The following is a 72,089-nucleotide window of genomic DNA, read 5'->3' as shown; positions in this document are numbered from 1 at the left end:
TTAACCAATGCTGCTCACGAGAACCCAGTACTTTGGACTAATCTGAAATAAGTGAGATTCTGGACTCACATTAAATATTGAGAACAAAATTGCACCCTGAGTTGTATTTTGTGAAAGGAAGTAGTTGCCAAATGAGTCTATTGCAGATTATATTCTTGAATGAAAGAAATAATTACATCACTGTGGTTATGGTGCCAACTTAGAAGTCAACCTTAGAGACACGTTCATTGGAGGTCTAAAGAAAAACAAAATCCACTCTAAAGTTTTGAGTAAAGGCAATAAGCTGACAGGGAAGGAGGCCTGCAATGAGGCCACAGCCATGGAAATGGCAGGAGGAGATAGTTGCAGATTGCAAGGAAGTTCTTTTCTTGAGCTGGCAGAGGAAGTCCACCAGATTTCAGTCGGAACCAGGCAGCCATGTTCGCAGACTCAGAGACAGAAATTTAGATGCTATCATTGCCACCAACCATCCAAATGTTCCTATTTCCACTCAAAATGCTATGCCTGTGGAAAAGTCAGTCATATCCAGACTACAAGCATGAGTAGAGGAAACAGTAATGCTCCAGGTCACAGCAATGCATCAGCTCGAGGTCATGGCAGACTTAAAGCTAGTCCAGGAGCCTGGACGTTTTCGAATGTGCATATGATAGATATGGAAACATAGTTTCATGTTATTGAACAGGAAGATCAAGAGTTGTACTCAGTGAGAGAGCAAGATAAACAACATATGGACGTTGAGAGAAAAAGTGCTGCAGATATAATTCCAGCACCCACAGTAAAAATGAAATTTGGAGTGTTGCAACTTACTTTCGTCATTGATATTGCCACAGCAGTATCTGTTATCTCGGAAGGAGAGTACAAGAGGTCCCTGAGTTATATTCCCTTCTGAAAAACTGGTGTGAAACTGACTAGTGGTTCCAACAACAGTATTCCAATATTAGGTGAAGTGAATGTTAAGGTGGAATACTGTGATGCAAGCTATTATCTGCCATTGGTAATGGTAGGAATGAACAAAGTCCCCGTGATAGGAAGGAATTGGCTTAAAAACATACATTTAAATCTAGCTGAGTTATTTACAGTGGGGATCAGTAAGAGTACGTCTGACATTGAGGAAGTGCTAAGAGAGCACAAAGTGGTCTTTGTGCAAGGAGGACCAAATGGTAAAATTAGGCATCACAAGGCTGAAGTCAAGAAAAAGAACAATGTACAGCCGGCATTTGGCAAAGCTAAGCTCGTGCCTTATGCACCGTTAGAAGTAATAAGTAAAGAGCTGGAGAGATTACAAAGAACAGGGGCAATTAAAACGGTGAAGAGAAGTGAATAGGCTGCACCCATTATGATAGTTCACAAAGTAGATGGGTCTGTTTGAATTTGAGGATTTATAAACAAATGGTAAATAATGTGATTGAAAATGATACTTACCCACTTCCCACTAGTGATGATTTGTTTGTTATTTTAGTGAATGGAAAGATCTTCTGTATAATAAAAGTGTCAAATACATATTTGCAATTAGAATAAACTGACAAGAGCAAGGAATTGCTGACCATTCATACACACAAAGGGTTGTACCAGTATGAAAGGTTACCATTTGGCATGTCCACTGCTCCTTCAGTCTTCCAGAGCGTCATGGATCAGGTACTAAGTGGGATGAATGGAGTGTGCTGCTTCTTGGATGACATTTTAATGAGCACTAAGGCAGAGAAAGAGCACATTGTAAGATTGAATAAAGCCCGAAATCAACTTCAACAGAATGGCATCAAAGCTAAAAAGCACAGGTGTTGCTTCATGGTCTCGAGTGTAAGATTACAGGGTGACCAGATCGATGGTGAAGGTATCCACCCAAGGCAGGAAAATGTCGAGGGGATTTTAAAAGCAAAAAGACCAGAGAACAAAGAGGAACTTAGAACATTCATAGGAATTATTGTATATTATTCCAAGTTCGTCCTGACTTAGCTAATACATTCGTTCTTTGGAATCGACTGCTCAAAGATGGAATAGACTGGGAGTGGTCTGTGGAGTGTCAGAAAGCATTTGAAGAAGTGAAGAAAGTACTGACTAGTGATGCTGTCTTGACCGACTGTGATCCCAAGAAGCCATTGGTTTTAACGTGTGATGCCTCAGCACAGGGGTTAGATGTGGTTTTACCTCACATAAAAGAAGATGATGTGGAGAAGTCTGTAGCATATGCTTCACATCCTTGAACAAAGTCAGAGCAAAATTACTCAGGAGGCATTCGCGATCAGAAATGGTGTTACAAAGTTCCATAAATACTGTTATGGCAGGAAGTTCACTTTCTCAACTGACCACCAAGTCCTTATGATCATATTTGGTTCAAAGAAGGGAGCACCATCTCTAGCGGTAGCACAGCTTCAGAGATGGGCATTGATTTTGATGGCCCATCAGTACGATGTTAAATATCGTAAGTCAGCAGATCATGCAAATATGGGCGTCTTTCGAGATTTCCCATGAAGACTGATTCATTTTTAGCAGTTACCTATAAATTACTTTACAGAGACAAATGACATGGCAGTGTCTGCCAGAGAAATTTCTGAAGAAACTCACAAGGATGTGGTGCTCAGTAAAGTATTCAATTATGTTATGAATGGTTGGTGTAAAGAGTGTGATGATGGGAAATTGCAGGATTATTTCACACACAGATATGAACTAAGTGTATTTTTTTTTAAGAGATACAGCACTGAAACAAGCCCTTCGGCCCACCGAATCTGTCCTGACCATCAACCACCCACTTATACTAATCCTATGCTCATCCCATATTCCTATCACATCCCCACCTGTCCCTATATTTCCCCACCACCTACCTACACTAGGGGCAATTTATAATGGCCAATTAACCTATCAACCTGCAAGTCTTTGGCATGAGGGAGGAAACCGGAGCACCCGGAGAAAACCCACGCAGACACAGGGAGAACTTGTAAACTCCACACAGGCAATACCCGGAATTGAACCCGGGTCCCTGGAGCTATGAGGCTGCGGTGCTAACCACTGCGCCACTGTGCCACCCTGATAAAGGTTGTCTCCTATGGAGTTTAAGAGTCATTATTCTGCCAAGGTTTAGAGAGAGATTGTTCGAGGAACTTCATCATGAGCACACAGGGATAGTCCTTATGAAAGCAGTAACAAGAAGCTATTTTTGGAATCCAAAAGTAGATAGAGATATTGAAGAGTTAGTGAAAAGTTGTGAAATGTGTCTCAGAATGAGAAATGATCCAATCAAAGTTCCTTTTATTCCATGGTCAAAGACAAGAAAAATGTGAGAACGAGTACATGTTGATTTATTTGAAGTGGAAGGTAAAGAGTATTTTGTTTCTGTCGCTAACTGTAGCAAGGCGACAAATGTTGAGTTTATGCCCAATACCACAAGTGCCAAAACTATTGAGGTTTTGAGAAGTTGTTTTGCAATTTATGGATTGGCAGAGATGCTGTTATTAGATAATGGTCCACAGTTTATGTCAGAACAGTTTGAAATATTTCTGAGTAATAATGGAGTCAAACACACTCTAATACCACCATATCACCCAGCATTGAATGGTGCTGCAGAAAGAAGTGTACAAATGGTGAAGAGTTCTTTGCAGAAGTATTTGCCAGGTGACAAGCGAGGCTGTAATTTCCATGTTAGTCTTCGACACAGGCTAGGCAATTTTCTGTTCTCTTACAGAATGACCCTACAGTCTACAACAGGTGCTCACCTTTCAAGTTTGAGGTTAAAATGCTCTCAAGACATGATTTAGTTTGCTTAAGCCAGATGTCAATAGCAATGTAAGAGAAAAGCAAGACAGAGGTGATAAGGAGAAGTATGTATTTGAATTTGCTGTAAAAACACTAGGAGCATTCAAGTATCTCGTGGAGATCGGAGAGAGACTGTGTCAGTGTCATGTCGATCATTTGCTTGAAAGAGGAATGTGACAAAGGGGGAGCATGAGAATCCTCCTAAAGTCCAAATTCCTCCAGTCCCAAGTGAAAATCAGGAGGAAAGTGAATGTCACACCAAAACTGAAAGCTTGCCGGTATCACAGAGCCCACCACTAGAACAAAGTGAGTCAAGGTCTTTGATTAAGACTAATAATCAATTTCACAGTTCAAACCATTAAGTGGAGTTGGTTGTCAAAGTCAAGGTTCAGAGTCGACACAGTCTGAGATGTTGGCAAATGAGGATATTTGTGTTAAAGACATACTGGTGTTAATTTAAAACAAATGATTACGTGGGGAGACAGTGTAAACGGAATTAAACTGGCTGATTGTATGTAATAGTAGAACATTTGTATACTGCCTCTCTGCTGCCCCCTCTGTTGAAAGGTGTCAATAAAGTGTGTTCAACATGGCTGCTCCCAGTGAAGACCTCATGCTTGTTTTACTCTCTAAAACAGATACATTTAGAATAAAATTAAACTAATATGGAACATCTCCTGTGACCACTTCCCCTGTCTCTGTTTTATTGGATAAGTCTACAGCTTCCCACTTTATCTCTCCCAGCATCCTCCACAGTGGTCATCGAGGCACTCGTTACTCACTCATTACGAGCATCAATCCCATTTGCCCCATCCTACTCTTTCCCTGAATCTTCCACCCAGTGCACCCGCTGAGGGCTAAACTGCCAACATCTTTCTCATCAATCTCACCCCTCCCACTGCTGACCCTATGGACTCAGCCATTGGATTAGCTCTCACCACCCCTCTACACATCTCCCACCAGAATGTCCGAACAATGCCCGTTCCATCCATGAAGTTATTGTGGATGATTGCAGTGACATCATGGCCTCAATGGAAACCTGACTGAGGGCTGATTATACTTTCCCCTAAATGAAGCCTCCCCACCTGGCTATACCTTCCACCACAATCAGTATGAAGATTGACGCAGTGGCAATGTGGCACTTATCACCAGATCACACCTTGGCCTGACCCCCTACTCCCCTGGCACTTTCTTCCCTTTTCAGCAGCTCCCGTTGCTCCACCTCTCTCACCTCTCAATCAAAATCCTTGTTCATTACCATTCTCCCAAGTACAATTAAAGTATTCATACTGACATATCTTCATTGCTTTGCTCCCTCAGCCTCTGCACTGAATGGCAGCTCATCCTCGGTGATTTCAATCTCCATCTCAAATCATCATTCACTCTCTCCTCTGAGTTCATTACCCTCCAATCTTCCCTAAATCTCTCCCTCCCTGTAAACTTCCCAACTCATCTTCACGTTTACAACCTTGACCATGCCATCTCACATAGTCGCGCTTCAATCACAGAGAAGGCAATCTCTGATCACTTCCTTGTCTCACTCTTGTGAGAATAAGAAATACTGAAATGTTGTTTCTGCAGCTTATGGAAAGTTACCAAGAAGTCATTTGTGCACAACATAATGAAATCACTGAAAAAGAGAACTGATAAGGATATGTCAGTGAAGACCTTAAGACAGTACATCACTGACAAAGAGAATTGATAAGGGTATGTAAGTACAGACCTTGGGACAGTACATCACTTAAAAATTGTGCTTAGGCAGATAACAGAGAAACAGCAAGAGTTAGAACAAAGGATGTAGTGAATAAGAAACTGCCCCACTAAGATAAAGGCTGACAGCTGCAAGTTAAAACACACAATGGAGAGCCAAATAAGGTAAAACAAAAACAAGAGTTAGGGGCTAGAAAGTTAGAGTAGGGGGAGAAGTAAACAGAGGAGGAGACTGTAGCAACCATAGGATAGGTTAGTGTCATAATATGTTATAACCAATAATGTAAAATAAAGGCGTGGACAAATGGATTTGTATTGTATAAACATGAACTGAATATGTTGATCGGTGTGCCTGCTTGTAGGACACCCGATCTTGCAAGAACGTTAAATAAACTTACTTCTTCAGAGTTTGACTTGGTGTAAATTATTATCAAGTGGGCTACGTTTCTCACAATTGGGGGCTCGTCCGGGATCTCTTCATCATTGCCGGGACCGTGGCCGACGACAGACGAGAAGACGCGTCCCGTTAATTTAAAAACGGTCTCGTTTCTCTCGTTGGTAGCGGACCCGAGTAATTGACTGAAAACGATCCTAGGGAAGTCACTCTGAACGAGTATTTAGTGCGGCAGGTACACATGTGAAGTCAGGCAACTCCGTGCACGGACCAAGGTAAGAAAAACGACTTTTAAGTATTATCTTGGTGACTTATGGTTAACTGTAGGATAAGACATTCTAAGTACTGCAGTATAAGACCCTTCAGCTAGGAGGTGAATACTGTGGGGCAGTATAAGACCCCTCAGCTAGGAGGTGAGTACTGTATGGTATAAGACCCTTCAGCTAGGAGGTGAATACCGTAGGGTACAAGACCCTTCAGTTAGGAGGTGAATACTGCCGGGTATAAGACCCTTCAGCTAGGAGGTGAATACCGTAGGGTACAAGACCCTTCAGTTAGGAGGTGAATACTGCTGGGTATAAGACCCTTCAGCTAGGAGGTGAATACCGTAGGGTACAAGACCCTTCAGTTAACCATGGGAAATAAATCGTCTACAAAGGAAGACGATGGGAGACAAGGAAAGTCTGCCGGCAACATCCCTCCAGAAAGTCCATTGGGACGGATGTTGGAGTATTGGGATTTAGAGTCAAAAACCAAGGAGAAAAAGACCCAAATATGATCTAAGGACAGCAAGAAGGACCACCCCTAAACCCGACGATAACGACGACGATAGAGACAGAGAGCCTCCTAAGACAATGATGCCCTTGAGAGAGGTATCAATAGGAAATAATGAAATTGGATTTGTTAGTGCACCATTAACGTCAGGAGAGGCAAGAGTGTTTAAAAAGGAAATGAAAGTCCTCGTAGAAGACCCCTGAAAATTTGGGAAAGAGAAAACCCTCCCGGGGTAGGGGGAAACGAACCAGCTGAACAAAAATACCCTAATCAAGACCCGCAGCGGCAGAACAATAATATCGGCCACAGGGGCCAGATGAAAGACCTTAGAAATCTGATAGTAAAAGGCATTGTTGTAAACAAGTAGTTGAAGCCCCTGCAAAACTTATGCCTTTACAGAGTTACCGCAGGCCCCTCTTATGGCACAAGCAGGCGACGTATTGAGTGCGACCCCTCTGGGTGTTGAAGGCTGTTTCTAGACAAATAGAGACCATTAAAGGCACCTAGGTGGGATCAAAGGATTGATTTTTTAAAATGTTTTGAAGAATCAAAGGGGGGGACTGTGAGAACAGAATTTAGATTTTAGAATTTTTAAGAACAGAATTACATGGGAACATTTAAGATGAAACAATTAATCAGTCATGTATTGCTAACAAGCTAGCTTCAGTGCTGTAGGGAGGGACAGCTTATCAGAAATGACTTCATAACTTTAGGGCTGCAGAGGCAACTTGGCCTTGCAGCTGGTACAGAGAGAGAGAGAGAGAGAGAGAGAGACATTGTACTTCAACAGCACTCTTCTTATCACCCAGACATGACAATCCTAGGGAAAAGTTAGAATGAAAAACATACCGACCAGGCTAATACACGCCCCCTTGTTAGAGGGTGGCTCAGCCTACCCTTCTGATTCAGCAGTTGCTGAGTTTTTTTATATTTGCTTTTAGGCATGGCACAATGCTTAATGGGAAATATAGCCAAGTTAGGAATAGTAGCTTTGCTGAGCTTTGATGTTAAGTGGCAGAAACCACAATGAAATAGCTAAAAGGGATGGCCAGAGTGTGTGCAAGCTGTGGCAGCCACAGCACTTCAGACCAAGGAAGTCATTTTACCTCGAAGCTATTACAAGAAATAGTTAGGGGATTGGGAATCCAATGGGACTTCCATACCCCTTGGCACCCTCCCTCTTCAGGGCGGGTGGAAAGAATGAATCAGACCTTAAAGAAACACCTGTCCAAACTGATACTTGAAACAAGGTTACCCTGGACAAAATGTTTACCTATAGCGATACTCAGAATTCGGACAGCCCCTAGAAAAGATGTGGGACTGTCCCCCTATGAAATGCTATTCGGATTACCTGATATGGGAACGAGGGGCAAGTTGCCAATCTTAGAAACTAAAGATTCGTTTCTAAAGAACTATATACTGGCGTTGTCTTCCTCATTGTCATTCCTCAGGAAGCAAGGCTTGTTAGCACAGACACCACCTCTCGAATTTGCAGTACACAAGATCCAACCAGGAGATTGGGTTCTGGTGAAATCGTGGAAAGAGACTAAACAACAACTGAACTGGGAAAGACCATACCAGACTCTCCTAACTACTGAAACAGCCATAAGAACGGCAGAAAGAGGTTGGACCCACTACACAAGAATCAAGGGGCCGGTAAAACCCCCGGCCGAGGAAGGAACTTGGACAACCGAATTAACAGAAGAACCATTGAAAATAAAGCTAAAAAGACTTTGAGTAGCGAACTTTTTTTAATATAACGGCGCGAGCGCGGAAATACTGTCTGTAATATTGTGTGCCTTCTCTCCTTCTCTCTTTCTTTTCAAAAGTAGCCAGGAAATAAAATGGGTTGGATGTTTTTGTATTACCCACTTCCAATTAGACAACAAGGTGTTTGGAGTAACAGTTAGAGAAGGGAAAAAGAAAGGTGAATTAAAATGTTGTTTTCAGGTAACAATAGATAAGATTGGTAAACCATCTAACAAACTAAAAGGGACCTCTCATAACGATCCTAACATAGTAAAAATAATAGAGGTAAAAGACTTGAGAAAGACAATTGAGATAGAAACCGGTTACGGGGACACAAATGCCTGGGTACATAGAACATAGAACATAGAACATACAGCACAGAACAGGCCCTTCGGCCCACAATGTTGTGCCGATCCTTTGTCCTCTGTCAAGGACAATTTAATCTATACCCCATCATTCTCCTTTATCCATATACCTATCCAAAAGCCTTTTGAAAGTCCCTAAAGTTTCTGACTCAACAACTTCCCCGGGCAAGGCATTCCATGCCTCGACCACTCTCTGGGTAAAGAACCTTCCCCTGACATCCCCCTTATATCTCCCACCCTTCACCTTAAATTTATGACCCCTTGTAACGCTTTGCTCCACCCGGGGAAAAAGTTTCTGACTGTCTACCCTATCTATTCCCCTGATCATCTTATAAACCTCTATCATGTCACCCCTCATCCTTCTCCTTTCTAATGAGAAGAGGCCTAGAATGTTCAGCCTTTCCTCGTAAGACTTATTCTCCATTCCAGGCAACATCCTGGTAAATCTCCTCTGCACCCTCTCCAAGGCTTCCACATCCTTCCTAAAATGAGGCGACCAGAACTGCACACAGTACTCCAAATGAGGCCTTACCAAGGTCCTGTACAGCTGCATCATCACCTCACGGCTCTTAAATTCAATCCCTCTGCTAATGAACGCTAACACCCCATATGCCTTCTTCACAGCCCTATCCACTTGAGTTGCAACTTTCAATGATCTATGCACATAGACCCCAAGGTCTCTCTGCTCCTCCACATGCCCAAGAACCCTACCGTTAACCCAGTATTTTGCATTCATGTTTGTCCTTCCAAAATGGACGACCTCACACTTTTCAGGGTTAAACTCCATCTGCCACTTTTCAGCCCAACACTGCAACCTATCCAAGTCCCTTTGCAGACGACAATAGCCCTCCTCGGTATCCACAACTCCACCAACCTTTGTATCATCTGCAAATTTACTGACCCACCCTTCGACTTCCTCATCCAAGTCGTTAATAAAAATCACAAACAGGAGAGGACCCAGAACTGATCCCTGCGGCACGCCACTGGTAACTGGGTAGAATGGATAAAATATACTGTAAAAAGTTTGAACAAAAACAATTGCTATGCTTGTGCATCTGGTAGACCGATAGCTCAAGTAGTACCTTTCCCTCTGGGGTGGGAGCGTGACCGAAAGGGCATGGAATGCATGTTAGCCCTATATCAGGATAAGACGGCTTGGGGTATTCAAACTTGCATATCCTTGTCAATAATGTTCCCTCCCCTAGAGAAAGAAGATTCAAGGACTCCCCCTTCATTTTTAGCCGCCAGTGTGAATCACACATCATGCGTACATCGACACGGTGCGGAGCTAACCAGAAATATGGGAGAGTTGAAGTCATGCATAGAGACTGAGGATGTAACTGGAAGAGTCAGGGGAGGGAACTAATCATCATTGAATGTCCCCAGAGCGGATTTATGGTGGTATTGCGGAGGAAAAATCCTGAGACAGACCCTACCCTCCCAGTGGAAGGGGACGTGCGCAATTGTTCAATTGGCAATACCATTCACCTTGGCATTTGAGAAACAAAAGATAATAACGAGGGAAAGGGGTAAAAGGGAAGCGATAGCGAACTCTTTTGACGACCAGGTGTACTTGAATTCCATAGGGGTCCCAAGAGGGGTACCTGATGAATTCAAGGCCCGAAACCAAATAACCGCCGGTTTCGAGTCTTTGTTTTGGTGGGTCACTATTAACAAAAATGTAGATTGGATAAATTATATTTATTACAACCAACAAAGATTTATAAATTATACTAGAGATGCGGTAAAAGGTATAGCTGAACAATTAGATGCCACTAGTAGAAGGGCTTGGGAAAATCGACTGGCTCTAGATATGATCTTAGCAGAAAAAGGAGGTGTGTGTATAATGTTAGGAGGGAAATGTTGCACATTTATCCCAAATAACACAGCACCCGATGGTTCAATCACCCGAGCACTGCAAGGGTTAACAACTTTAGCAGAGGAGATGGTCGAAAATTCAGGAGCAGACACTTCCCTGACGGGGTGGCTTGAATCCTGGTTTGGAAAATGGAAAGGCATGATAATCTCGGTTTTTACCTCCCTGATCATGGTTGTCGGAATACTAATAGCCATCGGGTGTTGTATTATTCCTTGTGTAAGAGGGCTGACACAGCGATTGATTGAGACAGCTTTGACGAAGCAGATGTCAATACAAAGAGGCCAGGAAGAAAGTATGTACCTGTTAGGTAATGACAAAGTGGATAGTATCAACGGAAATACAGACATTGAAAAGGCGGCTGAAATAATGCTCAGAGGATTTGAGAGGACATATGAGAACCCTCCGCAGTATGTAGAAAACAACAAGGATTAAGTAAAAGAAAAGGGGGAATTGTGAGAATAAGAAATACTGAAATGTTGTTTCTGCAGCTTGTGGAAAGTTACCAAGAAGTCATTTGTGCACAACATAATGAAATCACTGAAAAAGAGAACTGATAAGGGTCTGTAAGTGGAGACCTTAAGACAGTACATCACTGACAAAGAGAATTGATAAGGGTATGTAAGTACAGACCTTGGGACAGTACATCACTTAAAAATTGTGCTTAAGCAGATAACAGAGAAACAGCAAGAGTTAGAACAAAGGATGTAGTGAATAAGAAACTGCCCCACTAAGATAAAGGCTGACAGCTGCAAGTTAAAACACATAATGGAGAGCCAAATAAGGTAAAACAAAAACAAGAGTTAGGGGCTAGAAAGTTAGAGTAGGGGGAGAAGTAAACAGAGGAGGAGACTGTAGCAACCATAGGATAGGTTAGTGTCATAATATGTTATAACCAATAATGTAAAATAAAGGCGTGGACAAATGGATTTGTATTGTATAAACATGAACTGAATATGTTGATCGGTGTGCCTGCTTGTAGGACACCCGATCTTGCAAGAACGTTAAATAAACTTACTTCATCAGAGTTTGACTTGGTGTAAATTATTATCAAGTGGGCTACGTTTCTCACACTCTCCACCCACATCCCCCTTCCACGCCCCAACCCTACCTCCTTCTGTATCCACCCCTGGAAAAAAGACCATCCCCGAATTCACTTACAACTGTACTTTCAAAATCCCAACTGTCCAGCCTTTGACCCTCCATTTTCCACAACATTTCCGCAGTTACCGATTTGCACCACTGCACCCTCACATCAATCTTTGAAGCCCTCGCTCCAAATAAATCCATTTCTCTCTCTCACTCTGATCATTTCCCCTGGTACGACCCTCATCTCAGCTCCCATAATTCCAAGGAATGCCGACTTGAAAGGATATGACAGACAACTTGTTTAGCAACACCACCAGGTCACATAAAGCTCTATTGGGTCCTGTTCTCATCTGCTGAAACTGCTCACTTTTCCGGGATCATCCTGCAACGAGAAGATAACCCCCGTCTTCTTTTCTTTACTTCATTTAAACTTCACTCCCCTGTCTCCTCCATCCTCACCTCGAACAATAAGGGCTAAATTTTACCTGCTCTCCGCCATTCTCGGCAGCGACGTTGAACAAAGGTGCACATCACGTGTGACCTCTCTGCTGCTCAGCCCCCACAATATAACGCCAAGGGGCTCATTTAAATGGAGGAGGTGGAACGGCCGTCCCCAATGACGTACTGGGGGCGACCACTCTGTCCCCAGTGACGGCGTCCGGCTGCACCGCACAAGTGCTGGTGCCATTTTTAAAGGGCTTCGAGCCCTTCACTAACATTTGCATTTTTAAAAGGAACAAAAGTTCAAAATTAAACTTACACATTTAATCACATTTTCACTCCCCTCACCTGCATCCCCATGGAAGAATCAATTTATTAAATGTCCATTGTCTCCGAAAAAAAGCTTTGATGCAGACTCTGACCTTTCCCCCCGACCTTTATTAATTTTAAACCTTAATCCCTTCTCACCATCACCCGACCAATCAAAAGACTGTTCCCACAGCTTCTCCCCCTCCCGCCCTGAGAATTACACTCCTCCCCCCTCCCCACCAGTGTCTCGCCTCGGTTCTCCAAATGGGGATCCGAAGGCACAGGATATCCGGCCACTGGCGGGAATATTGGCATGGGAGAGCCACCTGGTCTAGGTAGGTTTATTTACATTTATTTGAATACATTTTGCAACGCGGCGGGGGGAGGGGTGGGTGCACGGAGACCTCTCTGCCACCGGTAAAATACAACAGGGCCTTCTCACCATCACGGGTCATGGCAGGCCTCTCCCACAAGTATTTTATGGGCCCACCTCCACCCACGAACCACGATGTCAAGGGGCTGGTAAAATTGAGCCGTAAGTGTGAGGAGTTGAGAGAATTCTTTGTCACTAAGATGAAACCATCTGATCTGCTGCCTCTCCACTGTTGTCCAGCTGGTTGGGACTGCACTCGCCTGGTTCCATTCTTATCTATCTCATCGTTGCCAGAGAATCACTTGCAATGGTTTCTTTTCCCACGCCCACATCGTTACCTATTGTATCCTCCGAGGATCTATCCTTGTCCCCTATTATTTCTCAACTGCATGCTGCCCCTTAGTGGCATCATCTGAAAGCACATCATTAATTTTCACATGTACACTGACGATACCCAGCTCTACCTGACCACCACCTCTCGCAACTCCTCCACTGTCTCTATATTGTCAGACTGCTTGACCGACATCCAGTGTTGGATGAGCAGACATTTCCTCCAATTAAATACTGGGAAGATTGTCCTCAGTTCACTGGTACAGAATCCATTCCCTAGTTACTCTCCCTGTATCCTTCTGAGACTGATCCAGACTGTTCACAACCTCGGTGCCATATTTGACCCCAAAGTAAGTTTCTGACCTCATATCTTCAACATCACTAACACCGCCTATTTCCACCTCCATCACATCACCTGACTTTGCCACTGACTCAGCTCATCTACTGCTGAAATCCTCATTCATGTCTTTAGTAACTCGAGGCTTGACTATTCCAATGCACTCGCATTGGTCTCCCACATTCTAGCTCCATAAAATTTAGCTCATCCAAAACGATGCTGCCTATTTCATTACTCACATAACAATAGCATAAAGTTACATTACTGGTGACACTGGCTCTGGACAAGTTTATGGACATTTTTGAGCCAGAGACAGACTGTCAGCTATTTTTCACCAGTAGGTAACAGGTGGAGTTAATAGTTACAGTAACCAAGGTATGAATTCCATCCTCCAGTCTGGAAAGGGCAAAGTTCCAGTCCCTGGCATCAGGGACCAAATCAAACTTAATGATTGTCTTCAATATGGCAGTTATGTAACACAACAACATAGTCACACAGTAACTAGTTATGGAAGGAGACAACCTTCAATATATCTAGTCCACACATCCACAGAATTCTGTTGCTACATTTCCAATCGCCTCAAATCCCATTTGCTCACAAGCAATTGTTTAGTTCCTTATTGAAACATATTGATTTTTCTTGTTATACCAGTCATGTCTGCAATCAGTTTCACATACTTAATAAACTTTTGTTGCAACAAATCCTCCTGCATTTCCTATTTTATTTGTAAGAATGGTCCCTTATGCTTAAATTCTGGACATGACAGTAAAAGCTGAAGATTCTGATAGGCTGCTGCTCACAAAACTATTTATTGCTGATTCATTATGGCATGACAAATCTTATTGTGAAAAAGACACCCAGAAATGAGGTATTTCCTACTAAACAACAGATGGAAACTTGTTTCTCATCCTCTCCTGTTGTTTCACATCTTGTCTCAAGACTGCCCTGGTCATCTCGTTCCACAATGTGGCTACATAAAGAAGTAAAGAAACACGAAACACACATTTTACAGTTTTGTCAAAAATATCCAACAGCATCAGCTAAATTGTGCCCTCACACATTAAACTGTAAAGCATCCTGACAATGAACAACATTAACCTTTTCATTATTTCTAGTTGCAGTACAAATCTACAAGCTGTCTATAAGTGAAAAGAAACCAACACGTTTAATCATATCAGATTAAAACAAATCCAAATCCCATGTATGTATTTATATAAAACTAGGTGATCTTACAGTCCCACCCTGAGGATGAAGAAATCACTGAGTGATTTCTTATTTATGATTCAACAACCCAAACGTTTAACTATTCAGCTGAGACTTTTAAACTTCTCACTAACACTTTAAAATAATCCTTTAATTTGCCTTGATCATAATATTGATTTTCTATATCTAATATGTTTCACGTAGCCCCATCATCAGCTCCTCCTGCCTCCAATCCATAATGGGCCCTTTCTGGCAAAAGTGTGAGAGAATATTATACTCTCTCTCTCTGCCTCCCAATACATCCCAGCGGTATATTTATAGAAACAATCCTGTCCTTATTCAAGCACTACTTAAACCCAGTCAACTTAATCATTATCACATCGCCCCTGAGGAAATGCCATACTTGTGAAATCAGTGGAACCGGTACAGTTTCATAACGTATATTCGTGTGCACCACTTGATGTCCTGGGTTTGAGTGTCTTGTGTTTGACAACCTTGTTATTGACACACGGGCCCATCCTGGGTGAAAAAGCATCCTGAGTTTACGGAGCCTGATTGCAGACGTTTTGTTGCCGCACACTCAAGCTTCCCATCATGTTGTTTGAGAACATAAGGAAATGGTTTTGGATAACGTTTAGTACAGTAACATATGTACTGTAACTGATTTGTTCATCTTTCTTAACCCCCATACCACTGGTATTTATTGAAACGTCTAATGTAAAGTAGCTATCATCTTTAGCCATAGAGTCATAGAGTTATACAGCACAGTAACAGGCCCTTCGGCTCATTGTGTCTGTGCTAGCCATCAAGCACCTATCTATTCGAATCCCATTTTCCAGCACTTGGCCCTTAGCCTTGTACACTATGGCATTTCAAGTGCTCATCTACATACTTCTTAAATGTTGTGAGGGTTCCTGCCTTGGTCACACTTCAGGCAGTGTGTTCAAGATTCCAACCACCATCTGGATGAAAACATTTTTTGTCAAATCCCCTCTGAACCACCTGCCCCTTACCTTAAATCTATGCCCCTTGGTTATTGACCCCTCCGCTAAGGGAAAGGTTTCTTCTTATCTATCCTATCAATGCCCCTCATAATGTTGTATACTTCAATCAGGTTCCCCCCTCAGCCTTCTCTGCTCTAAGGGCAGATAGGCCCTGGCCTACCCAGTCTCTCTTCATAGCTGAAATGCTCCAGCCCAGGCAGCATCCTGGTGAATCTCCACTGCACCCTCTCCAGTGCAATCATATCCTTCCTATAGTGTGGAGCCCAGAACTGTACACAGTACTCCAGCTGTGGCCTAACTAGTGTTTTATACGGCTCCATCATAACTTCCTTTCTCTTATATTCTATGCTTCAGCTAATAAAGGCAAGTACCCCGTATGCCTTCCTAACCACCTTATCTATCTTTGCTGCTGCCTTCAGTGATCTATGGACAAGTACACCAAGGTCTCTCTGACCCTTTGTACTTCCTAGGGTCCTACCATCCATTGTATATTCCCTTGCCTTGTTAGTACTCCCATATTCCACTAAAGAGCTCAGGCCAAACCAGGACTTGGCATATTATTTGTCAACCATGTATAACTGACTGGCAATTGTATTCTGCATTCTTGGACCAATGGTGAAGTATTTTATACAATCACAAATTGATTTATGACTCCATAAGCAGAGATGTGATACCTTGCCTGAACTCATATTAGTCCAAATATTACACACAGAATCAATAACTGTAGTGTCATCATTGTGAAGTATTTGGGCTGGAATCTATGAACCCACTGACGAAATGTGGAAAATCGTGAGGTTGTCCACTTTGGCAGGAAGAATAGAAAAGCAGAATATTATTGAACGGAAGAGAGACTGCAGAATGCTGCAGTGCAGAGGGAAATGGGGTTCCTTGTACATGAATCACAAGAACGTAACAAGCAGGTACAGCAAGTAATGAGGAAGGCAAATGGTATGTTGGATTTTTTGCAAGGGGGGCTGAGTATAAAAGTATGAAACTCTTACTACAACTGTACAGGGCATTGATGAGACAGCAGGTAGAGTACTGCATACAATATTGGTCTCCCGAGATAAGGAGGGATATACTTGCACTGGAGGCAGTTCAGAGAAGGTTCACCTCACTGATTTCTGGGATGAAGGACTTGTCTTATGAGGAAAGGTTGAGCAGGTTGGGCAAATACTCATTGGAGTTTAGACAACTGACAGTTGACCTTATTAAAACATACAAGATTCAGAGGAGGCTTGTCAGGTCAGATGCTGAAAGGAAATTTCCCCTTGTGGGAAAATCTAGAACTAGGAGGCACAGTTTAAAAATAAGGGGTTTCTCTCATAAGACAGAGATGTGAAGGAATTTCATTTGTCAGAGGGTCACTAATCTTTTGGAATTCTCTTCCCAAGAGAGCAGTGGATGCTGGGTCATTGAATATATTCACGGCTGCGTTAGACAGATCTTTGATCTCCAAGGGAGTCAGGAGTTATGGGGGGGCAGCAGGAAAGTGGAGTGAATGTGACCATCAGATCTTGTTAAATGTCGGAGCAGGTTTTAGGGGACGAATGGCCTCCTCCTGCTCCCATCTCTTATGTTCTTATAAAGTGGGACATAGGGAGGGAGGCACCACAGAAGCGCTGGCAAGTGGGGTTAAGCATCACCTCATCCTGACAGATGCATGGCTGAATGTCGGCCACAGACCACCCTCTTTCACAGCTCACCCCCATTAACTCCCCCGAGAGCTGATGGGAGGGTGAGCTATACAGGATACTCCAGGAGGGGGCGAGGTGATGCCATGAGCAGAACTGTCATGTCGATCTCTCTGTGAAGTATGACTACCTCCCTCTTTCCACTTACAGGACAAGAGGGCCCATAATAGGAGGGAGACATCACTGACTGGCGGAGGCATCCCAGACATTAGACCTCTCTCCAAGGCTGAGGAGGAGGCACTTGAACTAATGGGTCCCAGGGCGGCCGTTCAATAACGGATGGTTAGATTGGAGTCTCCTCACTAAAGAGTGAGGATTGTCTTCCATCAACATACAGATCACTTCTAGAGACCCCATCACACATGGTTGCTATGACACGATCTGCTCATGCTGAACCGCACATGTTTTGCAGGTCGGTGTTCACAGGAGATTCTACTAGGAGGAGGACATCATTCCACTTCAGAGGAGGATCCACAGTCACAGGATGCACTGTCCGATGAATCTCCGGCACCTTCCACCAGTGCAGATAATTTCACCTCATTGGGTTTCTGCTCGATTTTAGAATCAGGGTCACAATCTGGTGCCTGAGCAGCTGGCTGAGGCTGGGACAGTCGTGATCTCTGACAGTCGGAGTATTGTGGGTTAGAGGCCTGCGACCCGACCAGAACCTGACGGGACCCGACAACATGTGTCGGGTTCTGGTCGGGTAGGGCTCATCTTCAGGCTCTGGCTTTTGGGTTCGGGTCGGGTCGGGTTGGGCCGAGACCAAGGCGAGTCAGGTCGGGCCAGACACGGAGGGTCAGTGCTGTGCCGGTAAGTATTAAAAATAAAAAACTTACCTGAGCTGGAAATCTGGGACGAACCTGAGTCTGCGCAGTGAGTGAGTGACGTCACCAAGACATCATCACGCATGCGCGGCAGCTTCGTGGTGGTTCCATGTTGGGAGGTAAGTAAACAGAAGTTGGGTCAGGCTCGGGTCGGGTCGAGTCGGGGTGGGCTCAGGTCAGCTCGGGATTGGAGCAGCCGGGACCTTCCAGGCCTCAGGTAACCAGAGGACGGCTACTAAAGTCATCACAGGCCAAGGGGCAGCCTGATCAGCAGCCTGTCTCCAGCCCAGCTGCTGGCGATGGTTCCCGCCTCGTCGAAGCACTCGCAATCGTAACAAGCAAAGCACCTCGACTCACATGGGAGTTCACGGGTGTTTGATATCTGACATGTGATGCTTCAGATAAAGTTCTTTTGTTCAAGTCATGAACATTCATTGTGTAAAAGTGATTATTCTATCATTCCCTAATTGTGAGCTGCTGACTTCCCCCTTCCCCCTCAGTGAAATGCCAATGTAAGCACAGCCTCATTTAAATATGATCTCCCATGGGCTCTAGTGTGTGTTTCAGCTGGGCACAAGGCACGGAACACCAATGGAAAGGAGGTGACAGACTACATGCATTGAGGTCAGTCTTTATTGTTTTCTCTGTGAGTGACCATCATGGTGGCTGGAACTGGGTAAGTATGAGATTGTCTCTTGCCTCCTTGATGCGTTGCTCAATGTTCCTGGCCTCCAGTGCAAGGGGTTCAACATCCAGTGCTGCCTGTCCATCACCCTCCTCTTCGTCAGTGGAGGAATTGCGTTCACGTGGCCTCGTCATGCAAGGCCTCCCTCCTCCTCACTGCTGGAATGTGCAGAGCACAGCAGACCACCACGATACACGAGACCCTCACTGGGACATACTGCAGGGCTCCACCAGATCGATCCAGGCAAAGGAATCTCATCTTCAGCAGCCCAAGGAGCTGCTCGGTGGTCACTCGGGTGGAGCGGTGGTAACTGTTGTACCTCTCCTCTGCTGCAGTGTGAGGTTTCCTCACAGGCGCTGAAAATCTATATCTTGAATGGGTCGCTCTTGTCCCCTAGAATCCATCCCTGAAGGTGAGCAAGGGCCTGAAAAGCTGTGGTACCTGTGACTGTTGAAATATGTAGGCATCGTGGGTGCTTTTCGGGAAGTGGGCACACACCTGAAAGATCTGTTTTCGGTGGTCACAGACCAGTTGAATGTTGATCAAATGGAAGCTTTTCCTGTTGAAGGAGGAGGCTGGCTGGTCAGTTGGAGCCTTAATGACCACATGTGTGCAGTCGATCACACTTTGTACCTGAGGGAATCCAGCAATGTCTTTGAATCCAATAGATCTCTCTGCCTGACTGTCAGGGTGGTTCAGTAACCCGCACAGTCACTGGCTCTCTTGAACAGGACATTGGTCCCCTCCTTGATGTAGTGGTGGGATATTGCCTGGGAGATGTCCCCAGTGGAGCCTTGGAGAATGATCCAGATGAGTAAAAGTTAAGTGTGGCGGTGATTTTCAATCCGAGATGCAAAAGCTGCCCACCAAATCCCACAGGTCGTAACTCGTCTGACAAGAGTGTGCATAAGGTGGTGCCTGCCTCCCTGGAGAGTCGTAGTCGTCACTGACAATGCCGCTTGGTCATTGGGAGGTTGCTGACTCGATTGCAGTACACTCTCTAGCGCAGGTTAGTCCTTCTTGGCATCGTCGGCTGCTCCTGCTCTCTTCGTGGAGCTTCACAGGCAGGTGAAGCTGCTTCTTGGCCCTCCTTCCATCGGAGGCACTTCATCATAACACAGGGGTCCAAAAAGACAGGGTGTATGAGACCCAGGCCAGGTGATATGTAGACCTCCAGAGTGCTGTCCTTGCAGAGACGCCGCTGCTTTGGCAGTTTTCCCTTTGCTACTTCTCCTGGCAGACTGCCTAATGGGCCTCAGTGCCCACCCTTGATGGTAGCCGACCCTCTCACCCAGTAGTTTGGGCACCCTATACTGCCACCCAAAACCAAGCCCCACTTGCAGGCCACCAACACCCACCATCCACTTGCTGAACATCCAATACCCAGCACCCTCTTGCAGATCACCTGACACCGTGCCAACCCATGCTCAACACCCGAGACTCTGCCCCACCATGCAGAGTGCACAGCACTGTAGGTTAGCAATGGGCTCCACTCCCCCTTCATCCCCTGTGCAGTGCTGATCATGGCTGCCTATCCATTGCGGCACAGAGTCCCCGTCTTGGCCTGTGTCCTGAAGGCCAGTCAGGGCCATCCATGGTCCATTTAATCCCAAGCCACACATTGAATCATAAAAATTACAGGCAAATGCATTGAAACAACATGTTGTACATTCCTGTTGCATCGGGGCGGTGATGCTGCCTTGATGCTTTCCCCACACTGACTAGATCCAGAACCAATGTCACAATGTCAGATTTCAGGGGAGACTTGTCCAATACTATTCTACCCCCCCACTCCCCCACCACCACCTCCATGCCCGCTCCAAATGGCTGCACTAAATTTTGCCCTGTATCCCAGTGTCACTGATCAGGAGCAGGAGCCAGGGTCACAATGGTCGACAAAAGAGGTCACAGACAACATAAAGCTAAAGGAAAGAACACACAAAAATTTAAAGAATAGAGTAGGTCGAGGAAACAGTCAGAAAGATGAAGAACAACAAAAACGGTAAAAAAAAAGATAAGTAAAAGCTGAAAAAAGCTGATGTGAAAGACAATGAAAGGAAGGAAATTCCAGGCTTGTTTCATAATTGCTTTGTGTCAGTCTTCACAGTAGAGCAAATGGATAAAAGAGCTCACATTCCACAATGAATCAAGGACTGGAAGTCACTAACATTAACAGAAGCAAGAGAAGTATAATAGAAAACAATAATAGTCATAGAGTCGTAAAGCATAGAAACAGGCCCTTCGGCCCACCGCGTCGATGCCGACCAGAATACCTATCTATACTAATCCCACCTGCCTGCATTAATTCCATATCCCTCTATGCCTTTCTCATTCAAGTACCTGTCCAGATGTCTCTTAAATGTCGCTATTGTTCCTGCCTTCACCACCTCCTCAGGCAGCTCATTCCAGATACCCACTATTCTTTGTGTCAAACATTTACCCCTTTGATCCCCTTTAAAGCTCCTCCCTCTCACCTAAAATCTATGCCCTCTAGTTTCAGTCACCCCTACCATGAGAAACAGACTCTGGCTATCTGCCCTATCTATGCCTCTCAGAATTTTATATACCTCCATCATGTCCCCTCTGAGCCTCCTTCACTCCTGGGAAAACAAACCCAGCCTATCCAATCTAAATTTATAACTCAAGCCCTCCAAACCAGGCAACATCCTTGTGAATCTTTTCTGCACCCTCTCTCGCTTAATCACAGCTTTCCTGTACTGTGGCGACCAGAACTGCACACAGGACTCCAAATGCAGCCGAAACAGCGTTATGTACAACTGTAACATGACATCCCAACTCTTGTACTCAGTGCCTCGGCCGATGAAGGCAAGCATGCCATATGCCTTCTTCACCACCCTGTCTCCCCTTGTTGCCACTTTCAGGGAACTATGTACTTGCACCCCAAGGTCTCTCTGCTCAAGAGCACTCCCCCGGGACCTGCCATTCACTGTATATATCCTGCCCTGGTTTAACTTCCCAAAATACATCACTTCACACTTGCCTGCATTAAATTCCATTTGCCACTCCCTTGCCCACTTTCCCAGTCGATCAATATCCTGTTGTAACCTGAGACAACCTTCTTCACTGTCTACTATGCCACCAATTTTGGTGTCATCTGCAAACTTACAAATCATGCCCCTTACATTCACATCCAAGTCATTAATATATATGACAAACAACAGAGGGCCCAGCACCGGTCCCTGCGGCACAGCACTGGTCACCCGCCTCCAATCTGAAAAACAACCCTCCACTACCACCCTCTGCCTCCTATCACCAAGCCAATTTTCTATCCAATTTGCCAGCTCACCCTGGATCCCATGTGTTCGAACCTTCTGGACCAGCCTACCATGCGGGACCTTGTCAAAGGCCTTGCTAATGTCCATGTAGACAACGTCTATCGCCCTGCCCTCATCAACCCTCTTGGTCACCTCCTCGAAAAACTCAATCAAATTCATGAGACATGATTTCCCACGCACCAAAGCCATGCTGACTATCCCTAATCAGACCATGCCTTTCCAGATGCATATAAATCCTGTCTCTCAGAATCCCTTCCAATAACTTTCTCACCATTGATATAAGGCTCACCGGCCTGCAGTTCCCTGGCTTATCCCTGCTGCCCTTATTAAATAAAGGCACAACATTAGCTATCCTCCAGTCTTCCGGTACCTCACTCGTAGCTAACGATGATACAAAAATCTCTGCCAGGACCCCAGCAATCTCCTCACTTGCTTCCCATGGCATCCTAGGATACACCTGGTCAGGCCCTGTGGATTTATCCACCTTAATGCACTTCAAAACCTCCAACACCTCCTCCTTTGTAATGTTGATATGCTCCAGGATGTTGGTGTTCCCTCCCTTGAACGCATCAGCTTCCATGACCTTCTCCACGGTAAATACGCATGAGAAATATTCATTTGAGAACTCGCCCATTTCCCGTGGCTCCACATATAAATTGCCACACTGGTCCTTCAGGGGACCTACTCTCTCCCGAGCTACCCTTTTACTCTTAATATACTTACAGAATCTTTTAGGATTCTCCTTTATCTCTGCAGCCAGGAAAACCTCATGGCCCCTTTTTGCCATCCTAATTTCCTTCTTAAGTTTAGTCCTACATCCCCGATACTCCTCGAGGGACTCGCTCGATCCCAGCTGCCTATACCTGACATATGCCTCCTTCTTTGCCCTGACCAGACCCTCAATATCTCTCGTCAAACAAGGTTCCCTAAACTTGCCAGTCTTGCCCTTCTATCTAACATGAATATGCCGGCCCTGAACTCCTCCTATCTCACGATTAAAAGCCTCCCACTTGCCAGACATCCCTTTACCTGCAAACAGCCTCTCCCATTCAACTTTTGAGAGTTCCTGTCTGATGCCATCGAAATTAGCCTTCCCCCAATTTAGGACTTCAACCTGAGGACCAGTCCTATCCTTTTCCATAACTATCTTGAAGCTAATAGAGTTATGGTCACTGGTTCAAAATGCTCCCCCACTGACACATCAACCACCTGCCCATCCTCATTTCCTGAGAGGCGGTCGAGTATAGCCCCTTCTTTAGCCGCTGCTTCAGAAAACTATCCTGGACACACTTAACAAATTCTTCCCCATCTGATCCCTTAGCACTAAGGCAGTCCCCGTCAATATTAGGGAAGTTAAAATCACCTACTATTACAACCCTATAATTCCTACACCTACCTGTGATTTCACTCCATATATGCTCCTCCACTTCCCTCTGACTATTGGGGGGCCTATAGTATAATCCCATCAAAGTGATCAACCCTTTCTTATTACTAAGTTCTACCCATATGGCCTCGCTGGACATTCCCCCCGGAATATCCTCTCTACGTACTGCCGTGATGTCCTCCCTAATCAATAGTGCAACTCCCCCTCCTCTCTTACCTCCACCTCTGTCACACCGGAAAGATCGGTTCCCCGGAACATTGAGCTGCCCATCCCTCAACCACGTTTCTGTAATAGCTATAATATCACAATCCCATGTATCAATCCATGCTCTGAGTTCATCTGCCTTACCTGGAATTCTTCTTGCATTAAAGTAAATGCTGTTCAGCCTACCAGACCTTCCACGCTCCCTGTCCTGCCTCTTCCCGGCCTGCCTACTGGACTTGCTTGCTTCAACCTCTACATTTGCCTCAACTATCTCATCTGAGAGACTACTCCTTTGGGTCCCACCCCACTGCAAGACCAGTTTAAACCCTCCCGAGTAGTGCTCGCAAACCTCCCCGCAAGGATATTGGTCCCCCTCCAGTTTAGATGCAACTCGTCCTTCTTGTACATGTCACACGGCACCAGAAGTGATCCCAATGATCCAAGTAGCTGAAGCTCTCCTGCCTACACCAGCTCTTCAGCATGCATTCATTTGCCTAATCCTCCTATTCCTACCCTCATTAGCACGTGACACAGTGAGTAATCCCGAGATTACAACCCCAGATCTCCTGCTTTTTAACCTTCTGCCTAACTCCCTATATTCACTTTGCAGGACCTCATCTCTTTTCATGCCTATGTCATTAGTACCAATCTGAACCACGACCTCTGGCTGCTCACCCTCCCCTTTCAGAATGCCCTGCAGCCGCTCTGAGACATCCTTGACCCGAGCACCAGGGAGACAACATGCCATCCTGGAGTCTCGTTTGCCACTACAGAAATGAAGGACAGAGTAACTGAGCATTAAGAGCAATTTGAGAAAATTGGGAAGAAACGGCATGGAATTTTTAACGAATAGGTAAAATCTAACAAATCTAACTGATTTTTTTGAGGAGATAATTCAAATGGTGACAACATAGAAACTACGAGCAGGAGTAGGCCATTCGGGCCCTTCGAGCCTGCAGCGCCATTCAATGCAATGATGGCTGATTGTCAAAACTCAGTACTCTGTTCCCGCTTTCTCCCCTTATCCCTTGATTCCTTTAGCCTGAAGAACTATATCGAACTCTTTCTTGAATATATTTCATGATTTGGCCTCTGCTTTCTGTGGTAGAGAATTCCACAGGTTCACCACTCTCTGGGTGAAGAAATCCCCCGTCATCCCAGTCCGAAATGGCTTATCCCTTATCCTTAGATTGTGACCCCTCATCCTGGACTCCCCCACTATCGGGAACATCCTTCCTGCATCTAGTCTGTCCAGTCCTGTTAAAATTTTGCAGGTTTCTATGAGATCCTCCCTCATTCTTCTAAACGCCAGCGGATACAAGCCTAATCAACCCAATCTCTCTTCATACGTCAATCCCAGGAATCAGTCTGGTGAACCTTCGCTGCACTCCCTCCATAGCAAGAACGTCCTTCCGCAGATAAGGAGACCAAAACTGCACACAATGCTCCAGATGTGGTGTCACCAACACCTTGTATCATTGCAGCAAGACATCCTTGCTCCTGTACTCGAATCCTTTCGCTGTGAAGGCCAACATATCATTTGCCTTCTTAACTGCCTGCTGCACCTGCATGCTTACTTTCAGCGACTGGTGCACAAGGACACCCAGGTCTCGCTGCACCTTCCGCTTTCCCAATCTATTGCCATCCAGATAATAATCTGCCTTTCTGCTTTTGCCACCAAAGTGGATAACCTCACATTTATCCACATCATACTGCATCTTCCATGTATTTGCCCATTCACTCAACCTGTCCAAATCACACTGGAGCTTCTCTGCATCCTCCTCACAGCTCACACTCCCATCCAGCTTTGTGTCATCTGCAAACTTGGATATATTACATTTAATTCCCTCATCCATTTCATTAATATATATTGTGAATAGCTGGGGGCCTAGCACCGATCCCTGCGCTACCCCACTAGTCACTGCCTCCCACTCGGAAAAAGACCCATTTATTCCTACCGTTTGTTTCCTGTCTTCCAAACAGTTCTCTCTCCATTTCAGTACCCGACCCCCAATCCCATGTGATTTAATTTTGCATGTTAATCTCCTATGTGGGACCTTATCGAAAGCCTTCTGAAAGTCCAAATACACTACATCCACTGGTTCTCCCTTATCTATTCTATTAGTTACATCCTTAAAAAATTCCAGTAGATTTGTGAAGCATGATTTCCCTTTCGTAAATCCATGTTGACTTTGTCCGATCCTTTCATTGCTTTCCAAGTGCTCTGCTATTACATCTTATATAATGGACTTTGGCATTTCCCCCACTACTGATGTCAGGCTAACTGGTCTATGATTCCCTGTTTTCTCTCTGCCTCCTTTTTTAAATAGTGAGGTTACATTAGGTACCGTCCAATCCATTGGAACTGTTTCAGAGTCTACAGAATTTTGAAAAATGACCAGCAATGCTTCTACTATTTCAAGGGTCACTTCCCTAAATACTCTGGAATGCAGATTATCAGGCCCTGGGGATTTTTCGGCCTTCAATCCCATTCATTTCCCTAACACCATTTCCCTACTAATACTGATTTCATATAGTTCCTCCTTCTCACTGGACCCTATGTTCCCCAACAATTCTGGGAAGTAATTTGTGTCCTTTTTGAAAACAGACCCAAAGAATGTATTTAATTGTTCTGCCGTTTATTTGTTGCCCGTCATAAATTCCCCCGTTTCTGACTGTCAGGGACCCACATTTGTCTTCACTATTTTTCTCTTCACATATAGAAGCTTTTACAGTCAGTTTTTATGTTCTCTGCAAGCTTATTCTCTGATGCTATTTTCCCCTTTTTAATCAATCCCTTTGTCGCCTTTGCTGAATTCGAAACTGCTCCCAATCTTCAGGTTTGCTGCTTGTTCTCGCCATTTTATATTTCTCCTCCTTGGATCTAATACTATCCCGAATTTCTTTTGTAAGCCACGGATGAGCCACCCTTCTTTTTTTTTTAGAGATACAGCACTGAAACAGGCCCTGCGGCCCACCGAGTCTATGCCGAACATCAACCACCCATTTATACTAATCCTACACTAATCCCATATTCCTACCAAACATCCCCACCTGTCCCTATATTTCCCTACCACCTACCTATATTAGTGACAATTTATAACGGCCAATTTACCTATCAACCTGCAAGTCTTTTGGCTTGTGGGAGGAAACCAGAGCACCCAGAGGAAACCCACGTAGACACAGGGAGAACTTGCAAACTCCACACAGGCAGTACCCGGAATCGAACCCGGGTCCCTGGAGCTGTGAGGCTGCGGTGCTAACCACTGCGCCACTGTGCCTTCCTGTTTTATTTTTGCGCCAAACAGGAATGAACAATTGTTGTAATTCATCCATGCGCTCTTTAAATGCTAGCCATTGCCTGTCCACTGTCAACCCTTTAAGTAGCGTTCCCCAAACTATCAGACCCAACTCGTGTCGTGTCTCATACCATCATAATTTCCTTTATTTAGATTCAGGACCTTAGTCTCAGAATCAACTCTGTCACTCTCCATCTAAATGAAGAATTCTCTCATGTTATAGTCGCTCTTCCCCCAGGGACCCCGCACAACAAGATTGTTAACTAATCCTTTCTCAATACACAATATCACTCTAGGATGGCCTGTTCTCTCGTAGGTTGCTCAACCTTTGGTCCAAGTGACCATCACGTACACACTCCAGGAATTCCTCCTCTACAGCATTATTGTTCATTTGGTTTGCCCAATCTGTCTGGAAATGAAAGTCATCCATAAATACAGTTGCACCCTTGTTGCATGCTCCTCTAATTTCCTGTTTCATGCCATCCTCTACATCACCATTGCTGTTTGGTGGTCTGAAAACAACCCCCACCAACGTTTTCTGCCCCTTGGTGTTTCTTAGCTCCACCCATCCAGATTCCACATCAGGATTCTCTGAGCTAATATCCTTCCTCACTATTGTATTGATCTTCTCTTTTACTAATTATGCTACACCACCTCCTTTCCTTTTTTGCCTGACCTTCCCAAATATTGAATATCCCTCGATGTTCAGTTCCTATCCTTGGTCACCCTGCAACCATGTCTCCGTATTCGCAACTATATTGTATCCATTTACATCTATTTGCGCACTTAATTCACCTACATTATTGCAAATACTCAGCGCATTGAGACACAATACCTTTAGGCTTGTCTTTTAACATTCTTAGTCACCTGAGCATTTTTTTGCACTGTGGCCCTATTTGTGTCTTGCCCTTGATTTCTATGTTTTCCACTTCTGCTTTTTAGTTTTCTGTCTTTCCTTTCCATCCTTGTTTCCTCCTCAGCCTCCGCACTCAGGTTTCCATCCCCCTGCCATTCTAGTTTAAATCCTCCCCAACAGCACGAGCAAACGCCACCGCGAGGACATTGGTTCTGGTCCTGCCTGGGTGTAACACATCCCACTTGTGCAAGTCCCACCTTCCCCAGAACTGGTCCCGATGTCCCAGGAATCTAAATCCCTCCCTCCTGCACCATTTCTCCAGCCATGCATTCATCTGGTCTATTCTCCTGTTCCTATACTCACCTGCATGTGGTACAGGAAGTAATTCTGAGATTACTACCTTTGAGGTCCTGCTTTTTAATTTAGCTCCTAACTCCCTAAATTCATCTTGCAAGACCTCATCCCTGTTACTACCTGTGTTGTTGATGCCAATATGTACCACCACCACTGGCTGTTCACCCTCCCCCTTCAGAATATCCTGCAGCCACTCCGAGACATCCTTGACCCTAGCACCAGGGAGGCAACATGCCATCCTGGAGTCTCATTTGCGGCCACATAAATGCCTGTCTGTTCCCCTTACGATTGAATCCCCTATCACGACAGCCCTGCCCCTCTTCTTCCACCTCGCCTGTGCAGCAGCCATCCATGGTGCCACGAGCTTGGCTGTTGCTGCCTTCCCAGGGATGCCATGCACCCACCCCCACCAGAGCAGTATCCAAAGTGATATATCTGTTTGAGAGGGGGATGGCCACAGGGGACCCCTGCACTACCTGCCTGCACCTACTACTCCATCTGGTGATCACCCATCCCTTTACTGCTTGTACGGCCATTACCTGCAGTGTGACCACCTCGTTAAACATGCAATCCACGATGCCCTCGGCATTGCGGATGCTCCACAGTGAATCCACTCGCAGCTCCAGCTCCGTAATGCATGTAGCCAGGAGCTGCAGCTGGATACACTTCCTGCACACATGGTCGTCAGGGACACTGGAATCGTCCCTGATTTCCCACATATCACCGGTGTGAGCTCTCCTGCCATGACTTACTTTAGATTAATCAGTTACTCCCTTTAAAAAATACTAATTACACTCGGGGCCTTGTTCCACTCCAAAAATGACCCACTACAATCTAAAGCCCTTAATAAATTACACTAATTTTACAAAAAGCACACTTTAGAAGTGCTAAACTTATCACTTGAGTTTTTTTTTGGAATAGCTATGAATGAAGGCAGTCGAAATGATTCCACGGCAGAGATTATCAGTTAAAAATAAAGCTCCTGGAATTGAAGGCAAATGATTGACCTGGTTAGAAGATTGGTTCTGCAGTAGAACATAGAGAGTTTGGATAATCAGAATGTACTTGTATTGGAAGGAAGTGACCAGCAATGTGCCGAGATGACCTGTTCTGAGGCCTCAACTATTCACAATATATATTAAAAACTTAAGACAATAATGAATTTGAGATCCAAATTTACCAAATCATCAAAAGGCTGAATCTTAATTCACAAAATCAGGTCGATTGGGGTTGTGCCAGAGCTTAAATGTGAAGGATCTGAAACAGGAACCCAAACTGCATCATATCCCTCGGACATGGATCAGCAGCAGATGCCGGGGGAATTAAAACCTCAGCATGTCCAAGGGTCACTGATCAGGAGAGGGACCCTGGTAATTGCCCCATCATATCCCCTGCGAACTGATTCCTATTGTGACTGATCAGGCTGAGAATTGATCTCTTTGGTTTTGCAAGGCACCAGTGTGTTTACTCTCTGCGCACCAAGGGAGACCATATTTTAACAATGCACATTTATAAATGAACATAAGCATTTTGTTTTTGTGTTTATTTATTGAACTCTTCAGATATGAACTTCTCAAATCATTACTGATAGTTGGTGCGAAGCCTTATTTTTATCATAAATTTCAAATACATGGTATTCCATCGTGTTAAATAGTGAGCTTTCAATTTATTATACCCGTGGATCCACCATATTGATATTCCTGCTCCCATCCTGATGTATAATGTTCCTGTTTTTCCTCTTCCTTACAGTTAACTTAGTGATGATTGTGAGCCTATCTCGGGGAAAGTGTGGTCTCTCCAAATGTGTCACTCGTTACTTGGTGGCCATGGCAGCGGCAGATCTACTGGTCATTATCTTCGATCTGATACTGAGGCAGATTCCCATTAGTTATCGTAGAATGTTTCGATTTCTGTTTGATATTCCATTGTGTAATATCCACGCTGTCCTACTTTATGCAGCAATGGACTGTTCTGTCTGGTTCACTGTCGCTTTCACCTTTGATCGATTTGTGGCCATTTGCTGCCAGAAACTGAAAACTAAATATTGTACCGAGAAATCGGCAGCTGTGATTATTGGAACAATGTCTGTGTTGTTCTATTTAAAGAATATTTTCTGGTACTTTATGCTTTCAAGCAGCGATACCCGTTTTCGAGCCCCCTGGTTCTGCATTCTTCCCTGGAGTGTTCTGCTTTCACCAGTATGGGCAGCAATTGAATTTCGACATTATATTTTCACCCCGTGTGTACCATTTATTCTGATTCTGATGCTCAATATTTTAACTGTCAGACACATTCTAGTGACCATCAGAATTCGCAAGAGACTTCGGGACCGGGTCAGTGAGGAGAGTCACAGTGATCCAGAAACAGTTAACAGAAGAAAATCAATCACTTCACTTTTTATGATATCGGGGAATTTTATCCTTCTATGGGTTCTGCTACTGGTGAATATGATGTCTGTTAGAATTAATCTGCTGTACCAGAATGCTTCAAAAGACATGTCACCCATTGTCAATCACCTTGCGGTTATGCTTCAGCTCCTGAGTTGCTGCACAAACACTTTTATTTACGCTGTGACCCCGAGTAAGTTTAGAGAGGAACTGAAGAATGGGGTGAAATATCCCTTCACTGTACTTTCTAAGATTTCAAATAATGAGGAAAATGGAACATTTTTGCATATAGAACACATGTGAACCCAGCCTCTCTCCACTCAGTCTCTGTAATCAAATTGTTTTAAAGACAAACTGAGATGATTTGATTGAGCTTGCATTTAATTTAAGGTACCTTTTGTAAAAGTAGAACAACTGCCAGATGCAGAAATTCCTTTACGCTAATCATACATATGGAATAAAATTAAACTAATATGCAACATGTCCCCTGATCACTCCCCATGTCTCTGTTTTATTGGATAAACCTACAGCTTCCCACTTTATCTCTCTCAGCATCCTCCACAGTGGACATCGAGGTACTCGGCGATCGCTCATTAGAATTAGAATTAGAATTAGAATTGGAACCTTACAGCGCAGTACAGGCCCTTCGGCCCTCGATGTTGCGCCGACCTGTGAAACCATCTGACCTACACTATTCCATTTTCATCCATATGTCTATCCAATGACCACTTAAATGCCCTTAAAGTTGGCGAGTCTACTACTGTTGCAGGCAGGGCGTTCCACGCCCCTACTACTCTCTGAGTAAAGAAACTGCCGCTGACATCTGTCCTATATCTATCACCCCTCAACTTAAAGCGATGTCCCCTTGTTTTTGCCATCACCATCCGAGGAAAAAGACTTTCACTATCCACCCTATCTAACCCTCTGATTATCTTATATGTCTCTATTAAGTCACCTCTCCTCCTCCTTCTCTCCAACGAAAACAACCTCAAGTCCCTCAGCCTTTCCTCGTAAGACCTTCCCTGCATACCAGGCAACATCCTAGTAAATCTCCTCTGCACCCTTTCCATAGCTTCCACATCCTTCTTATAATGCAGTGACCAGAACTGCACGCAATACTCCAGGAGCGGTCTCACCAGAGTTTTGTACAGCTGCAGCATGACCTCGTGGCTCCGAAACTCGATCCCCCTACTGATAAAAGCTAACACACCATATGCCTTCTTAACAGCCCTATTAACCTGGGTAGCAACCTTCAGGGATTTATGCACCTGGACACCAAGATCTCTCTGTTCATTTACACGACCAAGAATCTTCCCATTAGCCCAGTACTCTGCATTCCTGTTACTCCTTCCAAAGTGAATCACCTCACACTTTTCCGCATTAAATTCCATTTGCCATCTCTCAGCCCAGCTCTGCAGCCTATCTATGTCCCTCTGTACCCCTACAACATCCTTCGGCACTATCCACAACTCCACCGACCTTAGTGTCATCCGCAAATTTACTAACCCACCCTTCGACACCCTCTTCCAGGTCATTTATAAAAATGACAAACAGCAGTGGCCCCAAAACAGATCCTTGCGGTACACCACTAGTAACTAAACTCCAGGATGAACATTTGCCATCAACCACCACCCTCTGTCTTCTTTCAGCTAGCCAATTTCTGATCCAAAGCTCTAAATCACCTTCAACCCCATACTTCCGTATTTTCTGCAATTGCCTCCCATGGGGAACCTTATCAAGCGCCTTACTGAAATCCATATACACCACATCCACTGCTTTACCTTCATCCACCTGTTTGGTCACCTTCTCGAAAAACTCAATAAGGTTTGTGAGGCACGACCTACCCTTCACAAAACCGTGCTGACTATCGCTAATGAACTTATTCTTTTCAAGATGATTATAAATCCTGTCTCTTATAACCTTTTCCAACATTTTACCCACAACCGAAGTAAGGCTCACAGGTCTATAATTACCAGGGCTGTCTCTACTCCCCTTCTTGAACAAGAGGACAACATTTGCTATCCTCCAGTCTTCCGGCACTAGTCCTGTCAACAATGACAACATAAAGATCAAGGACAAAGGCTCTGCAATCTCCTCCCTAGCTTCCCAGAGAATCCTAGGATAAATCCCATCTGGCCCAGGGGACTTATCTATTTTCACACTTTCCAAAATAGATAACACCTCCGCCTTGTGAACCTCAATCCCATCTAGCCCAGTCGCCTGAATCTCAGTATTCTCCTCGACAACATTTTCTTTCACTACTGTAAATACTGATGCAAAATATTCATTTAACGCTTCCCCTACCTCCTCTGATTCCACACACAACTTCCCACTACTATCCTTGATTGGCCCTAATCTAACTCTAGTCATTCTTTTATTCCTGATATACCTATAGAAAGCCTTAGGGTTTTCCCTGATTCTATCCGCCAATGACTTCTCGTGTCCTCTCCTTGCTCGTCTTAGCTCTCCCTTTAGATCCTTCCTGGCTAGCTTGTAACTCTCAAGCGCCCTAACTGAGCCTTCACGTCTCATCCTAACATAAGCCTTCTTCTTCCTCTTGACAAGCGCTTCAACTTCTTTAGTAAACCACGGCTCCCTCGCTCGACAACTTCCTCCCTGCCTGACAGGTACATACTTATCAAGGACACGCAGTAGCTGCTCCTTGAATAAGCTCCACATTTCGATTGTTCCCATCCCCTGCAGTTTCCTTCCCCATCCTACGCATCCTAAATCTTGCCTAATCGCATCATAATTTCCTTTCCCCCATCTATAATTTTTGCCCTGCGGTATATACCTGTCCCTGCCCATCGCTAAGGTAAACCTAACCGAATTGTGATCACTATCACCAAAGTGCTCACCCACATCTAAATCTAACACCTGGCCGGGTTCATTACCTATTACCAAATCCAATGTGGCATCGCCCCTGGTTGGCCTGTCCACATACTGTGTCAGATAACCCTCCTGCACACACTGGACAAAAACTGACCCATCTAAAGGACTCGAACTATAGTATTTCCAGTCGATATTTGGAAAGTTAAATTCCCCCATAACAACTACCCTGTTACTCTCGCCCCTGTCTAGCAACAATCCCAATTGACCCATTCGAATCATTCACTGAATTTCCCACCCAGTGCACCCGCTGAGGGCTAATCATTCAATATCTTTATCATCCAACTCAACCCTCCCACTATAGACTCAGCCAGTGGATAAGCTCTCACCATCCCGCTACACATCTCCCACCAAAATATCAAGGCCCTTTCCATCCATGACGTTATTGTGGATGATTTCATTGACATCCTGGCCAAACACACCCCCTGGTGTTCACTATGGAGAAGAATGATGTAGGTGTAGAGAGCAGGGAGGGGGATTGTGATATACTTAAACAAATCAGCATTGAAAGAGAGGAAGTATGAGATGTTTTAGCAGGCTTAAAACTGGATAAATCCCCAGGCCCAGATAAGATGTATCCCAGGCTGTTATGTGAAGCTAGGGAGGAGATAGCAGGGGCTCTGACACAAATTTTCAAATCCTCTCTGGCCATAAGAGACGTACCAGAGGATTGGAGGACAGCGAATGTGGTACCATTATTCAAGGAGGGAAGCAGGGCCAAACCAGGTAATTAAAGGGCAGTGAGTCTAACATCAGTGGTAGGGAAACTATTGGAAAAATTCTGAGGGACAGGATTAATCTCCACTTGGAAAGGCACGGATTAATCAGGGCTAGTCAGCATGGCTTTGTCAGGGGAAATTGTGTCTAACAAACTTAATTGCATTTTTTGAGGATGTGACTTGATGTGTAGATGAGGGTAAGGCCGTAGTCTACATGCACTTCAGTAAGGCATTTGATAAGTTCCGCATGGGAGATTAGTTAAGAAGGTAAGAACCCATGGGATCCAGGGTAATTTGGCAAATTGGATCCAAAATTGGCTTCGTGGCAGGAGGCAGAGGGTAATGTTCCAGGATTGTTTTTGCAATGGAAGCCTGTGACCAGTGGTGTACCACAGGAATCGGTGCTGGGACCCTTGCTGTTTGCAGTGTACATTAATGATTTAGCCATGAATATAGGAAGTATGTTCAGTAAGTTTGCAGATGACACGAAAATTGGTGGTGTCGTAAATAGTAAGGAGGAAAGCCTTAGGTTACAGGACGATATAGATGGGCTGGTAAGATGGCTGGAACAGTGGCAAATGGAATTTAATCCTGAGAAGTGTGAGGTGATGCATTTTTGGGGAACTAACAAGGCAAGGGAACATACAACGGATGGTAGGACCCCAGGAAGTACAGAGGGGTCAGAGGGACCTTGGTGCACTTGTCTATAGATCACTGAAGGCAGCAGCACAGGTAGATAAGGTGGTGAGGAAGGCATATGGGATACTTCTCTTTATTAGCTGAGGCAGAGAGGTTCAGAGCAGGGAGGTTATGATGGAGCTGTATAAAGCGTTAGTTAGGCCACAGCTGCAGTACTGGGTACACTTCTGGTTGCCACACTATAGGAAGGATGTGGTTGCACTGGAGAGGTTGCAGAGGAGATTGAGCAGGATGTTGCTTGGGCTGGAGCATTTCAGCTATGAAGAGTGACTGGATAGGCTAGGGTTGTTTCCCTTAGAACAGGGAAAGCTGAGGGGCGACCTGATTGAGGTATACAAAATTATGAGGGGCATTGAAAGGATAGATGGAAAGAAACTTCTTCCCTTAGCGGAGGGATCAATAACCAAGAGGCAAAGATTTAAGTTAGGAGCAGGAGGTTTAGAGGGGAAAACTTTTCTCACCCAGAGGGTGGTTGGAATCTGGAACACACTGCCTGAAGAGGTGGTAGAGGCAGGAACCCTCACAGTGGCGCAGTGGTTAGCACCGCAGCCTCACAGCTCCAGTGACCCAGGTTCAATACTGGGTACTGCCTGTGTGGAGTTTGCAAGTTCTCCCTGCGTCTGCGTGGGTTTCCTCCGGGCCAGAAGACTTGCTGGTTGATAGGTTAATTGGCCATTATAAATTGCCCCTGGTGTAGGTAGGTGGTAGGGAAATATAGGGACAGGTGGGGATGTGGTAGGAATATGGAATTAGTGTAGGATTAGTATGAATGGGTGGTTGATGATCAGCACAGACTCGGTGGGCCAAAGGGCCTGTTTCAGTGCTGTATCCCTAAACTAAACAAAACTAAACTAAAATATTTACAAAGATCACTTGAAATGCAAAAGCATATCAGTCTATGGGCCACGTGATGGAAAATGGGATTAGAATAGATAGGTGCTTAATGGCTGGCACAGACAAAATGGGCCGATGGGCCTGTTTCTGTGCTGTATAACTCAATGACTCTAAATGAAGCCTCCCCACCTAGCTATACCTTCCACCACAATCCCCATAGAGATTGACGTGGTGGCAGTGTGGCACTTTTCACCAGATCACACCTTGGCCTGACCCCCTCCTCCTCTTGCACTTTCTTCTCCTTTCACCAACTCCCGTTGCTCCACCCCTCTCACCTCTCAATCAAAATCCTCATTCTCACTGAGATATCTTCATTGCTTTACTCCCTCAGCCTCTGCATTGAATGACATCTCATTCTCGGTGATTTCAATCTCCATCTCAACTCATCATTCTCTCCCTCCACTGAGTTCATTGCCCTCCAATCTTCCTTAAATCTCTCTCTCCAAAAACTTCCCAAATCATCTTCATGGCTGCAACCTTGACCATACCATCTTCCATGGTCTCAATTCAATCACAGATAAGGCCATCTCTGATCACCTCCTTGTATCATTCTCCACCCACATCCCCCTCCTACACCCCAACCCTACCTCCTTCTGTATCTGCCCCGGAAAAAGGACCATCCCAAATTCACTTCATTTTCCATAACATTTCCACAGCTACCGATTTGCTCAACTGCACCCTCACATCAATCTTTGAAAACCTCGCTCCAAATAAATCCATTGCTCTCTCTCACTCTGGTCATTTCCCCTGGTATAGCCCTTATCTCAGCTCCCATAATTCCGAGGGATGCAGAATTGATAGGATATGACAGACAACTTGTTTAGCAACACGGCCAGGTCACATAAAGCTCTATTGGGTACTGTTCTCATTTGCTGAAACTGCTCACTATTCCTGGATCATCCTGCAATGAGAAGATAACCTCTGTCTTCTTTTCTCTACCGCACACCGGCTTCTTAAACTTCACACCACTGTCTCTCCACCCTCATCTCCAACAGTAAGTGTGAGGAGCTAAAACAAGAAATGCTGGATTCACTCAGCAGGTCTGGCAGCATCTGTGGAAAGAGAAGCAGAGTTAACGTTTCGGGTCAGTGACTCTTCTTCGGAACTGACAAATATTAGAAAAGTCACAGATTATAAACAAGTGAGGTGGGGGTTGGGCAAGAGATAACAAAGGAGAAGGTGCAGATTGGACCAGGCCACATAGCTGACCAAAAGGTCACGGAGCAAAGGCAAACAATATGTTAATGGTGTGTTGAAAGACAAAGCATTAGTACAGATTAGGTGTGAATATACTGAATATTGAACATCAGCAAGTGCAAACCTGAAGAAAAACAACCTGAAAAAAACAGTGGGTAAGCAAACTGAACAAACTAAGATGAAATGAAATAAATGCAAAAAAAGATTGTAAAAAATGTAAAAAGGAATGCAAAAAAAAGGAAAAAAAAAATAACAAAAAATGACTAAAAATGAAAGTAAAGTGGGGGGCTGTCATGCTCTGAAATTATTGAACTCAATGTTCAGTCCGGCAGGCTGTAGTGTGCCTAATCGGTAGATGAGATGCTGTTCCTCGAGCTTGCGTTGATGTTCACTGGAACACTGCAGCAATCCCAGGACAGAGATGTGAGCATGAGAGCAGGGGGGAGTGTTGAAATGGCAAGCAACCGGAAGCTCAGGGTCCTGCTTGCGGACTGAGCGGAGATGTTCCGCAAAGCGGTCACCCAGTCTGCGCTTGGTCTCCCCAATGTAGAGGAGACCACACTGTGAGCAGCGAATACAGTATACTACATTGAAAGAAGTACAAGTAAATCGCTGCTTCACCTGAAAGGAGTGTTTGGGGCCTGGGATAGTGAGGAGAGAGGAGGTAAATGGGCAGGTATTACACCTCCTGCGATTGCAAGGGAAGGGGCCCTGGGACGGGGACGAGGTGGTGGGGGTAATGGAGGAGTGGACCAGGGTGTCGCGGAGGGAACGATCTCTTCGGAATGCTGACAGGGGAAGGGAGGGGAAGACGATGGAGGTGGCGAAAATGGCGGAGGATGATCCTTTGGATATGGAGACTGGTGGGATGAAAAGTGAGGACAAGGGGAACCCTGTCACGGTTCTGGGAGGGAGGGGAAGGGGTGAGGGTAGAGGTGCGGGGAATGGGTCGGACACGGTTGAGGGCCCTGTCAACCACAGTGGGGGGAAATCCACGGTTGAGGAAAAAGGAGGTCATATCAGAAGCACCGTCATGGAAGGTAGCATCATCAGAGCAGATGCGTCGGAGACGGAGAAACTGGGAGAATGGAATGGAGTCCTTACAGGAGGTAGGGTGTGAAGAAGTGTAGTCGAGGTAGCTGTGGGAGTCAGTGGGATTATAATGGATATTGGTAGACAACCTATCCCCAGAGATGGAGACAGAGAAGTCGAGGAAGGGAAGGGAAGTGTCAGAGATGGACCATGTAAAGGTGAGAGAAGGGTGGAAATTGGAAGCAAAGTTGATAAAGTTTTCTAGTTCGGGGCGGGAGCAGGAAACGGCACCGATACAGTCATCAATGTACCGGAAAAAGAGTTGGGGGTGGGGGCCTGAGTAGGACTGGAACAAAGTGTGAGGAGCTCATGGATTTCTTTGTCACTAAGATGAAACGATCCGATCAGATGCCTCTACCAATTCCACTGGCCCAAACTTGGTCTGCAGCTTCCCCCCTCATAACTCTGATCTCACATCTTTCTCTCATGTCTATCCTAGCTCCCGTCATGCCCTCACTGAGCTCATCTTGAAGATGGGGCCCACCTGTTTTCCTTCAAATCTATTCCCACTAAGCTGCTGATCACCCAACTTCCCCTCCTACTCCCCATGTTAGCTGACATTGTTAACAGTTCCTTCTCTTCAGGTTCTATCTCTGTCTCTCCTCTAAATCTGCCATCGTCAACCCTCTCCTCAAAAACACAAGTCTTGCCCCCTCCTTCTTTGCAAACTGCCACCCCATTTCCAAACTCCCTTTCCTCTCCAAAGTCTTTGAAAGTTTTGTCACCTCCCAAATCCGTGCCTGTCTTTCTCGGAACGCCATGTTTGAATCCAACCAATCAGGATTCCTCCTCTTGCACAGTAACAAAATGGAACTTATCAACATCACAAAAACATCCCATGTGACTGTGACAATGGTAAACTATCCCTCCTCGTCCTTCTCGATCTGCTTGCACCCTTTGACACTTTTGAACACACCGGACTCCTCCAATGTCTCTCCACTGTTGTCCAGCTGGTTGGGACTGAACTCACCTGGTTCCATTCTTATCGATCTAATCTTTTCCAGTCAATAGCATGGTATTTTCAGTCAACTAGGGATTATAAATTTTAAAGGACATTAAACGCTGTGCTAATTCTAAGGGGAAAGTTGTAATTGTGATTGGGGCCAATTGACCAGTTAATGCTTTGAAATCTCCATAACATGGAAGTGGCCTCAGTAACCTCCTCCTCAGGAGGGACGGGTGATCCTGGTTCCCCTTCTCCCCTTCTCTCGGGTCTACCCCGTCTCCTCCGTGTTGTCGTTAGCATAGCAGGACAGACAGGCAAAGGCTCTCCTTCCCCATCATCATCCTCCTCTGAGGAGTCCTGTCCTGTCTCAGTATATCCCATGTGATACTCTGCTTTCGTGACGGCTGCTACAACCGCCTGCTGCTTCCCCATCTGGTTCCGCAGTCACTGAATGGTGGACCTGCACTGTGCATTGGTCTGTCTCTCAGTGGGGTCACTCCTGTAGCTCTCTAAAGACTCCCCATGATTCCTCTAACTTCTGGGTTAACTGGGTGTTTTCCTGATGAGAGTGACAATATGCCTCTCCGCCAACCCTAACCACTGCTGAGCTGCCCCAGCCTGTACGGCATTAAGCCCCTGTTCCTCAGAGTGGCAGTAGAGGATGCCAGCTGATTTTGTAACATTTCCAGCAGTTTCTGCTGCTGCTGGATCGGTTCACTTTGAGCTACCATCTGTTTCACCTGTGACTGAACCACTTCCTCATTGCACTGCACACAGTACGAGTGTGATTAGATTTAAAACCCTGTCACTCTTCCAACATTTAGCCAAGACCTGAACCTGGATAAATGCTACTCTTTCTTTATATAGGAACGTAGGAGCAGGAGTAGTCCATTCAGCCCAATGAGCCTGCTCCGCAATTCAACATGATCAAGGCTGATCATCCACTTCAATGCCTTTTTCCCACACGATACCCATATCCCTTTATATCATTAGTATTTAGAAATCTGTCAATCTCTGCTTTAAACATACTCAATGACTGAGCTTCCACAGCCCTCTGGGGTGGAGAATTCCAAAAATTCACAACCCTCTAAGTGAAGAGATTTCTCCTCATCTCTGTCCGAAGTGGCTTCCCCCTTATTTTGAAATTTGTGTCCCCTGGTTCTAGACTCCCCAACCAGGGGAAACATCTTTGCTGTATCTACCCTGTCTATCCTTAGAAGTATTTTGAAGGTTTCAATAAGATCACCTCTCATTTTTGCAAACTCTGTAGAATACAAGCCCAGTTTCCCCAATCTCTTTTCATAGGACAGTCCCATTATCTCAGTAACAAATCTGATGAATCTTTGTTGCACTTGCTTTGTGGCAATAATATCCTTCCTGAGGTAAGGGGATCAAAAATGCACACAGGTGCGGTCTAACCAAGGTTTTATACAATTGAAGCAAGACTGCTGTGCTGTTCTTTGTTCTAACATCCCATTAGCCTTCTTCATTGCTCGCTGCACCTGCATGCTGGCTTTCGGTAACTTATTGACAAAGACACCCAAGTCACTTTGTACATCTACACTTTCTAATTTCTTCCTATTTAAGAAATACTCTGCACCTCTATTCTTCCTGCCAAAATGGATAACCTCACATTTTTCCACATTATATTCCATCTGCCACATTCTTGCCACTCACTGAGTCTGTTCAAATCCCCTTGAAGCCACTTTGCATCTTCCTCAGAACACACATTCCCATCTAGTTTTGTGTCATCTGCGAACTTAGAAATATTACATTTGGTGCCCACATCCAAATCATTGATATATATTGTGAACAGCTGGTGCCCAAGTATTGATCCTTGCAGTATCCACTAGTCACAGACTGCCAATGCGAGAATGACCCGTTTATTCCTAAACTCTGCTTTCTGCCTGTTAATCAATCCTTAATCCATGCCAGTATATTACCTCCTATCCCATGTGCTTAAATTTTACGAACCAACCTCCTGTGGGGGACTTTAACAAAAGCCTTCTGAACGGAATGCGCTCATGTTTTTGTGTGTACTCTTCTCACAGGGATTGGATACTGTCTGGATTACATTTAATGACCAACTTTTCCTCATATGTTTCCCAGAAACCCTTCTTTACACTGGCCTTTCACTACATAGCTTGTACTCACTGGGTCAGTTTAATCTACCACCCTTCCAAAGAGATTATCCCCGTAAGATTTATCACTGGCCAAACAATGTTCCTACATTTGTGAAACTTGCTTTAACTCCCTCGGTTTATGGACTCGTCAAAGTCCAGGGTTTCAGCATCACTTGTAAGATCTGGAGTTTGCTTTAATTTAATTGGAAGACTTGGTCAATTACAACTACAGTCTAAGTTGGGAGAGAAGATCTAAAAGGGACTTATCGCTCAGACTAGCTACAAAACCACACGGGTACGAGTAGTTTTTCACAAGCTTTACAGACTTTATTGCGTTTTCTACAATAAACACAAAATCATGATACTGAGCAAAGGGCAGTGGTGAGCAGTTGTGTTCACGATTGAACACCGGTCCTCAACCTCCAGTTAACTGCGATGCCTTGTCTCTTGATTGAAGTCTGTCTTCTGTCTTCGTTTGGATGATGATGCGTGCTTTTGGGGACTTCCAAGTTCTTACTTTCTACACCTTTCCCAGCTTGGTTCTGTGCCATATTAGGTAAAACCCCATTTCTGTTCATCTAATTGGTCCGTCATTAACAAACTGCCCTTCCATGATGGTACTTTGACCTTGTTCAGATCATTGTCATTTTCATTCAGGGGGCTCCAGATTCATGTTTCCTTGCTGTATATTCATCAACAATGATCACTTCATGAGATTGATCCTGAAAGGGAGTATTTTTGAGAGTCAAGGGTTGTGTTGTTATTGTATGGTGTTCCGACCTCTACCTTGTCGAGGCTCAACGCCAACTTTCAGACCCTTCTTCCCACCTCCCCCTGGACCATGACCCCAACACCAAACATCAAGCGACTGTCCACAGGACTGTCACTGACCTCATCTCTTCTGGTGATCTTCCCTCTGCAGCTTCCAACCTCATAGTCCTGCAACCCCGGTCAGACTGCTTCTACCTCCTTCCCAATAATCCACAAACAGTACTGTCCCAGCAGACCCATTGTGTCAGCCTGCTCCTGCCCCACTGGGCTTATTTTTTCCTATCTTGATTCTATCTTTTCTCCACTGGTCCAGTCTCCTCCCACCAACATCCATGACTCTTCTGACACCCTACGCCATTCTGACAATTTCCAGTTTCCTGGCTCCAACCGCCTCTACTTCACCATAGACGTCCAATCTCTCTACACCTCCATCCCCGACCAGGATGGTTTGAGGGCTCTCCAATTCTTCCCTGAACAGTGGCCCAACCAGTCCCCATCCACCACCAACCTCCTCCGCCTGGCTGAACGTTTTCTCTCATTGAACAACTTCTCCTTCAACTCCGCTCCCTTCCTTCAAGTGAAAGGTGTTGCTGTAGGTACCCACATGGGTCCTAGTTATGCCTGTCGTTTTGTGGGATATGTCGAACATTCCTGGTTCTAGTCCTGCTCAGGCCCCTCCCCCAACTCATCTTCCGGGACATTGATGACTGTATCGGTGCCGTTTCCTGCTCCCGTCTGAAACTGGAAAACTTTGCTTCTAATTTCCACCATTCTCTCACCTTTACCTGGTCCATCTCTGACACTTCCTCTCCCTTCCTCGACTTCTCTGTCTCCATCTCTGGGGACAGGCTGTCTACTAATATCCATTATAAGCCCACCGACTCCCACAGCTACCTCGACTACACTTCTTCACACCCTGCCTTCTGTAAACACTCCAATCCATTCTTCCATTTTCTCCGTCTCCGACGCATCTGCTCTGATGATGCGACCTTCCACAACAGCACTTCTGACACGTCTTTCTTTTTCCTCAACCGAGGATTCCCCCCATTGTGTATGACAGTGCCATCAACTGTGTCCAGACCATTTCCCGCACCTCTACACTCACCCCTTCCCCTCCCTCCTAGAACAGCGACAGGGTTCCCCTTGTCCTCACTTTCCACCCCATCAGCCTCCATATCCAAAGGATCATCATCCACAATTTCCACCACCTCCAGCCACCTTCCCCTGTCAGCATTCCGAAGGGATCATTCGCTCCGCGACACCCTGGTCCACTCCTCCATTACCCCTTACTGCCTTCCAGTTTTTGCTACTAAAGTGGGTAACCTCACATTTATCCACAATATACTGCATCTGCCATGCATTAGCCCACTCACTCAACTTGTCCAAATAACCCTGAAGCCTCTCTGCATCATCCTCACAACTCACCCTCCCACCCAGTTTTGTGCCATATGCAAATGTGGAGATATTACATTTAGTTCCCTCATCTAAATCATTAATGTATATTGTGAATAGCTGGGGTCCCTGCGGTACCCCACTAGTCACTGCCTGCCATTCGGAAAAAGACCCATTTATCCCTACTCTTTGTTTCCTGTCCGCCAACCAATTTTCTATCCATCACAATACATTACCCCCAATCCCAAGCGCTTTACTATTACACGCTAATCTCTTATATGGGACTTTGTCGAATGCCTTTTGAAAATCCAAATAAACCACATCCACTGGCTCCCCCTCATCAACTCTACTAGTTACATCCTCGAAGAATTCTAGTAGATTTGTCAAGCATGATTTCCCTTTCGTAAATCCATGCTGACTCTGCCCGATTCTGCCACTGTTCTCCAAGTGCTCTGCTGTAAAATCTTTGATAATGGACTCTAGAATTTTCCCACTACAGATGTCAGGTTGCCTGATCTATAAATCCGTGTTGACCCTGCTCAATCCGACCATTATCTTCCAAGTGTCCTGTTACCACATCCTTTACAATAGATTCAAGCATTTTCCCTACTACTGACGTCAGGCTCACAGGTCTGTAGTTCCTGGTTTTCTCTCTCCCTCCTTTCTTAAGTAGTGGCGTTGCATTTGCTACCTTCCAATCTGAAAGAACTGTTCCAAAATCTACAGAATTTTGGAAGATGATCACCAACACATCCACTATCTATTCAGCCACCTCTTTCAACACTCTGGGATGTCGATCATCAAGTCCAGAGGATTTACCAACTTTCGGTCCCATTAGTTTCTCCAGTACTTTTTTTTATGAATATGCTTTTTTTCAGTTCCCTGTTCTCACTCGTACCTTGGCTCTGCAGAATTTCTGGGAGGCTTTTTATATTTTCCTCCATGAAGACAGACACAAAGTATTTGTTTAGTTTCTTTGCCATTTCCTTATTGCCCATTATAAATTTCCCTGTCTCTCCCTGTAATGGGCCCCCATTTTTCTTTGTTCATCTTATCCTTTTTACATACCGATAAAAACTTTTACAGTCCATTTTTATGTTCCTCATTAGTTTACTTGCATATTCTATTTTCCCTTTCTTTATCAGTTTCTTGGTCCTCCTTTGATGAATTCTAAAATGCCTCCAATTCTCACGCTTACTACTTTTTTGGCAATGTTATAAGCCTCTTCCTTTGGCCTCATGCAATATTTAATTTACTTGTTAGCCACGGTTTGGATCATTTTTCCTGTCGGGTTTTTGTGTTCAAAGGAATGTATAGTTGTTGTAAAGCATATATTAATTATTTAAATGCTAGCCATTGCCTGTCTACCGTCAGACCTTTTAATGAAAAGGTTTGGACCAAAAGGGAAATAAAATCTACATTCACTACCCATCAGCTTGTCCATAACAGCTTTCAAGGCTTCGAGCTGATTTGTTGGTACTGTGTCTGCATCACTCACTACTCCTGAAACTCCTGAAAGGACAAAGACAGTTAAAAATCTTACAAGGAGACAGAATATGCTAACTCCAAAAGATTATACAACAGTCAGTTTATGTGAAATTAAATTTCAATTGCAACAAAAGCTTTTCATTACAGCCCCTGGAATTTTGCTGCGTAAATCATTTCTCACAGACAAGAGTCCCAATGGTGGGTCACCACAGAAAACCAGGATCTGATAGGTCAATAAATGTGTTGGAGTCGGGGAAGGATGCAGAGCAGGACAGTTGGGAATTTTAAGTGCCGATGGCAAAATTTTGAAGCCCAACAGGGGATTGAGTGTGCCATAGAGTCTTACAGCACAGAAGGAGGTCATTCTGCCCATCATGTCTGTGCTGGCTCTTTTAAAGAACTATGCAATAAGTCCCACTCCGCAGCTCCTTCCCCATCAGTCTGCACATTTCTCTTTTTCAAGCATTTATCCAATTCCCTTTTGAAACTTGTTATTTAATCTGTTTGGCACAAAGTTAAATATTAATCAACTGCAAAGGAACCTGTGTAATGGGTCAATATAATTACACTGACATAAAATTATCCTTATTTGTTTGCCCAGCATAGTCGGAGTAGACGTTGCTTCACACACTGAAGCAAGAGCTTTTTTGCTCATACCTGTCTGTCATAATTTTTTCTCAAGGAGTTGGATGATTCTCTGTAGTTTAATTTATGGGATAGCTGTCTGTTTTTCTCCACCAGAGCCTGGCATTCCTACTTTTTTTGTCTGGAACTGGGGGGAATACAGACAGGCTGCCCAACTTCCCTTGCTGAAGAAAATCAATTGAGGACAAATTACACTAGAATCAAGGCACTGAGTCTCAGTATCTTCAACTTCAACACTAAGCTGGGGGCTGGTTTACTTCCATAAAAATGTTCAAGAAACAGCATTGGATGGGTTTTCAAATTATTTTAATTTGAATTAATAGATAATTCAAACTTGCTCAACTCAGATGAAGGGTTGATTCTATTGAGAAGCTTCTATGACAACTCAGCACTGTCTGCAATTCTAAGGTTTTTGGATTTTATTTAGGGAGTTGGAAAGTAAACAGACTAAAGTTAAACACTAGACAGTGCAAAACAATATGATATCAATAGCATGGTTATCAGACTCAGCACAATAGCTTATCATTGATAAAATCAAAAAAATATAGTTTTGAACAAGATTATAGCTGAATAATTTGGAAAAGCATGAAGTGGCTATTCAGTTTGTGAAGTCTCGGCTGTCGGTACGTACTGTTAGTTTAACATTAATTTTTGTTTTAGCACAGTGCTGCTATCAGAGCCTTCAGAAAAAAGGTCACTGAAATCATTGGACAGACATTTCAAAAAAGTTAGAGAGTGTCAACCAGCTCTTCATTGAAATTCAGAATAAATGTTGTGCTTGCTGCAGCCATTTATCTGGTTGTGGTAATGTACAGTGGCATCGTCTTAATGTCACGTAGCTAGTAACCTGGTGTTCCAGGATAATATCCTGGGGAAATCGGTTCAAAACCCACTGCTGCAGCTGATTGAATTTGATTAAATTAATAAAAACAATGTAAATGCTGGTTTCAGGAATGATACCATGAAGTTATCATTGATTTTTGTAAAACCCATCTGATTCGCTAATATCCTTCAGGGAAGGAAATCTGCCATCCATACCTGGTCTGGCCGATATGTAACTCCAGACCCACAGCAATAGGGTTGATTCTTCATTGTGCTCTGAAATAGTTTAGTAAGACACTCAGTTGTCAAGGGAAATTAGAGATGAGCAACAAATTCTGAAAGAATAAAAAAAAAATCTGGACAGATCCGTGGGATGGTATTAATCAGTCACTGAATATTCACTGAGTATTCATCACCTGAACAGCTCTTGGCTTTCATTATGTTGCCTTTAAAGATGTGTGTTTCTCAGTAATGCCATTTGCGATATTGCTTTGGTTTGTGCACAACTCCCACAGCTGATGTGTAGCACCGTGATCACACAGTGGTCAGTACACTGAGTTGTGGCTGCATCAACGTCTGTTCTCTGCTGCACATGTTAACAGAACACAGTGAAAAATCAATCTATTCCAACTGGAAACAAATTGTTGTTCATGGAAAACAATTTGCTCCTTCAAATCCTCGCGCTCTCACATGTCTGTGCTTGATGCTCCATAATTCAAACTCGTCTCTTCTCCCAGCTTCTCCTCCTTTCACAGTCAATATCCCTCCTTTACTTTCCTCCTTCCATTCCATTGTCATTTTCCTGCAGCATTGCCTCATCGAACATCCATTCTCAATATTACGCCGTTAGCTTTGCTCTGCTCCCACTGCAGTTCCTGGGGACACAGATCCCATTCACACCAATGTTCATTTGTGTCTTGAATCCAGATACATTTCTATCCATGGGACCACTTGTTGAACAAGCTGTGAAAGCAGAGCCGGCCTTTAGAGGGACAGCGGCCCGGCAGCTCATGATACTTTCTTGGGGAATATTGTGATACGGGGGATACTAACTGAAAACTGGCTTCTGTTTCCCTGGTAGTTGGTGCTTTTCTCTGAACAGTTGAGGTAGATGATTGACGGGCAGTGCCACACAGCTGCCAATGAGGGCTCAAATGTGCCATTTTGTCAAGATCGGTCAGTGCAGCAAGATGCAAAACATCCTGTCTTCATCTTAATCGATCTGTTGAAAGGTGTGATTGAAAAAAATGGAGAATAAATGAACAGAATGCTAGTGACAGAAAAGGAGCAATTACAGGAGATTGGTCATGAGTCAAAGGTCTTTAAAATGTCCTTGTGCTGTGATCAGAAACAGCAGAATTTAAAACACGTGTGAAGGAAAGTAAAGAGTGATCTTGGATATGAGAAGAAAACAGGAAAGTTGTGTCTGAAGCTTTGTCCTTGAGGCAAGCTGTGTGTTGTCAGGAAACTGTTATAGTGAAAGCACAAACAACAACAACTTATATTTATATAGCACCTTTAACATAAAATATCCCAAGTAGCTTGACAGGAGGGTTAAGAAGCAAAATTTGACACTGAGCCACATAAGGAGATTTTAGGGCAGAAGACCAAAATCTTGAACAAAGAGACAGGTTTTGAGGAATGTTTAAAAGGATGAAAGTGAGGTCGAGAGGCGGAGAGGTTTAGGGAGGGAATTCCACAGCTTAGAGCCCAGGCAGTTGAAGACACGGCCACCGATGGTGGAGCGATTAAAATCGACGATGCTCAAGAGGCCAGAATTAGAGGAGTGCAGATATCTCGGAGGTTTGTGGGACTGGAGGAGATTACAGAGATAGGGAGGGTCGAGGCCATGGAGAGATCTGAAAACAAGGAGGAAAATTTTAAATCAAGACGCTGCTTGACCGAGAGCCAATGTATGTCAGCAAGACCAATTTCTGCTGATCCAGTACTGGTTGTCTGAAAAGGAGTCTGACAATTTAACAAGGGTGGAAGAGTCGAGAGAGGTGATGGTGAGGGAGAGCTGGGTGTCATTAGTGACACTGCTTTTGGATGATGGAATGGAACATGAACACCTGAGGAACAGCGGTGCTGACTGAGCAATGTTAAAGGCCTAAAAACATGAAAGTGAATGTTACAGGAGGCTTAGCTGAAGAGAAATGAAATGGAAGTTTGTCAGTATTAATGGTGGAAGGAATAAGCTGAGAGAAGGGGTGGGTTTGAATGTTGGAGCCTGAAGCACAGGCTTGTGAAAGTGCGAGGATGTAAAGGGAGTCAATAGGTTTTCTCCATCCAGAAGAAATACATCTTCACGTTTTAAAGAGTGACTATTTGTTGCGTTCAATTATGGTCGTTGGCTAGAGGAAGAGACCTCTGTTATCTCACAGGGGCCGTGGGCGGCCGGAGACTTTCCGGTCGGGCGTTGTCCTGCCCGTCCGGTACCGGCGGGTCATCCTCATCTGTCCCAGAATCCTCCTCCTCCTCTACTTCTGTAATCTTTACCTCACCAACACCCATCACTCACACAACACCCCTGTACACCTGCAACTTCTCTCTCAGTCTCTCTATCTCACTCTGACACTCAGTGTGATCTGCTTTCATGCCTTTCTCTTTATGCTGTTGGTGTATAACACGGTGCAGCCTTCATGTCCTCAGCCTCTTGTTCTGCTCTGTCTGCCCTCTGGCACTGCTCTGCTTCCCGTGCAGCCCATTCATCACACTGGTGCTGATTGTTAACACACTGGCTTTCCAAAAATTGAGTTCTGTTTAACCACTGCTCCCTTTCCAGCTCAAATTGTTCACTGTTCTTTTTCCTCATCTCTCTCTCTTCCTCTCGCTATTTCATTAACCCATGAATAACCACATCCCATTCACTGAGCTTCTTTATCTCTCTCCTCCAGCTCCTGCTTGAATTTTGTTTTCGCAGCCTCATCTTTCCTGTGCTGCCACTGATCTGCCATCAGCCAAAGTGGGCCTTCATCAAGATCCGCTTACAAGTGGACCCCTGTGTCCACTGTTCTGCCTCATCTACCGGATCATCACCCTCCAGGATAACCTGAACACACCGAGTGCTTAAGAGGTAATTTCCCTGCCAAGTACTTTGTGACAAACCCATCCATATTATTTTCTGCCATTTCTTTATCTTCAAGACTCCTGGCTGGCTCGCCACTTGTAACACCTCTGGTCTAATGGTTCTTGTCTTTACTCCTCATATCAATGTCACGCAATGACTTGGATACTGTTTCAGTAAATGTGATTCACCTTTATTAAAACTCAAAGCAATGGTACATACTCACAATGACACTGGTTGCTTCCGAGTCCCGCGAACTCGGGTCAGTCTCAGGTCAGTCCTTCAACAGATCTCCAGGCATGACTTCAGAATGGCTGACCAGGCCACTCTACCGACTGCAGTAACAGTGTCTTTGAGGGCTGTGACTTTATACAACTTCCTGACTCCAGCCCTTAGTATATCAGGTAATCCGTGAAATCGGATCATCCAGTTGGGTTAATAATCCCACCCTGGCCATCCAGGACCACCCCCACGTGGTCATATCCTGACCTCAGCAGGGGCGGGGGGAAGGGGGTGTCTCCGGTTGTATGCCAATAATGGGTGTGATTTCTGTATCCTGGGGCAGGAAGAAGGCCATTCACACATTCCCGAGTGGCCATTGTCTGTAGGCAAGGTGTCTGTGGCAATTCACCACCTCAGGGACATGTCCTGATATGCCTGTGTGTGTTTTTTTATTTGTTGCTGGGATGTAGGATTCACTGGCCAGGCCGCAATTATTGTCCATCTCTAATTGCCCTTGAGAAGGTGGTGGTGAGTTCCAGGATTTGGAGTTCCAGCGACAGTGAAGGAACAGCAATATAATTCCAAGTCAGGATGGTGTGTGGCTTGGAGGGAAACATTCAGATGGTGATGTTCCCATGTATCTGCTATTCTTGTCCTTCTAGGTGGTAGAGGTTGCAGGTTTGGAAGGTGCTGTCTGAGGATCCTTGGTGCATTGCTGCAGTGCATCTTGTAGATGGTGTACACACTGTTGCCACTGTGTGTCGGTGGTGGAGGGACTGAATGTTTGTGGATGGGGTGCCAATCAAATGGGCTGCTTTGTTCTGGATAGCGTCAAGCTTCTTGAGTATTATTGAAGCTGCACCCATCCAGGCAAGTGGAGAGTATTCCATCATATTCCTGACTTGTGCCTTGTAGATGGTGGACAGGCTTTGGGGAGTCAGGAGGTGAGTTACTCGTCACAGGATTCCTAGCTTCTGACCTGCTTTTGTAGCCATGATATTTATATTGCTACTCCATTTAAGTTTTTGGTCAATGGTAACCCCCAGGATGTTGATAGTGGGGGATTCAGTGATCATAATGCCATTGAATGACAAGGGGCACAGGTTAGATTCTATCTTTTTGGAGATGATCATTGTCTGGCACTTGTATGGCGTGAATGTTACTTGTCACTTATCAGCCCAAGCCTGGATATTGTCCAGGTCTTGTTGCATTTCTACACGGACTGCTTCAGTATCTGAGGAGTTGTGAATGGTGCTGAACGTTGTGCAAGATGTCTGTTTTAGTTAAAACTGTCCCACTAATAATGTCTTCAGTCAGAATTCTCCCTTCGAAGCTCCATCTTCCAACCACCATGAGATAAACTCTGCCCACAGGACTTCACCACAGCCAGCTTTCATTACAATGAAAGAAATAAAATCACGGTTTACATGATAAAGAGTGATTAATACAATTTAGGTAAATAATGCATTGGCTTATACATGTCACACAAATGCCAGGCAATGACCATTTCCAACAAAAGAGAATCAAACCATCTCAGCTTGAGATTTAATATCATTACCATTGCTGAATTTCCCACCATCAACATCCTGGGGGTGGGGGAGGGGAGCAGTCACCATTGATCAGAAACTTAACTGAATACTGTGGCTACAAGAGCAAGTCAGAGGCTGGAATTCTGTGGTGAGTAACTCACCTCCTTACTCCCCAAAGCCTGTCCACCATTGACAAGGCACATGTCTGGAGTGTGTTGCCTGCATGAGCACAGCTGCAACAACACTCAAGATGTTTGATACCATCCAAGACAAAACAATCAGGTTGATCAACACCCCATCCACCACATTAAACATTCATTCCCTCCACCACTATTAGACAGTAATAGTATTGTGTACCCTCTAAAAGATGCACTGCAGCAACTTGCCAAGACTCCTTTGACAGCACTTTCCAAATACACAGCCTCTACCACCTTGAAGAACAAGGGCAGCAGGCACATGGAATACCATCACCTGTAAGTTCCCCTCCAAGTCTCACACCATCCTGACTTGGAACTATATTGCAATTCATTCATTGTCACTGTTCAAAATCCTGGAACTCCCTTCCGAACAGCACTGTGGGTGCACCAACCCTCCATGGACTGCAGCGGTTCAAGAGAGCAGCTCACCACCGCCTTCCCAATGGCAATTAGAGATGGGCAATAACTGCTGGCCTTTCCATTGATGATCCCATGAACAAAAAAAAAAGTTTTCTTGGAAAGCAAAATTTATTCTGTATTTCTTATGAATGAGTGTACATTAACTGGAATTCTTAGAGTGTGATTGTCCTGACTTTTACGAGGTCTGGGGGAGTGCTTCAGTATTCAAAATAATCTTGAGAATTGACTTAATATCACAAGCTCCAATATTGATTCAATATCTCGAATGTTATTTGGAAGTCTGACCATACAGTCCATATTTAGACTGTAATCCATATATAGGCAATAATCTGACCTTCATATAACTTCCGGATTTCACTCGCTATACCTGCCTCCGAACTCGAACAACAGTTCATGATGCTCCATGCTGACTCCATCCTGTCTCCATCATCGTTATCCCACCACGGGACCTCTGTCTTTAACTCTGGACTCTTTCCTGTTATCTCCTGTTTCCCGTCTACTGTCAGATTTTATGTTCCCTATTGTTATGTAACCAGATCTATGTAACTTGAGGTTTCCCTGAGTCCATTCGTGGGTGCATTTTAGTTGCCGCTCTGGACCCGAGCCCGTCACTCCCTGCTCTTTCTTTTTAACTTCTTTTCTTTTTACTCCTCCTAGCCTCCTTTCACTTATTCCCCTCGCAGATACTCTACCCTCCCAATTTCCCACTCAAACCTTTCCGCACTCCTCAATAATCCTGCTCTCCTGTCACTGTCCCAGGCTGAGCTCCCTCTGGGATGAGTCTGCAGCATCCCTCTGTGCCTCTCTTGGCTTCCTCCGAAGACATCATCAAGACACTCAGTGCTGGCTCATTATGAGCATGAACCCCAATTACCCCATCTTATTCCTTCACCCCAATTCCCACCCAATGTGCCCGCTGGGGGCTTATCCTGACAAATCTTCTTCCTGACCATCTCACCCCTCCCACTGCTCACCCTGTGGATTCTGCCAGGGGATCAGTTCTCACAGCCCCTGTACGCATCTCCCTCCAGAACGTCCATTCAGTTGTGAACAAGACCCTTTCCATCCACAAACTTATTGTGTATGATTGCATCAACATAATGGTCTGAACAGAAACCTGGCTGAGGGGTGATGACACCTTCCCCCTAACTGAGGCTTCCCCACCTGGCTATACCTTCTACCACCTGTCCCACTGAGACTATCGTGGTGACAATGTGGCACTTATCGCCAGATCACATTATGGCCTGACCCCCTACTCCTCTGGCACTTACTCCTCCTTTGAGCATCTCTCCTTGTTCCACCCCTCTCACCTCTCATTCAAAATCCTCCTTCTCTCCCGCCCTCCCAAATATAATGAACATTTTCTCACTGAGATATCTTCATGGCTTTTCTCCCTCAGCCTCTGCACTGAACGATTTCTCATCCTCGGTCATTTCAACCTCCACCTCAACTCGTCATTCTCTCTCTCCTCTGAGTTCACTGCCTTCTTATCCTCCCTAAATCTTTCCCTCCTTGTAAATTCCGCAACCCATATTCACAGCCACCATCTTGATTTTGTCATCTTGCTAATCCCTTCCGATCAATCACAGATAAGGCCAGCTCTGATCAATTCCCTATCTCACCCTCCATCCACATCCCCCTTCCACTCCCCAACCCTACCTCCTTCTGTAACTGTCCCTGGGAAAAACTATCCTCCAGTTCACTTACAACTGCACTTTCAAAATACCAACTCTCTGCCTCTGGCCTTCCATTCGCCACAACATTTCTGCAGCTACTGATTGCTCACCCACACCCTCACCTCCACCTTTGATGCCCCAGTCCCCAATAATTACATTACTGTCTCTTACTCTGGCCATTCCCCCAGTACAATCCTCATCTCTGCTCCCTTAAGTCCAAGGGACGCAGATTTGAGAGGATATGACAGACAATTGTCACCATCAGATCTGGACCATGTAAAATACTATCGGGTCCTGCTCCCATCTGCATAAACTGCTCCTTGTTGCAGGATCAGCCTGGAATGCAAAGACAACACCGGCTTCTTTTCTCTGCCACACACTGTCCTCTTCAACCCCTCTCCACTGTAAGATTATTAGATTACTAAAAGTTTACTAACCAGAATACCAATTGTTGTCATCTTGCTATTATAAACTAACAACTGATTTATTATAAACTAACATTTTGCTTTATTAGAACCCTTCGTTTAGGATGATAAGTTAGGGATACTGAGGAAATAAGGACACATTATGGAGTAGATGTCATAGTAGTGGGATTCTGGGAGATTATGTCATGTTTTAAAATGCTGACTTGCAGTAAAATGATGAGGCTCAGAGAGCAGACAGTGAAACAGCTCCTCTGAGAACAAATGTGGATCTGGCTCGGAATGAGATAAGGAACCTCAGACTGTAAAAGCATGAAATACGATAGTCAACACAAAGAGGTATGACCTATGTAAATCCGAAAGGTTATCAACAGGCAAAGAATGATCCTTGATTGGTTAAGAAGGCATCCTGAAACACAAAGCTAAGGATGATTGGGTGTCGGGATGGTTGATTGGAGAGCAGCCAGGATAAAAGATGTCTTGTCTCTGTCCCTGTGCAGCAGGCAATTTTTGAACTGCAAGAGAAAAGAGAGAGAGAGAAACCAAAGTAACTTGAAGACTAGAAGCTGCAAGACCAACCAGTTGTACCACCATCCAGTCTCTAATAGGGGTGGTATCTGCATTAAACTGTTAATCACTGCCTGACTTTGTGACTATTAGTTAATCTGAAAATTGAATAAACTTGTCCTTATTTATTTATTTAGAGATACAGCACTGAAACAGGCCCTTCGGCCCACTGACTCTGTGGCCAACATCGACCACCTATTTATACTAATCCTACATTCCTACCTGCCCCTATAGTCCCCGACCACCTACCTATACTCGGGTCAATTTATAACGGCTAATTTACCTATCAACCTGTCAAGTCTTTGGCTGTGGGAGGAAACGGGAGCACCCAGCAAAAACCCGCACAATCACAGGGAGAACCTGCAAACTCCGCACAGGTAGCACCCAGAATTGAACCCATGTTACTGGAGCTGTGAAGCTGCAGTGCTTACCTTTAGCTCACGAAAGACAAATCACAACAAAAGCTTTGCTGCCAAGTCTGTTCCTGCCTTAGAAGGGGGCATTAAACCCCTAAAATCTTATCTTATCTTCCACCCCTGTCTCCTCCACCCTCACCCCCAACAATAAGTGCGGGGAACTCATTGACTTCTTTGTCACCAGGATTGAGTCCATCTGATCAGCTCCCTCTGCCATGTTCCTCCTTTCCACTAACCCACCAGACCAAACTTCCTCTAAACTCCCCATTGCCTTAGCTCTGAACAACTCACATCTTTCTCTGGTTCTCTCGTACCTCCCCTCATTCCATTTCTGAGTTCATCTTATCCATGAGACCCACCTCCTGCTCACTTGACCCTATTCCAATAAACCGCTGACCACCCAACGTCCCTCCTGGTCCCCATATTAGCCGATATTGTTAATGGTTCTCTCTCTTCTGGTGCTGTTCCTCTCTCCTTCAAATCTGCAGTTATCATCCCTCTCCTCAAAAAACAACTTTCACCTCACTGTCCTTGCAAACTACCACCCCATAACCAACCTCCTTTCCTCTCCAAAGTCCTTGAAGGATTATCATGTCCCAAATCCATGCCCATCTTTCCCGGAACTCCATGTTTGAATCCCACCAATCAGGCCTCCACCCCTGCCATAGTATCAACTGAACACTTGTCAAAGTCACAAGTGATATCCTATGTGACTGTGATAAAGATTTTCTATCCCTAATCATCCTTCTTGACTGTCTGCAGCCTTTGACATGGTTGACCACAGCATCCTCCTCCAACACCTCCCCACTGTCATCAGAACTGGGAAAAGTTAGAAATGTAGCATGTGAAATGAGGAAGGTTGAAAAAGAACAAAATGGATGGTCTGTGATAAGGTGAAAGACGAGAGATTAAATGACAAAAGAGTTGGTGGAGCAGAGCCAAAGGGAGTGGTAATGGGACCAGTAAAGAAACAAAAGCTGTGTCTGGAGGAGGTGTAAATGTTAGAATGATGAACAGCTGCTGTCAGAAAGTAAAAACAAGAGATAAACAACAGTAAGACTGAAACATGCAAAGAAAAGTCAAAAAAAATGGGGCAGAGATTATGGTCTGAAATTGTTGAACTCAATTTTGATTCTGGAAGGCTGTAAAGTGCTTAATCAAAAGATGAGATGCTGTTCCTCGAGCTTTCATTGAGTTTCATTGGAACACTGCAGTAGGCCAAGGACAGAGAGGTCAGTGTGAGAACAAGGTGGAGAATTAAAATGGCAGGTGACTGGAAGCTCGGGGTCACACTTGCAGACAGAATGGAGGTGTCCTGCAAAGCGATCACCCGATCTGCGTTCGGTCTCCCCAATGTAGAGCAGACAGCAGTGTGAGCAGTGAACAGAGTTTATTGAATTGAAATAAGTACACATAAATCGCTGTCTCACCTGGAAGGAGTGTTATGCGACCTTGGACGGTGAGGACAGAGGAGGTAAAATGGCAGGTTTTGCATCTCTCGTGCTTGCATAGAAAGGTGCTGTGGGAAGGGGAGGTGGTGTTGGGGGTGATTAAGGAGCAGAGCAGAGTGTAGCGGAGAAAACAGTCCCCTCGGAATGCTGAAAGGGAAGAGTAAGATATCTTTGGTGGTGGCATCATGCTGGACATGACAAAAACGGTGAAGGATAATCCATTGAATACAGAGGCTGGTAGGGTGGAAGGTGAGGACAGAGGGAACCCTATCATGTCTCTGGGAAGGAGTGGAAGGACTGACAGAAGAAGTGCTGGAAGGGGGACAGAGACAATCGAGGGCCCGGTTATTCATGGTGGGGGAATCTTTGGTTAAGGAAAAAAGGAAGACATATCAGAAGCACTGGAAGGTCATATCATCAGAACAGATACAATGGAGATGGCATACTGTGAGAATAGAATGGAGTCCTGACAGGAAGCAGGGTATGAGCAAGTGCAGTTGACGTAGGTGTGGGAGTCACTGAGCTTCTGATAAATATTTTTTGATAGCCTATACCCAACAGAAATGGAGACAGAGAAATCAAGGAAGGGAAGGGAAGAGTCGGAGATGGATCATGTGAAGGTGAAAGAAAGATGGAACTTGGAAGCAAAGTTGATTATGTTTTCCAGTTCAGGATGAGAGCAGGAAACGGCACTGATACAATCATCAATGGACCAGAAAAAGAGGTGAGGGAGAGGGCCTGAGTCAGACTGGAACAAGGAATAAAAACAGAAGTGCTGGAAATACTCACCAGGTCGGCAGCATCTGTAGAGATAGAGACAGAGTTAACGTTTCAGGTCTGTGACCTTTCATCAGAACAAGCAATGTTGCACATATCCCACAAAAAGGCAGCATAGTTAGGACCCATGGCTGTTTGCACCTCTGTGACATCACCCAACTTCACCCGTCTCAGCTCATCTGCCAGTGAAACCCTCATTCATACCTTTGTTACCTCTCGAACTTATCATTCCAACACATTCCTGACAGATCTCCCTCATTCTACTCTCCTTAAACTTGAGGTCATCCAAAACCCTGCTGCCTGTGTCTGAACTTGCACCAAGTCCTGTTCCCCTATCACCCCTGTTCTCACTGATCTACATTGACTCCTTCTCAAGCAATGTCTTGATTTTAAAATCCTCATCCTTGCTTTCAAATCCCTCCATCGCCTCACCCCCTCCCTATCTCTGTAATCTTCACCAGCCCATAAACCCTCCAAGATATCTGTGCGCTTATAATTCTCGCCTCTTGAGCATCCCCAATTTTAATCTCTCCATCATCGGTGGACATGCATTCAGCTGCTTAGGCCCTAGGCTCTGGAACTCCCTCTCTTCATCTCCCAGCCTCTCCACCTCACTTTCCTCCTTCAAGACATTCCTTAAAGCCTAGCTCTTTTTCCAAGTTTTTTGTCATCTGACCTAATATCTCCTGTGCGGCTCGGTTTCAAATGTGGTTTTAAAATGCTCATGTGCAGCACCTTGGGACTTTTTGTTATTATGTTCAAGGCACTATACAAATGCCAATAATTGTTGTTTATCGACAGTCATCTTGTCATTCCGCACAGAAGGAGTCTGTGCAATCTTTTGGAAAGAGAGATTCAATTATTACCTCTCTGCTGCTATTCCCCCATAGCCATGCAAATATCTCCTTTTCAATATATATCCACTTCCTTTGGAAAGTTACTATTGGATCTGCTTCCTACTTTCTCAGATACTGCAGTCCAGCTCACAACAAATCACTGCATCAAATTTCTCATCATATCCTCCCTGGATAGTTTGCCAATTGTTCTAAATCTGTGTCATCTAGTTATTGACCCTCCTGCCAGTGGAAACAGTTTCTCCCTCTCGATTCTGTTAAAAATCCCTCATGATTTTTAGTGTCTCTGCTAAATCTACACTAACTAGTCCCTGTTCAATGGAGAACCATCCCAGCTTCTCTTGTCTCTTGACAAAACTGAGATCCCAGGTCAAAATTCAGGAATTAGGTCTTTGTTTGGTGGGGATCCCAAGGAATGTGCCTCTGCCTCTGGAAATGAGTAATTGTGGATGGTTTCCCAGGAATTGAGCCACCATCTCCAGTAAGTCCGATGTAATTGTAAATATTTATTCTGTCACGAATGATTGCATCACTATTTACAGAGATTGGGCCCTCAGAACCAATAACACGGGTCTCTGGATGGGAATCAATACTTGTGGGGAATCCTCAGGAATGTTTCAATGTTTAGAGCAGCTACATGGCCACAAATGACTATTGGTTAGGTCAATGGTTGTGTATTTCTTGGTGCAATTCCGGATCCCGTGTGCACAATCTTTATGGTCTGGGAGTGTGACAGAATTTTAAGGGCGATGGAAGTAGAATGATGTTTGACCCAGAAATGAGTAAAGAATATTCTCGGGGCTATACCACATGGTTTAGTCTCACTGGCTGAGTTTAAAGTCCACCCTGTGAATTGGATAGAAATTCTCTGAAATTACAGAACACATTATATCACAGAAATATCGGGAAACCTGTAAATAAATCTGTTCTCACTGCGCCCAATGCTGTCAGACTGTGGATTTCACTCAATCTGTTCTTCCCTGACTCTGGGGAGATTCACTTTCCATTGTGCAATATCTGGCTAAATATAATTTATGATTTTGCAATGTGTTGTGTAAAAGAAATTAATTGAATCTTTTTGTTCAGTCACTGTAAGTAATGTCAGTCTCCTTGCCTCATAATTATGTCAATGGAGATTTCTCCTGCCTTTCATAAAGGACTTTGCTCAGTGACAGAGTCTGATAAGTAAGAGTTTGATCTTCACAAACCGGGATCAATCTTCCGCAGAAATTGAAAGAAAGAATCGGATTCATGCACTAGAACGTGTGGTCATGACGTTTCTTGGGACTTTCAATGATATTTATTATCCCACCCTTGCTGTAATTGGCGTTCCTGGTAAGTTTTATGCCCAGCTTTTAATACTGTAACTGCGTTAACTCTGTTCCTGACTGTCATTTGCTGTTGGGTTAACTGTAAACACTGTCTTCATTATGCAAGTTTCCACATCCAACAATTGTATGTATTCGGTTTATTCTCCTTGCTGTGTGACTGAAAGTACATTGTTCCCTCGATAATGTTACTGGGTGATTTATTTGATGAACAGTCTGCTCTCTGCATTGAGTCCTGGGAGTAGATTTTACTCTTTACCATCTGGGTATTAAACAGCACCTGAAGAGGGCGGTGGAATAAAAAGTGATGAAGAAGGTTTGCACGTCCTTTACAGAGCCAGCCTGATATTCATTGCACTGAGTTTAAGAGGAAGATAATCAGGTGGGTTTTATTCCTGGTGAAGGGTCTGTTTCCCCACCCCGATTATCATTGTGCACGCCTCACAGGAACTGCTTAATTGATATAAGGTGTAGATATGGCTTTGAAGATCATTTAAGGTTTGCTGGATAAGATTAATGATCTCACGTTGCAGTTGATGATAAATCATTCCAACTGATTTTACTTCCAACTGATTGTAAATGGAGTAATGTGGGAAGTAGATTCCTTTCTCATTTTTTGATTCATATTCTCTCGAGTAAGTGGAAATCTATTCAGTTCTCACCCAGGTGGAAAGCACCAGATTAATATTGTCCCACTTCCATCCTGATATATTCTCAAACCTGAGGGAGCAGATCTCAGCATCAGTTACAGCATCAGCTCCTTGATAGTGACTGTTCATCAGAATAGCTTTGTAATATAAGGGAGCTTAAAAGATCAGCAGCAGAGGGACAGAGTGAGAAGGACAGAGACCAGCAGGGGGGTATTGGTTCAAAATAGGAGCTGGAAAATTAAATAAGTGTTTCAATAAGAGTATAAACATAGAAGAGTGCTGGATGTATGAATTACAATTGATAATTTAAACAGATTACTAAACAGTTTATTCAAAAAGGGAATAGCGGGTTTTTGTTTCGATCGTGGATGGGCAGATGTGACCTGTTGCTTGCAATTCCTGTTCCATGAGAGAACTTCAGGACACTTCATAAGTCTTGGGCAACCATGTGTATAGCTTCAGCTGGAGCCTATGATTTTCGAGCTGGATGGACAGCTGGAATCAGTGCGGAGCATCAGAGAGCAGGAGAGTTTCCTGTATTGTATACTCCAGGAGCTGGTCACCCCACAGGCAGTCGGAGTTCAGGATGGGTGGCCATCCAGAAGATTCAGAAGAGGCAGAAAGTTCAGGAGTCACAAACCAGTACTCAGCTTTGGAGACTGCTGGGAGTGACGACACCTTGAAGGAGTGCAGTTCAGACCATGGAACCAATGGACATGGGACTGTACAGGAGGAAGCAGCAAAGGGCAGAAATGAAGATGTTATAGGTGATTCCATAGTCAGGGGGTCAGATAGGCATTTCTTTAAATGTTATTGAGAGTTCCGCATGGTGTATTGTCGCCCTGGTGCCAGAGTAAACAACATCATGGAGAGGGTGCAGGATATTCTGAAGGGGGAAGGGAATGAGCCAGAAGTAGCAACAACATAGGGAAGGCTGGAACTGAGGTCCTGTGGTCAGATTTTCAGGAGCTAGGGAGGAAGATAAAGAGTATAACCTTGAAAGGTAGTAATCTCTGGATTACTCCCAGTGCCACTGATTAGGGAGACCAGAAATGGGAAGACAGAGAGGATCAATGTGTGGCTTGAAGCATGGTGCAGGAGGGAGGGCTTCAGATTCTTGGGGCATTGGGACCATTTCTGGGGCAGAAGGGACCTATTTAAAAGAGGCTACTTGCGCCTCACCAGGACTGGGACCAAAGTCCTCACAGGGAGGCTCACTAGTGTAATTGGAGAGGGTTTAAACTAAATTGGCAGGGGAATGGGCAGCAGCATATAGTAGTCAAAAAGAGGAATAAGGTGAGCGTGTTAGACAGTACTAGAGAAGGAAGTAGTTCCATATTCAATGTGATGAACTGAGAGGGACTAAGCAGAATGCAAAGAAAGATTACAATGCCTCAGTGTAAATGCATGAAGAGTTGTGGTTAAAGTTGGTGAGTTATAAGCACAAATAGCAGGATGGGAATATGATGTTGTGGCAATTACGGAAATGTGGCTTATAAGTGGCAAGGATTGGGTGCTCAATATACTCGGATATTGTCATGCCAATGTGTTTTGTTAAATGATAATTTTCTTTAATCCACCACCTGGAGATCTGAATTTATAATTTTTTTAAAACACATTTGAAAAGACCAGCTAAAAGGATGACTTTGCTGGCAGCTAAAGATGATCACTGAGTTTGCAACACTGTATCCGACACTGCAAAGGACTATGAGGAGGGAGATGAAATGGCTGCATTTCCCAGCAGGAACCAAGACCCAGGAAGGTTAAGGGAACTATTTGTTCTTTTTCTTTTTAACAAGAGAGAGATACTGCTCACTGCAATGTTTTGAATCACCGAGTGACTGTCATGTGACAAGCACCTCCCCATCTGTGGTTTTAAGCTTGTGCAACTGGACTCTGACACATGCAGACCCAAGTGGGAAGTCCTTCTCTTTCTCCATTCCAGCATGAAAGCTTTCAAATCCTGCCCGGTCACTGACCACCTCTGCATACTGCGGCTACAACCAGAAAACCTTTGAAGGAAATCATCTGAATCGCTGTCTCCAAGAGATCAACCAAACCAGTCACCTACATCATCAAACTAAAAGCCTCAGGACCACCATATTCACCTAGAAGCCAGCTGAATTATTAAACGTCACAGACTCTATGCGCCTTTTTTCTATGGACTCTAACTCAACCAATCTATCTTTCCCCGCTCTGTAACCTATTTGTGTGTGTGTAAACCTCTGATGTGTGAGTGTATGTGTTTTTTTTTATTCATTCATGGGATATGGGCATCAATGGCCAGGCCAGTATTTATTGCCCATCCCTAATTGCCCTTGAGAAGGTGGTGGTGAGCTGCCTTCTTGAACCACTGTTGTCCGTGTGAATTAGTGCTGTTATGAAGGGAGTTCCAGGATTTTGACCCAGCGACAGTGAAGGAACGGCGATATAGTTCCAAGTCAGGATGGTGTGTGACTTGGAGGGGAACTTGCAGGTTGTGGTGTTCCCATGCATTTGCTGCCCTTGTCCTTCTAGTTGGTAGGGGTCACGGGGTTAAAGTTGCTGTTGAAGGAGCTTTGGTGCATTGCTGCAGTGCATCTTGTAGATGGTACACACTGCTGCCACTGTACGTCGGTGGTGGAGGGAGTGAATGTTTGTAGATGGGGTGCCAATCAACCGGGCTGCTTTGTCCTAGATGGTGTCGAGCTTCTTGACTGTTGTTGGAGCTGCACCCATCCAGGCAAGTGGAGAGTATTCCATCACACTCCTGACTTGTGCCTTGTAGATGATGGACAGGCTGTGGGGAGTCAGGAGGTGAGTTATTCGCCGCAGGATTCCTAGTCTCTGACCTGCTCTTGTAGCCACGGTATTTATATGGCTACTCCAGTTCAGTTTCTGGTCAATGGTAGCCCCTCGGATGTTGATAGTGGGGGATTCAACGATGGTAATGCCATTGAATGTCAAGGGGAGATGGTTAGATTCTCTCTTGTTGGAGATGGTCATTACTTGGCACTTGTGTGTCGCGAATGTTACTTGCCACTTATCAGCCCAAGCCTGGATATTGTCCAAATCTTGCTACATTTCTACACAGACTGCTTCAGTATTTGAGGAGTCACGAATGGTGCTGAACATTGTGCAATCATCAGTGAACATCCCCACTTCTGACCTTATGATTGAAGGAAGGTCATTGATGAAGCAGCTGGTTGGGCCTAGGACACTATCTGGAGATACTCCAGCAGTGAAGTCCTGGAGCTCAGATGATTGACCTCCAACATCCACAACCATCTTCCTTTGCACGAGGTATGACTGCAGTCAGTGGTGGGTTTTTCCCCTGATTCCTATTGACCTCAGTTTTGCGAGGGCTCCTTGATGCCATACTCGGTCAAATGCTGCCTTGATGTCAAGGGCAGTCAATCTCCCCTCACCTCTTGAGTTCAGCTCTTTTGTCCATGTTTGAACCAAGACTGTAATGAGGTCAGGAGCTGAGTGGCCCTGGCGGAACCCAAACTGAGCATCACTGAGCAGGTTATTGCTAAGTAAGTGCCGCTTGATGGCACTGTTGATGACACCTTCCATCAACTTATTGATGATTGAGAGTAGGCTGATGGGGAGGTAATTGGCCGGGTTGGACTTGTCCTGTTTTTTGTGTACAGGACATACCTGGGCAAATTTCCACATTGCAGGGTAGATGCCAGTGTTTTAGCTGTACTGGAACAGCTTGGCTAGGGGGGTGGAAAGTTCTGGAGCACAGATCTACAGTACTATTCCGGAATATTGTCAGGGCCCATAGCCTCTGCAGTATCCAGTGCCTTCAGTTGTTTCTTGATATCACGCGGAGTGAATTGAATTGGCTGAAGACTGGCATCCGTGATGCTGGGGATTTTAGGAGGAGGCCGAGATGGATCATCAACTCGGCACTTCTGGCTGAAGCTTGTTGCAAATGCTTCTGCCTAATCTTTTGCACTGATGTGCTGGGCTACCCCATCATTAAGGATGGCAATATTTGTGGAGCCATCTCCTCCAGTTAGTTGTTTAAATGTCCACCACCATTCATGGCTGGATGTGGCAGGACTGCACAGCTTAGATCTGACACATTGGTCATGGGATCGCTTAGCTCTGTCTATCGCATGCTGCTTACGCAGTTTGGAACGCAGATAGTCCTGTGCTGTAGCTTCACCAGGTTGACACCTCATTTTGAGGTATGCCTAGTGCTCTCCTGGCATGCCCTCCTGCACCCTTCATTGAACCAGTGTTGGTCTCCTGGCTTGATGGTAATGGTAGAATGAGGGATATGCCGGGTCATGAGGTTACAGATTGTGTTTGAGTACAATTCTGCTGCTGCAGCAGATGGCCCACAGCGCCTCATGGATGCCCAGTTTTGCATTGCTAGATCTGTTCTAAATCTATCCCATTTAGTACAGTGGTAGTGCCACACAACACAACTGACGGTATGCTCAATGTGAAGGCAGGACTTCGTCTCCACAACGACTGTGCGATGGTCACTCCTACCAATACTGTCATGGGCAGATGCATCTGCGGCAGGCAGCTTGGTGAGGATGAGGTCAAGTATGTTTTCCCCTCTTGTTGGTTCCCTCACCACCTGCTGCATACCCAGTTGAGCAGATATGTTCTTTTGGATTGAGGGAGGACGGTAGGTGGTAATCAGCAGGAGGTTTCCTAGACCATATTTGATGCCATGAGACTTCAGGGAGGAGTTATTAGGGGTGTACAAGATTATGGCAAGCTGAGACAAGGAAAATTTTTTCTCTTTTACGAATGGTACAAGGACTAGGGACACAGATTGAAGGATTTGGACAAGAGATTCAGTTGAAATATGAGGAAGTACTTTTTTATGCAGCGGGAATTACCTGGAACTTGCTACCCACAAGGATGGTGGAAGTGGAGATGATCAATGATTTCAAAAGGAAATTGGATGGCCACTTGAAGGAAATAAATTTGCAGGGCTATGGGGATCGAGCAGGAGAATGTGACTGACTGGATAACTCCGTGGACAGCCAGCATCGACTTAATGGGTCGGAGTCTCCTTCTGTGCCATAAATGACTCTTACTCTATGTCCTGGGGCTGAGATGATAGGCCTCCAACAACCACAACTATCTTCCTTTATGCCATGTTTGATTCCAACAAGTGGAGTGTTTTCCCCTGATCTCCATTGCTACAATTTTGCTGAGACCCTTGATGCCAAACTTGGTCTGATGCTGCCTTTCCATGATTGGACCAAAGCTGTAATTTTATCCAAGCAGAGTTTCCCAGGCAGAACCAAACTGAGCATCAGTGAGCGGGTTATTGCTGAATAAGTGCAGCTTGATGGTACTGTCAATTACTTTGCAGATGATCAAGAATAGATGATGGGCGGTAAATGGCCAGATTGGATTTGTCCTGCTTTTTGTGGACAGGTTCTACTTGGGCAACTTTCCATATTTTTGGGTAGATGTCAGGATTGTACTGGAACAGCTCGGCCAGGGGTAGAGCTAGTTCTTGAGCACAGCTCTTCAATAATACAGCCAGGATGTTTTCAGGGCCCATAGTCTTTTCTGTATCCAGTGCCTTCAGCCTTTTTTGATATCATGTGCAGTGAATTGATTTGGCTGAAGACTGGCATCTGTGATGCTGGGAACCTCAAGTGGAGGCTGAGATAGGTTCATAGAGAGTCATAGAGTTATACAGCACAGAAACAGGCCCTTCAGCCCATCGTGTCTGTGTCAGCTATCAAACAACTAACTTTTCTAATCCCATAACCTTGTATGACGTTTCAAGTGCTCATCTAAATACTTCTTAAATGTTGTGAGGGTTCCTGCCTCCACCACCCCTTCAGGCACTGCGTTCCAGATTCCAACCAACCTCTGGGTGAATTTTTTTTTCCTCAAATCCGCTCTAAACCTCCTTCCCATTACCTTAAATCTATGCCCCCTGGTTATTGATCCCTCCGCGAAGGGAAAAAGTCTCTTCCTATCTAACCTATTAATGTCCCTCATAATTTTGTATACCAGAGCCCCTGCTATCACCTCCCTTGCCTCACACAACAGCCTGGGATACATCTCATCTGTGCCTGGGGATTTATCCACTTTTAAGTCCGCCAAAACATCGAATACTTCCTCCCTTTCGATGTTCATATGTTCAAGTATATCGCAATCCCCCTCCCTGATCTCTAAACCTACATCGTCGTTCTCCACAGTGAAAACAGATGAAAAGGAATCATTTAAAACCTCACCTCTCTCCTCCAGCTCCACACACAGATTGCCACTTTGGTCCCGAATGGGCCCTACTCTTTCCTTGGCTATCCTATTGCCCTTAATATAAAACATCTTAGGATTTTCCTTTATATCGACCGCCAATGTTTTTTCATGTTCCATTTGTCACTGCTCCGCCCATCTTACCAGCCCATCTATATTGTCCTGTAATCTCCTCACCATTTCGACACCACCAATTTTCGTGACATCTGAGAACTTACTAATCATACCTTCTATATTCACGTCTAAATCATTAATGTACACTACAAACAGCAAGGGTCAAACAGCAAGAGATGTTTCATCCACTCAGTATTTCTGGCTGAAGATTATTGCTCATGTTTCATCCTTATCTTTTGCACTGATGTGCTGGGCTCCCCACTCATTGAGGAGCCGCCTCCTTTGGTTACTTGTTTAATTGTCCACCTTCATTCACAAATGCATGTGGCAGGACTGAAAAGCTTTGATCTGAACAGTTGGTTGCAGGATCTTTTAGCTCTGTCTGCAGCACAGTTCACATTAGAGACCTGTTTTAGGTCGGGACAAAGAACCCGACCGAACCACAGCGGGCCTGAGCCCAACCCGGGCCGAGTCCCTGTGATTTTGCCCCGAGTCCGACCCGACCATCCGTTTACTTACCTTCCTGACATTGAAACTGCAAGAAGCTGCAGCTCATGCGTGAGACGTCATAGTGACGTCACTCGCTCACTGCGCAGACTCAGTTTCGTCCCGGACTCCCAGCTCAGATGAGCTTTTTTTTATTTTTAATACTTAACAACAGAGCACTTACCGTGTGTGTCCGGCCCGACCCAGCCCGACTCGATCTGGGCTCGGCCCAACCCGGCCTGAGCCTGAAAGCCGGAACCGGAAAGTGGGCCCGACCCAACCCAAACCCGACACATGTCATCGGGTCCCGTTGGGTTCGGGTGGGGTAGCGGGCCTCTAGATCACAGTACTTCCAAGTTTTGTCATCTGCACATTTTGACATTGTGCCCTGAACAATTCATGAAAATATATCAAGAAAAGCAGTGGTCTGAGTACCTGTCCCTGGGGAACAGCACTGTTTTAGAATTAGAATTAGAACATTACAGCGCAGTACAGGCCCTTCGGCCCTCGATGTTGCGCCGACCTGTGAAACCATCTGACCTACACTATTCCATTTTCATCCATATGTCTATCCAATGACGACTTAAATGCCCTTAAAGTTGGCGAGTCTACTACTGTTGCAGGCAGGGCGTTCCACGCCCCTACTACTCTCTGAGTAAAGAAACTACCTCTGACATCTGTCCTATATCTATCACCCCTCAACTTAAAGCTATGTCCCCTCGTGTTTGCCATCACCATCCGAGGAAAAAGGCTCTCACTATCCACCCTATCTAACCCTCTGATTATCTTATATGTCTCCATTAAGTCACCTCTCCTCCTCCTTCTCTCTAACGAAAACAACCTCAAGTCCCTCAGCCTTTCCTCGTAAGACCTTCCCTCCATACCAGACAACATCCTAGTAAATCTCCTCTCCAATTTCTGATCCAAAGCTCTAAATCACCTTCAACCCCATACTTCCGTATTTTCTGCAATAGCCTACCGTGGGGAACCTTATCAAACGCCTTACTGAAATCCGTATACACCACATCCACTGCTTTACCCTCATCCACCTGTTTGGTCACCTTCTCGAAAAACTCAATAAGGTTTGTGAGGCACGACCTACCCTTCACAAAACCGTGCTGACTATCGCTAATGAACTTATTCTTTTCAAGATGATTAGATGTTTTCTTTCCTCCAATCAAATATCATCACCATCTCGGTTTTCTCTCACTTATCTAATTTTATCTACATGTCACCAGAGACCCTTCTAGTCCATGGGTTCAATGGTGCTGACAAGCCTGTAATGCGGCACTTTATCAAATGCCTTTTGGAAGTCTATCTACACCACATCAACCACATCACCCTCTTCAACCCTTTCTGTCACCTGGTTAAAAAACTCAGTCAAGTGAATTGAACACAATTTGTCTTTAACATGTCCGTTCTGACTTCCCTAAATTAGTGCACTCTTGTCCAAGTGACTGTAAATTTTGTCCTGGATTATCGTTTTAAAGGTTTCCCATCACTGAGGTTAAACTGACTGGCCTGAATCTGCTGGCTTTATCCTGACACCCTTTGTTGAACAGGGTGTAACAGTTACAAATCTCCAACCCTCTGGAACCACTCCAGTATATAAGAAGGATTGGAAGATTAAAGCCAGTACCTCCGCAATTTCCATCCTTACTTCCCTAAACAACTATCTGGACCTGGTGATACATCAATCTTAAGTCCGGTCAACCCCTCCAGTACCTCCTATTTATCCATTTTTAGCCCATCCAGCATCTTAACCAGCTCCTCTTTTACTGTGAGTTTGACAGCATCTAATTCCTTTGTAAAGACTGATGCAAATTTCTCGTTGTGTACCTCAGCCGTGTCCAAATCCTTGATTCCTTTTTGGTTCCTAATTGCAACCCCCTGCTAGCAGCGCCCCCCCCCCCACTCCCCACGCCCTACCCCACCTCTTCACACAGGCAGGCAGACAGGATTGCACCACTGCACACACACAGACAGGCACACAGACAGGCACACAGATAGAACTGCCCCCACAGACAGACAGACAGGCAGGCGACACTGCAGGAAGGCAGGCAGACATAGAGCCAGGTGGGTCGACAGACTGGCAGGCAGACAAACAGACAGGTAGGTGCCCCTGCAGACAGACAGACAGAGAGGCAGATGGTCCTGCAGACAGGCAGACAAATAAACAGATATTGGATAATTGTATATTGTATCCTATGGAGTTGGTGAATTTGGATTTTCAGAAGACTTTTGATAAGGTTGCACACAGGAGGTTAGTAAATAAAATTAGAGCACATCGAAATTGGGGTTAATATACTGGCATGGACTGAGAATTAGTTAATGGACAAAAAACAGAATGGGAATAAATGGGTCATTCTCAGGGTGGCAGGTTGTTCCTCGTGGGATACCACAAGTATCAGTGCTTGGGCCCCAGCTGTTCACAATCCATATACATGATTTGGTTATGTGGACCTAATGTAATATTTCCAAATTTGCTGCTGACACAAAACTAGGTGGGAATGTATGTTGTGAGGAGGATGCAACGAGGCTGCAAGGGAATTTGGACAGGCTAAGTGAATGGGCAAGAATGTGGCAGATGGAATATTTCTCTCAATTAACCAATTCTCAATCCATGCCAGTATATTACCCCCAATTCCCATGTGCTCTAATTTTATTTGCCAACCTCCTGTGTGGGACCTTATCAAAAGCCTTCTGAAAATCCAAATACACCACACCCACTGGTTCTCCTTTACTGTCTTCTTAAGCAATCCCTCAGGAATGATGATAACTTTCTTCCACTCCAGGGTTGTGGGCCCGAAGGTGACTGAAAAGTCCAATTCTGGATCCACACACTCTGCCACATGTGAAGCAGGTGGTGTTTGGTGAGTCAAGTGAATGAGATGCTCAAATTTCCCAACGTTCCTTCCGCTGTTTGCACTTGGTCGCTGCCTGGGCATGTCGGGTTGTTCAAACAGGCTGGCAACTTCTCGGATGCTTCTTCTTGATTATGGGCGGTCTTGGGCAAGAGATTCCCATGAATCAGTGGAGATGTCACATTTTTTCAGAGAGGTTAGAAAGACATCCTTGTAGCATTTCCTCTACCCTCCTGGTAACCTCTTGCTGTGACGGAGCTCGGATTAGAAAGCTTGTTTTGGGAGTTCTTTGTGTCAGGTATGCAGACAACATGGCCCACCCAATGTAACTGACTAGCCATAACCAGTGTCTCAATACTGGGAATGTTGACCTGAGAGAGGACACTGACATTGCAGTGCCTGTCCTGCCACTGAATTTGTAGGATTTTGTGGAGGCATTGCTGGTAATATCTCTCCAGGTCTTTGGGATGTGTGCTGTACAGTGTCCATGTTTCCAATGTTTACAGGAGGGCAGGTAACACTGCAACCCTGCAGACCATGAGCTTGGTGTCAGGTTTGAAGACTTTGTCGTCAAACACTCTTTTCCTCAGATGACCAAAGGCTGCGCTGGCGCACTGGAGGCGATGCTGAGTTTCATCATCGATGTCTGCCATTGCTGAGAGGAGATTCCCAAGGTATGAGAAGTGATCCACATTATCCAGTGATTCGCCATGTATCTTGATAGTCGGGGGTGGTGTTGCACTGTGGGAGCAGGCTGGTAGAGGACCTTTGTCTTCCGGATGTTTAGCTTAAGGCCCATTCTTTCATTTGCCTGTGTGAATGCATCGACAAGGGTTTGAAGTTCGGCCTCTGAGTGTGCACATACGCAAGTGTCATCAGCATACTGCAACTCCTTTATCTGTTCTCCAAGCGACATCCTTCAAAAACTCCAACAGGTTTATCAAACATGATTTCCCTTTTTAGAAATCCATGTTGACTCTGCCCAAATACATCCCAAACATATAGGGGAGGCAGTGGCGTAATGTTATTGTCACTGGACAAATAACCCAGAGACCCATTGCTTTGGGGACATGGGTTCAAATTCCACCACAGCAGAAGGTAGAATTTGAATTCAATTAATAAAAATCTATAATTAAAAGCTAGAAATGTGGTTGACTTTTAAATGCCCTCTGAAATGGCCGAGCAAGTCACTCAGTTGTATCAAACCGCTACAAAGTCAATAAGGAATGAAACCAGACTGGACCATCCAGCATCGACCTTGGCACCGGAAATGACAACAGCAAACCCACCCCTTTCGACCCTGCCAAGTCCGCTGAACTAACATCTGAGGGCTTGTGCCAAATTTGGTAGAGCTGTCCCACAGACACAAGTCAAGCAGCAGCCTGTCATAGTCATACTCACGGAATCATAGGTCCCAGACACCACCATCACCATCCCCGAGTATGTCCTGTCCCAGCAAAGGTGGCAGCACAGTGGTACACAGTTGGGAGGGAGTTGCCCTGGGAGTCCTCAACATCGACTCCGGACCCCAGGAAGTCTAGTCAAGCACAGGCAAGGAAACCACCTGCTGATTCTCATCTAGCGCCCCCGATACACCCTCAGATGCTGAATCAGTACTACTCCACTTGAAGGAAGCACTGAGGGTAGCAAGGGCCACATCGTCCACATGCCTGATCGAAGATTCCCAAAACAAGCTTTTTAGTCCGAGCTCCATCATGGCAAGAGGCTACTCTCAATTATCAGTAAAGTGATGGAAGGTGTTGTTGACAGTGCTATCAAACGGCACTTACTTAGCAATATCCTGCTCAGTTTGGATTCTGCCAGGGCCACTCAACTCCTGATCTCATTACAGCCTTGGTTCAAACATGGACAAAAGACGTGAGGTGAGAGTGACTACCCTTGACATCAAGGCAGCATTTGACTGAGTGCAGCATCAAGGAGCCTGAGCAAAACTGGAGAAAATGGCAATTAGGGGGGAAATCAGTGGTTGTTGGAAGTCAATCATCATCAACCCCAGGACATCAATGCAAGAGTTCCTCAGGCTAGTTTCCAAGGCCCAACCATCTTCAGCTGCTTCATCAATGACCTTACCTTCATCATTAGGTCAAAAGTGGGGATGTTTGCTGAGGGTTGCAAAACGTTAAGCACATTCGTGGCTCCTCAGATACTGAAGCAGTCCATGTCGAAATGCAGCAAGACCTGGACAATATCCAGGCTTGGGCTGATAAGTGGCAAGTAACATTCGCACCACACAAATGCCAGGCAATGACGATCTCAAATAAAACGGAATCTAACCATCTCCCCTTGACATTCAATGGCATTACAATCACTGAATTCCTCACTATCAGCATCCTGGGATTACCATTGACCAGAAACTGAACTGGAGTAGCAATATAAATACCATGGCTACAAGAGCAGGTCAGACGCTCGAAATCTTGTGGCAAGTAACTC

At 44.9% G+C, this 72,089-nt stretch overlaps 1 protein-coding gene across 1 annotated transcript; it reads left to right on the top strand.

Moving 5' to 3' along the window:
- Nucleotides 1-12,714: 12,714 nt before the first annotated feature.
- LOC137353188 (probable G-protein coupled receptor 139) lies at nt 12,715-41,203 on the top strand. Its single transcript, XM_068019236.1, has 4 exons — nt 12,715-12,789; nt 30,050-30,498; nt 30,781-30,880; nt 41,175-41,203. The coding sequence occupies exons 1-4, from the start codon at nt 12,768-12,770 to the stop codon at nt 41,201-41,203; spliced, it is 600 nt and encodes a 199-aa protein (XP_067875337.1). The 5' UTR covers nt 12,715-12,767.
- Nucleotides 41,204-72,089: the final 30,886 nt, after the last annotated feature.

The sequence above is a fragment of the Heterodontus francisci genome, chromosome 40 (genome assembly GCF_036365525.1).
Source record: "Heterodontus francisci isolate sHetFra1 chromosome 40, sHetFra1.hap1, whole genome shotgun sequence".
Lineage (NCBI taxonomy): Eukaryota > Metazoa > Chordata > Chondrichthyes > Heterodontiformes > Heterodontidae > Heterodontus > Heterodontus francisci.
Note: the sequence above shows the minus strand (reverse complement) of the source record. Positions and strands in the feature narration are given on the sequence as shown.

Coding starts and splice junctions, on each gene's coding strand:
- LOC137353188 (XM_068019236.1), top strand. CDS start 12,768: ATGGGAGAGCCACCTGGTCTAG. Junction 12,790..30,049: donor GGGAGAGCCACCTGGTCTAG/GTAGGTTTATTT, acceptor TCTTCCTTACAG/TTAACTTAGTGATGATTGTG. Junction 30,499..30,780: donor GGAGTGTTCTGCTTTCACCA/GTATGGGCAGCA, acceptor CTGCTGTACCAG/AATGCTTCAAAAGACATGTC.